Below are 57429 nucleotides of genomic sequence, written 5' to 3'. Positions count from 1 at the left end.
CATCCTCCTCAATTAAGGTGCCACCAACCTCGTGTGGTACATACCTCCTCCTTCAACCAATGGTATTATAAATACAGGACACACACAAAGCCGTAGCAGCTGATAGGATGGAGTCGGGGTGGGTATTGTGTGCTGTTGTATTTTCGTTGACCTGCATGGGAAAAGGTAATAGAGAATTATTATTATTATTATTATAGACTAGCAGTCCACTTTGAGTTACTTTAATACATTTAGAGAAAACTCAACAAGTTCACACTTTACTATGAAGTACTGTACTTTTCCAAGTAAATGATTTTACTGTTTGACTAGATTCCTATATAGACATTGGGTTATATTGGGTTCTTTCCCAAATGATTAAAGGAAAGTTTAGACTGCATTAAAACGGTGAATATGTTTGATATCACTGGTTTTACAGTACATTACAGGAATATATTATATTTTGGACTGTGTGTATATTTGCTTTGTAATGATTACTGCCTCATTTTGAGAGAGACCCCCCCCCCCCCCCACAAAAAGTTGAGTATTTAGGAAGTTGAAGTTATCTATGAAAAGTAATTGAAATTATACGTCTTTTGAAATGATGTAATCATTCTTATACTGAACCTTTCAGTGTAATGCAAGTCTTGCACATGACACCACTTTAATCGATAATTAATATGATAGCCAAAACATTCTCCACAGCACTGTCCCAAGTGATATTACTGTTTAACAAAAACAAAGTGGTTTCCACACTGACTAAATCAAAGATTCTCACTCAAACTACCGTTATATCTACTTCTTATTATCAAAAGACAACAATATATATATACTTTAAATTGAACCTTTATTAACTAGGCAAGTCAGTTAAGAACAAATTCTTATTTACAATGACGGCCTACACCGGCCAAACCCGGAAGAGCTGGGCCAATTGTGCTCCGCCCTATGGGACTCCCAATCACGGCCGGTTGTGATACAGCCTGGATCAACAATAGACTAGTCTAACCAGACCACATTCCTATTGTTCACTGTTGAGTTTCACTCACTTGACACAGTGATACTACTGTTTAGATGTTTATTCATCACATGCGCCGAATACAAAAGATGTAGACCTTTCAGTGAAATGCTTACTTACAAGCCCTTAACCAACAATGCAGTTTTATGAAAATCCATAAAAAAGTAAGAGATAAGAATAACAAATAATTGAAGAGCAGCAGTAAATAACAATAGCGGGGCTATATATAGGGGGTACCGGTACAGAGTCAATGGGTCAATGTGCTTTTGGAACTGCTGTCGTGGTAATTGAGGTAATTGTGTACATCTAGGTAGAGTTATTAAAGTGACTATGCGTAGATAATAACAGAGAGTAGCAGCAGCGTGGGGGAGGGGGTAATGCAAATAGTCTGGGTAGCCATTTGATTAGCTGTTCATGAGTCTTATGGCTTGGGGGTAGAAGCTGTTTAGAAGCCTCTTGGACCTAGACTTGGTGCTCCGGTACCGCTTTCCGTGTGTAGCAGAGAGAACAGTCTATGACTAGGGTGGCTGGAGTCTTTGACAATGTTTAGGGCCTTCCTCTGACACTGCCTGGTATAGACGTCCTGGATGCCAGGAAGCTTGGCCCCGGTGATGTACTGGGCCGTACGCACTACCCTCTGTAGTGCCTTGTGGTCGGAGGCCATACAGATGTCATACTAGGCAGTGATGCAACCAGTCAGGATGCTCTCGATGGTGCAGCTGTAAAAGATTTTGAGGATCTGAGGACCCATGCCAAATCTATTCAGTCTCCTGAGGGGGAATAGGTTTTGTCGGGCCCTCTTCACGACTGTCTTGGTGTGCTTGGACCATGTTAGTTTGTTGGTGATGTGGACGCCAGGTTGGCGTCTTGGTGGACGCCAACCTGCTCCACTACAGCCCCGTCGATGAGAATGGGGGAATACTCGGTCCTCCTTTTCCTGTAGTCCACAATAATCTCCTTTGTCTTGAGAAAAAAAGAATGAGGCTAAGAATATAACAATGAATGTTCCAAACATTATATTCTGGAAATGCCAGTTTGTTTGTGTATGGTCTTTCCGCCCTTAGAAGGACATCCACTGAGCGGCACTGAATGGTGTATAAACAAAAGGGTTGATATGACAAAAACCCTACCAGCATTGAGTTACCACAAGTTTCACCTAGAGAGCCAATATTCTTGCCTAGTGGGTTGTTTCTGTGACATATATATGTAGTGTATGCACAGAGCCTTCGGAAAGTATTCAGACACGTTGAATTCTTCCACATTTTGTTAAGTTACAGCTTTATTCTTAAATGGATTCAATACTTTTTCCCCCTCGAGCATACTACACACAATACACTATAATGACAAAGCGAAAACAGGTTTTTAGACATTCTTGCTAATTTATACAAAATAAAAATAAACAGAAATACCTTATTTACATAAGTAAATACAGTTGAAGTCAGAAGTTTACATACACTTCGTTTGGAGTCATTAAAACTCGCTTTTCAACCACTCCACAAAATTATTATGAACAAACTATAGTTTTGCCAAGTCGGTTAGGACATCTACTTTGTGCATGACACAAGTAATTTTTCCAGCAACTGTTTACAGACAGATTATTTCACTTATAATTCAGTGTATCACAATTCCAGTGGGTCAGAAGTTTACATACACAAAGTTGACTGTGCCTTTTAAACAGCTTGGAAAATTCCAGAAAATGATGTCATCGCTCTAGATGCTTCTGATAGGCTAATTGACACCATTTGAGTCAATTGGAGGTATACCTGTGGATGTATTTCAAGGCCTACCTTCAAACTCAGTGCCTCTTTGCTTGATATCATGAGAAAATCAAAAGAAATCAGCCAAGACCTCAGAAAAAAAATTGTAGACCTCCACAAGTCTGGTTCATCCTTAGGAGTAATTTCCAAACGCCTGAAGGTACCACATTCATCTGTACAAACAATAGTACGCAAGTATAAACACCATGGGACCACGCAGCCGTTGTACCGCTCAGGAAGGAGATGCGTTCTGTCTCCTAGAGCTGAATGTACTTTGGTGCAAAAAGTGTGAATCAATCCCAGAACAACAGCAAAGGACCTTGTGAAGATGCTGGAGGAAACGGGTACAAAAGTATATTTTTCAACAGTAAGTCCTATATCGACAACTTGAAAGGCCGCTAAGCAAGGAAGAAGCCACTGCTCCAAAACTGCCATAAAAAAGCCAGACTACTGTTTGCAACTGCACATGGGGACAAAGATCGTACATTTTGGAGAAATGTTCTCTAGCCTGATTAAACAAAAATAGAACTGTTTGGCCATAATGACCATTGTTATGTTTGGAGGGAAAGGGGGAGGCTTGCAAGCCGAAGAACACGATCCCAACTGTGAAGCACGGGGGTGGCAGCCTCATGATGTGGGGGTGCTTTGCTGCAGGATGGACTGGTGCACTTCACAAAATAGATGGCATCATGAGTATGGAAAATGATGTGGATATATTGAAGCAACATCTCAAGACATCAGTTAGGAAGTTAAAGCTTGGTCACAAATGAGTCTTTGTGTGCCTTTCCAATTCACGTCCAATCAATTAAGTTTACCATGCGTGGACTCAAATCAAGTTATAAAAACATCTCAAGGATGATCAATGGAAACAGCATGCACCTGATCTCCATTTCGAGGCTCCTAGCAAAGAGTCTGAATACTTATGTAAATAAGGTATTTCTGTTTTTTTATTTTTAATAATTCTGTAAAAATGTCTAAAAACCTGTTTCCATTTTGTCATAATGGGGTATTGTGTGTAGATTGATAAGGAAACTTTATTATTTAATCCATATTAGAATAAAGCTGTAACGTAACAAAATGTGGAAAATGTCAAGGGGTCTAAAAACGTTCCTAATGCACTGGCTATCATTTTGTAGGGCTTCATTCTATTTTGATAGAGCCACAAACTGTAAGATTTCCAGCTACTTAAAGGGATAGTTCAGCGATTTTACATATTTAGATACTTGTTTCCTCCCCCATTTAGCATATCTCTTTAAGCCAAAGGTATTCAAACTTTTTTCAGCATCCTTAGAATCGATACATTTAGAGTTATTTTCACATCAACAAAAAACTTTAAATTCATAAAATGTTCATCTCTTATCAAAATTAAGATAATCAATAAATACATTTACTCAATACATTTTATTTTTCAAATTATACTTATATTTTTACTTTAAAAAAACCTGGTAACTGTAAACCCCTTTTAATAACACCAATCCACTCTCTCTCCACCAGGTGGCCATTCACAGGCAAATGGTAAGTTATTATTGCATGCAACTGCAGTGCTTCATATCGGCTAGGGTATCTTCCTCAATGCTCTTTTTATACTGTGAGGGATTTGTGTTTTCAATCATGAGCTGTCTCTCCTCTTTTTGTCTTCTCCAGTGTGTGGCATTGCTTCTCTCAACACAAAGATTGTCGGGGGTCAGGATGCAGCTGCAGGGAGCTGGCCATGGCAGGCCAGTCTGCACCGCTCCAACCGCCATTTTTGTGGAGGCTCCCTTATCAACAAAGAGTGGGTGCTGACTGCCGCTCACTGCTTCCCCAGGTAGAAAGACATAACCTTACCCGTCCCCCAACCCATATATTGTCATGGTGATATTGTAATATCTATATGCTGTCTTTGTCTATGTACTGAATGATCTATTTTAATCATGTATTAATCACTTAATTCAGAGAACTAATTCAAAGTATAATGTCTTTGGGTATTTTTTTTTTAATAATTAAATTTAACATGATAAATGTACATGTAACTGCCAAAATACAGGACATGTCAAAATACAGTGCCTTGCGAAAGTATTCGGCCCCCTTGAACTTTCCGACCTTTTGCCACATTTCAGGCTTCAAACATAAAGATATAAAACTGTATTTTTTTGTGAAGAATCAACAACAAGTGGGACACAATCATGAAGTGGAACGACATTTATTGGATATTTCAAACTTTTTTAACAAATCAAAAACTGAAAAATTGGGTGTGCAAAATTATTCAGCCCCTTTACTTTCAGTGCAGCAAACTCTCTCCAGAAGTTCAGTGAGGATCTCTGAATGATCCAATGTTGACCTAAATGACTAATGATGATAAATACAATCCACCTGTGTGTAATCAAGTCTCCGTATAAATGCACCTGCACTGTGATAGTCTCAGAGGTCCGTTAAAAGCGCAGAGTGCATCATGAAGAACAAGGAACACACCAGGCAGGTCCGAGATACTGTTGTGAAGAATTTTAAAGCCGGATTTGGATACAAAAAGATTTCCCAAGCTTTAAACATCCCAAGGAGCACTGTGCAAGCGATAATATTGAAATGGAAGGAGTATCAGACCACTGCAAATCTACCAAGACCTGGCCGTCCCTCTAAACTTTCAGCTCATACAAGGAGAAGACTGATCAGAGATGCAGCCAAGAGGCCCATGATCACTCTGGATGAACTGCAGAGATCTACAGCTGAGGTGGGAGACTCTGTCCATAGGACAACAATCAGTCGTATATTGCACAAATCTGGCCTTTATGGAAGAGTGGCAAGAAGAAAGCAATTTCTTAAAGATATCCATAAAAAGTGTAGTTTAAAGTTTGCCACAAGCCACCTGGGAGACACACCAAACATGTGGAAGAAGGTGCTCTGGTCAGATGAAACCAAAATCGAACTTTTTGGCAACAATGCAAAACGTTATGTTTGGCGTAAAAGCAACACAGCTCATCACCCTGAACACACTGTCAAACATGGTGGTGGCAGCATCATGGTTTGGGCCTGCTTTTCTTCAGCAGGGACAGGGAAGATGGTTAAAATTGATGGGAAGATGGATGGAGCCAAATACAGGACCATTCTGGAGGAAAACCTGATGGAGTCTGCAAAAGACCTGAGACTGGGACGGAGATTTGTCTTCCAACAAGACAATGATCCAAAACATAAAGCAAAATCTACAATGGAATGGTTCAAAAATAAACATATCCAGGTGTTAGAATGGCCAAGTCAAAGTCCAGACCTGAATCCAATCGAGAATCTGTGGAAAGAACTGAAAACTGCTGTTCACAAATGCTCTCCATCCAACCTCACTGAGCTCGAGCTCTTTTGCAAGGAGGAATGGGAAAAAATGTCAGTCTCTCGATGTGCAAAACTGATAGAGACATACCCCAAGCGACTTACAGCTGTAATCGCAGCAAAAGGTGGCGCTACAAAGTATTAACTTAAAGGGGCTGAATAATTTTGCACGCCCAATTTTTCAGTTTTTGATTTGTTAAAAAAGTTTGAAATATCCAATAAATGTCGTTCCACTTCATGATTGTGTCCCACTTGTTGTTGATTCTTCACAAAAAAATACAGTTTTATATCTTTATGTTTGAAGCCTGAAATGTGGCAAAAGGTCGCAAAGTTCAAGGGGGCCGAATACTTTCGCAAGGCACTGTATAAAGTGTCTTAATAGGGTGTTGGGACACCACGAGCCACCAGAACAGCTTCAATGTGCCTTGGCATAGATTCTACAAGTGTCTGGAACTCTTTTGGAGGGATGTGACACAATTCTTCAATGAGAAATTCCATCATTTGGAGTTTGTGGTGGAAAACTAATCTCCAATAAGTGTTCAATTGGGTTGATATCTGGTGGCTGAGACACACACAGACACACAGACACAACTTTTAACCCCCTATGATCCTCTGAGACTCCTCTTCAAAGTCACTTCTAACCACTTCTAACCATGGTAGCCAAAATAATGTGCAACTGGACGTATTTATACATGACCCTGAAGGTTACGGTATGCTTCCCAGTCAAAACAGTTTGTGCATATATTATGACGATGTTTTAGTTCATTTTGGTGTTCGACAGCATACAGGTTTATTCGGCTGTTCAAGCACACCATTTTATTTTTCTTGAGGCAAGCTGAAGTTTGGTAGCGGAAGTCTATGCCCCTTCGTCGGTGATTGGACAACAGTAGGCATTCTTCAATGAAGTGTGTGTTGTCATCCAACGACTAGTTTTCATTCACATTTTTTCCTTTGAGAATTACTGCACTAAACATTTTGATGTAAAAATGCGCGACTAAGACCTCCTCGGCCAAAAACTCCAAATTAATTACAGGTTTCTTGATTTATCTTAGATTATTTATCTTGATTCTATTTTGAGGAAGTGTTTATGTTGCCACAGCGTCTCAAGAGGGACAAACCGTAACAGCATTTAAAAAACACAGACCATCACAGAATGTGCGTTTTAAACCATTTCACCTGCGTTTATATTGAACATCATCTGCATTTACAAAATGCAGCAAGATATCTTTTCTGCTTTTTATATTTCATTTTCTGCTTGAAAAATACTAAATCCTGCGTTAATGCGGCCCCTGGTGATGGGATGTTAATTGCTTAATTGACTCAGGAACCAAACCTGTGTGGAAGCACCTGCATTCAATTGACTTTGCAGCCCTCATTTATTCAAGTGTTTCCTTTATTTTGGCAGTTACCTGTATGTGCTTGCTAGTTTGTACTGTACTTGTTTTAAAGCACAGTATTAATGGTTGTCAAATAAGTTGTAGGAGTGGTAATGACTCCAGTGAGGTGACATTGTCTCTCTAAAATACATCCCTGAATTGTATTGTGTAAATGGCATCAGCAAGCACACTAAGTCTAATAATCACATTAGTGACTAACATTAGTTAGTCTCAACTCTCTTCATTCTCAGCACCAGCACGTCCGGCCTGCTTGTCTACCTGGGCCGGCAGAATCAGCAAAGCATCAACTCCAATGAGGTATCCCAAACGGTCTCTCAGATCATCTGCAACCCGAACTACAACAGTGCAACCAGCGACAATGATATATGTTTGCTGAAGCTCTCATCACCTGTCACCTTCACTGACTACATCCAGCCGGTCTGCCTTGCAGCAGAGGACAGCACCTACTACACTGGCACTAATAGCTGGGTCACCGGATGGGGCGATATCAATAGTGATGGTGAGATCTGATGGTCCCGATGCTGACTTTGCATTGACAAGCCATACATACCCTTTATGTACCTGTAAATATATCCGCTTTTTTGCAAGTAAATGTTGTTCCAATACAGTTGCAGCAGAAAAAAAGGATCAGAAATGTATACAACAGAATATCAGCAAAAGTTGATTTCATGGTCTCTCCTCCTCAGTGCCCCTTCCCTCACCCGGGACCCTACAGGAGGTGACTGTGCCGGTAGTGGGGAACAGGAAGTGTAACTGTCTCTATACTGGATTTAGTTCAATCACAAACAACATGATCTGTGCTGGTCTACTGAGTGGAGGAAAGGATTCCTGTCAGGTGAGGGATGCATAGCTGTGTTTCATTCCAAATAGTTGCAGAGCCAAAGCTGCAGTTTGCAGAGCTATTATTCAATGACAAAGAGATGATGAATCAAACTTCTAATTGTAATTTCATTGTTCACTGACCCTGATGATTAACCTGGTTCAGTTGGTAGAGCATGGCACTTGCAACACCAGGGTTGTGGGTTCAATTCCCACAGAGGACCGGTACGAATAAAGTATGCACTCACTACCGTAAGTCGCTCTGGATATGATCATCTGCTAAATTAATAAAATGTATCTGTCTACAGGGAGACTCCGGGGGGCCAATGGTGAGCAAACAGGGTCTGGTCTGGATCCAGTCTGGGGTTGTTAGTTTCGGACAAGGCTGTGCCGTAGCAAATTTCCCAGGAGTGTACACCAGAGTGTCCCAGTACCAGACCTGGATCAACAGCCAGATCAGCACTGACATGCCAGGCTTCGTCACCTTCTCCTCCAGTGGGACTGACTCTGATCTCAATGTCACCTGTAATGCACTGTCCAGTGGGGCCACACTCTTCTCCCTCTCTCTTATTCTCATCTCTCTCGCTCTTCTAATAGATGCTTAACTTTACTCACTGTACGTGATAAGTACTGGAGTAGTATGTTTATACGCTGAACCAAAAGTGATGGTTTTATTTTAATATGAATCTACTAATACTTGTTGATTGTGATTGTTAATGGAATTTGTGTTTAAATGAATGATTTGAATATTCAACCCTGAAACCATAAAATTGTATGAAATTGATTAGGATCATAATTATTATTATCATAATTATTAATGATGTGTGTAGTTTTAGTCAGTAAAATTCTAATAAATGATGTGTGTAGTTTTAGTCAGAATTAGGGTAAAACAATATCTTTGTACAAAATGTCTTTATAGTATCTTAAACACAGACTGTCTGAGCAAAATTCGGTACCGACCTTGGCTAGGGGCCAGAGAGATTTGGGAGAGGGCAGGGAGTACTTCTTACGGCATCCATAATCTTGGGGGAGGACAGGGTAGGGAGACGGTATGTGCGTAGGATACCTTCTGTTTGTGTGCAAAAGTATGTGCGTAAGGAGCTAGTATAAAATGAATAGTTTTGTACAACTGTTACGCACGCCTCTATGAAGAGGGAACGCAACACCCTGCTTCAACTCAAAGATGAAAGGGGAGCTACTACCTTCGAGATTCTTACAGACTGTACGATAGTACCCTACCATCCCCAGGAATCTGAACAACTGGCGGTGGGTCGTGGGAGCAGGAAAAGCAACAATTGCTTCCACTTTGCCAGATACTGGGCGCACTTGACCTCGTCCCACTTGTTTCCCCAAGTAAGTCACAGTAGCCTTCCCAAACTCACACGTGGCCAAATTGAGGGTTAAAGAAGCATTCTCCAACCACTGAAACACTCTTTTCAAAGTGGAGAGATGATCAGACCAAGTAGACGAATGTATCACCACATCGTCTAGGTAAGCAGTACAATTTGGCACATCTGCAAACACAATGTTAACTAGACGCTGAAAAGTAGCAGGTGCATTGCACCTGCCAATAAACTTTTAGCAAATCTAACTTACTAACTTAAGCAGCAGAGCCAATTCTATCAATGCGGCAGGGTTAGAGCTTTGGACTAGTGACCGAAAGGTTGCAAGTTCATATCCCCGAGCTGACAAGGTACAAATCTGTCGTTCTGCCCCTGAACAGGCAGGTAACCCACTGTTCCTAGGCCGTCATAGAAAATAAGAATTTGTTCTTAACTGACTTGCCTAGTTAAATAAAGGTAAAATGCAGTCATCTAAGCGAGGTAAAAGAATCAGACTTTGTAACTACATTTACACGACGATAGTCCGTGCATAAGCGAGACGTACCGTTAGGCTTAGGAACAAGAATACACAGAGAACTCCAGGAGCTGTTACTGGGTTTTGCCATGTCATTCTGTAATAAATGAATTAACCCGGTGCGGATGCTGACGTATAGGAACAGCGTTCCCCACATCCACATCATGTTCCAAGATGGACGTGCGACTTGGAACGTCCTGAAACAGACTGAGAAAACTGTTTATCAATAGGATAAGATTCTTAGTTTGATCGTTATCCAAATGTTCAATTTGAGAGGGTAACTTCTACAGCATCTCCGAATTACATAGGCGTTCACACTGCTGTAACGTATGGCGTAACTCCAACCCGTCCTCCTTATCCTCCTCTAGGTCCCAGCCAGGCTTCAGCACCACACTGGAGACGGCGGGCTGGACCGGCTTACCTGAGGAACTGTTGGGAGAATCACGCACATAATATGTTTTCAGCATGTTAACATGACACACGGGAAGAACGCCTTCGATCTGGTGTCTTTATTACACAATTGCTGTCACTGAGTTTCTTTTCCACCAGATATGGTCCAGAAAAACGTGCCGACAGAGATGAGCCAGGGATTGGCAACAAAACTAAAACTTGATCCTCTGGTGCAAATGAACGGCCAACAGCTTTTCTGTCATAATGCAACATGCGTTTTTGAGACGAGGAGAGAGACTTTTGGGCTAACGCACAGGTGGCGTGCAGTCTCTCCCGCATCTTACTGACATAATCCAACACATTTTTAGGGGCGCTACTGGGTGTAGGAGATGAGATATGCTCCTTCAAAACTTTCAGCGGACCCCGTGGGGTGTTTCCAAACACAAGGTCAGTAGGGTTGAACCTAAGGACTCTTGTATCGTTTCCCTAATAGCAAATAGGACAAATGGCACCCCCTCATCCCAATTGGTACTGGTATCCATGCAATACTTGCATTGCATTGCCTTCAGCGTCTGATACCAGCATTCGAGAGCCCCTTGACTATCTGGATGATACGGACTGGAGACCTGATGGGAAATACACAGCGTTTTTAACACATTTAAAAACAGTTTGGACATAAAGTTGGACCCCTGATCAGTTTGGATTACTTTAGGGAGTCCAAATGTAGAGAAGAACTTCATTAGTGCCTTCACCACAGTCTTAGCCATTATCGTATGGAGAGGAATAGCCTCTGGGTATCGAGTAGCACTGCACATTATTGTTGGTAGGAACTGGTTACCTGGCCTGGTTTTCAGCAATGGACCTACACAATCAATTATCACTCTTTAAAACGGTTCCCCCCCCACCGGAATCGGGCAGAGCGGTGCTCGAGGAACTGTTTGATTCGCTTTCCCAGTGAGTTGACATACGTGACATGTTTTACAAAATTGGACCACGTCCGACTTCAAACCTGGCCAGAAAAAATGACTTAGGACTCGGTTATAAGTCTTTATGATCCCCAAATGTCCGGACCAAGCCTGGTCGTGGGCGAGGGACAGCACCTGTTGTCGGAATGGTGTAGGAACAACCACTTGACACACTTCACTCCAGTCACTAACAGTGTCATGAGCTGCCCATTTACGCATCAAATCCCCTGCTTCCATAAAGTAGGTGGTCTCTCTGGTTTTAGCTTCCTCAGTGGAAATTTGCATTGCCCCCCCCCCTCCCCTCCTACGCTGCTGCTACGCTCTGTTACTATCTATGCACAACCAATTAAATAAATCTACCTGCATGTACCTGTATCTACATAATTACCTCAATTACCTTGACTCCGGTGCCCCCACATATTGACTCTGTATCAGTACCCCCTGTATATAGCCCCGCTATTGTTATTTGCTGCTGCTCTTTAATTATTTGTTTTTCTTATCTCTTACTTTTAAATTTTTAAAAATATTTTCTAGAAACTGCGATTTTGGTTAAGGGCAATTAAGCATTTCACCTGTTGTAACGGGGCATGTGACAAATACAATTTGATTTGATTTGATTAGCTAGTTCAGCGATTTTACACATTTAATATTTGTTTTAGCATGTATTAATAACATCAGTCCACTTTCTCTCCCCCAGGTGGCCATGCACAGCTGTTAAAAATGATTACATGCTTCATATCGGCTTTTTTTCTTGTTGCTTTTTTCATCATTTGAGGGATTTGTGTGCTCTAGTATGAGCTGTCTCCCCTCTGTCTGTCTGACTTCTCCAGTGTGTGGCACTGATTCTCTCAACAAAGATTGTGGGGAGTCAGGATGCAGTTGCAGGCAAATGGCCATGGCAGGCCAGTCTGCACAGATAGAGCAGCCATTTTTGTGGAGGCTCCTTTATCAACAAATAGTGCGTCCTGACTGCTGCTTATTCCTTCTTCTTCCTTCTTAAGCCCATTCCGTTTGTACCAAAACAGTTGGAGCAGACCACAAAAGATCCAAAATGTACAATAAGTGTGTTTTAATTCAGTGTGACTATGAATCTACTGGTAAATATGTTCTTGTGATGTAAATAATTAAGTTGGCAAGCAAATGTAATTTTGTAATGCTACATTTGGTTGTTCATCAGAACTCAGTTCCAATGACTGTTAAATGCTTTTCTGTTTAGTCATCACACTTGATGATTAAATGGAAACATATTGTTTGTATATTGCGGGACTAAGCACACACCCCTGAGGGGCCCCCGTGTTGTGGGTCATTGTGGTGGTGTTGTAGCCTACCCTTATTACCTGGGGCAGCCTGTCAGGGAGTCCAGGATTCAGTTGCAATGGGAGGTTTTCAGTCCCAGGGTCCCGAGCTTGAAGGGTATTATGGTGTTGAACGCTGAGCTTTAGTCAATGAACAGCATTCTCCCATACAGCAGGTATTCCTATTGTCCAGGTGGCAGAGAGCTGTGTTAAGTGCAATTAAGATTGTATCATTTGTGGATCTGTTGGGGCGGCATTCGAATTGGAAGAAAGAAGAAAAAGGAAGAAAGAAAACCACGGTGGAAGCAAGCATGGAAAGAAGGTTGTACTTAAATAGTATTCCAAGGATCTCTGTTTTGAATTTATAAGTCTGCTGGATTAGGTTGGTCCAGGTCTCTTGTGGTCTGCCCCCGAGGAGGGAGGCACTGCCTCTAAAATTAGTCTCTCTGGGGATAAAGAGAAGGCGGGCATTGTCTTTAACATGAGATAGAGGGGAGCACTGCCTGTAAAATGAGTCTCTCTGGGGATAAAGAGAAGGGGGGGCATTGTCTTTAACATGAGATAGGGGGGCACTGCCTCTAAAATGAGTCTCTTTGGGGATAAAGAGAAGGGGACGCATTGCCTTTAACATGAGATAGAGGGGGGCACTGCCTCTAAAAGGAGTCTCTGGGGATAGAGAGGAGGGGGGCACTACCTCTAAAACAAGTCACTCTAGTTGACATGCAAAGTTATGAGGTAGGACAAGAGGGAGTGTGTGTGAGTGAGTGAGAGCAGCTGCATCCACACAGGTGTGGTTTTCTGAGTTAATTAAGCTATTAACATCCCATTATGGTTAGGGTCCTGTATAAAAACGCTGGTTGCCCATTATTTTGGCTACAATGGATAGTAGAAGAAATTGCAGTGACTTTGAAAGGGTGGTCTCAAAGGGGCATAGGGGGTTTAAAGTGTGTGTGTACGTGTAGGTATGTATGTTTACTCTTTAACTGTAAGGATGATAGAATTACAAATACACAATGTTAATTTAATTGAGAATAATTGAAAATTATGAATGTTGAATGAGGCAAGGTAGGGGAGGACACAGAGAGGGAGAGAGAGAGAGAGAGAGTTTTAGAGTTTTAAATAATCTTTATTGGGTCTGCGGGCCCAACACACAATAAATACTCATACAAAACCACAGTTACACATCAATTAAAAACACAACTCCAATTCCTCCTCCACAGTAACTAAACACAACAGCCTCTGAATACCCCATATACTCAAAAACAGATAAATATTGTTGACAAGTTTATAATAGGCAAACTCAACCCTTAGTCTCGCTGCCAACATTCCCTCCAGCATTCCCACCACATCCACAGATCCCTGTCCCCGAATACTGTTCTTTCGGGTCTTCCATAGGGCTAATTTTGCTGCCACTAACACAAAATTAAGCAACACAACTACTCCCTTTTGACTGAACCTGTACTTTGGCCCAAATATATACAGTTGGGAAGAGAAAACCTCTCCCAACGTTGAGAACCAATCAGTGATCAGTTCAATCATCCCGACCAACCTGGGACACAGTAAAAACAGATGTGCCAGAGATTCAGACTCGGCACAGAATGGACACCCCTCCCCAACAGTCGGGTCCAGGTGTACCAGATGCATGTTGGTGGCTATAGCTCCATGTATTATCCTCCATTGGGGGTCAGCTGTCCTCTTATCAATAGGCAGTTTGTATAATGATCGCCAACAGCCTTTTGGAGAGGCACGTGGACCAAGCACACCCGCCCACCTCGTCGATTTTACCCCTTCCAGGGAAGAGGCATGGGACACCTTTACACATATTCTGTACATGGCCTTCTTTCCCACCTCCTTGAACCCCCAGCTCCGGGGTATCGAAGGAAAGCAGCATCCCCACATCCTCCTCGAATGCCCCCATCACAGCACTAACAATCAGTGCAGGGAACACATAATCCAGACCCTCCTTCCACCGATCAGAATTGGAAGTGTCAGTCACATACTGCAGATGAAGCCCTGGCAAGGAATCGCAGACCTCATCGACGACCTTCCTCAGTAGGCGAGATGATCGGATCCCCGCTCTTTCTCCCAGCTCCTCCAACGATCTGCTCCTGCTACGCATCAGATGACCCAGCTTGGTACACCCCACGCCTAACAGGCATGAACATAGGCTGGCTGAACCCAGAACACGGGACTGGATGGCAGTGTTGTAAAAAATAGGCTCTTTTGACCCAGCTAGAACCGTCTCTGTACAACAATCTCTGGGCTGCTTGGAGCAGGAAAGCCATGATTCTAGAGGAAATGTCCACCAGGCCTTGCCCACCCTCGTGCAGTGGCAGGTACAGGGCTGCAGCTTTAATCCAGTGTTGTCCAGACCACAAGAAATTGACAAGGGTCCTCAGAAGCTCTTGTATCAGACCCTTTGGTGGCTGCAAAATCATTAGTCTGTGCCACAGGGTAGAGGCAGCAACCAGGACCCTTCCCCAAAAAGACAGCTGGGGCAGCACCCATTTCCACCTTGACAGTCTGGCACACACTTTCTCCGCTACACCCTCCCAGTTCTTTTTCTGAAAGACATCGGAGCCTAGAAAACCCCCCAAAGTCTTCATCCCATCTCTGCCCCACTGAAGTCCCCCTGGTAACCGTGGAGCGGACCCCGTCTGAAGCCCCCCTGGTAACCGTGGAGCAGACCCCGTTTGAAGCCGACCTGCCCACAGCGCTTCACTCTTTCCCCAATTGACTCTAGCTGAGGAGGCCCCCTCATACACCTTTAAAGCGTTTGAGAGAACCTTAACATCCTCACCCCCTGTAATAAAAACTATCACATCATCTGCATACGCAGACAGTGCTATCGTGGGACCCTTCATTACACCTGGCACAGAGAAATCAGTAAGCTTCGCTCTTAAAAAACAAAGCATTGGTTCAATCGCCAGACTATATAACTGCCCTGAAATTGGGCATCCCTGCCTGATGCCCCTTTGGACAGGGATGGGGCAACTCAAACCACTCCCCACCTTCACCATACACGAGGCCCCAGCATACAGTAAATTCATCCAAGACAAAAAAACATCCCCAAACCCAAAGGCTTTCATTGTTTTGAACAAGTACTGGTGGTCCACACGATCAAAAGCCTTCTCCTGATCCAAAGAAAGTAAACCCACATTTACATCAAACAGTTTACAAATGTCTAAAACATCTCTTATCAGAAACAAGTTGTCAACCATGGAGGGATCAGGTACACAGTAGGACTGGTCCTTGTGGATCAACAATCCCAGATACTCTTTCAACCTGTTTGAGAGACATTTAGAAACAATTTTGTATTCAGCGCACAGCAAAGCAACAGGTCTCCAATTTTTTATGAGAGTCAAATCACCCTTTTTTGGCAACAGTGAAAGCACCGCCCTTTTATAACCCTCCATTTTTCCCAAAACAACAAAAACCTGTCACAAAACATGACATCATGTAACAATTTAACATTAAAATACCAGTAAGGTGATGACCTTCGTGGACAGGACAAGTGAATATCAACAGTAACCATATGATGATCAGAGAAACCCACAGGAGTAATGGCACACTTTCCAACCCTACTACAGTATTGCTCAGATACATACAACCTGTCTAACCTTGCTGCACTGACACGACCTTCATTAATTTTTAGCCATGTGTACTGCCTAACTTTTGCATTCCTTACTCTCCACACATCAGAAAGCTCAAACTCAGTTAATAGGCCAGACAGGCAAGTGGCTGACCGCAGGTGAGGTTCTTCAGCGGTGCGATCAACAGTAAAATCCACTGTACAGTTCCAGTCCCCCCCTAAAACCATACACCCCTCTTGGTCACACTGTCTTAAGGTTTCCGTTATTTGATCCAATATAGCAATACGCTCTGTACCCTCATTAGGAGCATAAACATTCAAAAAAACAAACAAAAACCCCATAACATCCACCTTGACCAATAAAACCCGACCCATGACAATCTCTGTTGTAGATACCACAGTCACCCCTAAGCCTGAGGAAAACAAAATTGCCACCCCAGCACTGAAATTAGTACCATGACTGAGTACATGCTGCCCCTCCCACCACATACCCCAGTCAACCTTATTTTCCTCATCACTATGTGTCTCCTGTAGGAAAACTACATTAAGCCTTTTCTGTTTTATTACTTCTAATACCTAAGCCCTCTTATTCCTGTCCCTTCCCCAATTCATATTGAGAGAACCTACCCTTAGTACCTCCATATAGAAAAGAGAAAAGAAAAGCAGAAGAAACCAGAGAAATCAAGGAGAATAAAGACACCCTATGAAGCATGATCATCATCATTATTTTAATCTTAATCTGACTACGTTTCCCACCACCTTTTGCTGCTGCAACAGCAGTAATACATTTCCTCAAGCGAAACCGCTTCTTCTCACTCAATTGGTCTAACCCCACCGTCTTCTGTAACATCACAGCTGACCTCACAAACGTATCAACATCAAAATAATCTGCCAATTTGACAGATTTCCCAAAAGTCTGATCCAGAAACTCATTTACCTCCTCTAGATCATAAACTGAGTCCTCACCAGCAGCTGTCATATCAAAAGAGATATCCATATCATTCTCCTGATCCTCAGCTGAGACCACAGACAACTGACTCCCCTCTACCACATCCCTTTCAACACTCCCCACTTGCACCTAATCACTCGTACCAGGCATCTCCTCCACTACCTGGGAGTCTAGCTCCACATGAACCCCAGCACACTACCCCAGGTCATCTTAGGTTTCATTACATACAGTCAAGAAGAACTACTGAATATAAGATCAGCGTCAACTCACCATCAGTACGACCAAGAATATGTTTTTCGCGACGCGGATCCTGTGTTCTGCCTTTCACCCAGGACAACGGAATGGATCCCATGCAGCGACCCAAAAAAACGAGTCCGAAAAAGAGGGAAACGAGGCGGTCTTCTGGTCAGACTCCGGAGACGGGCACATCTTGCACCACTCCCTAGCATTCTTCTCGCCAATGTCCAGTCTCTTGACAACAAGGTTGATGAAATCCGAGCAAGGGGAGCATTCCAGAGGGACATCAGAGACTGTAACGTTCTTTGCTTCACGGCTCACTGGAGAGACGCTATCGGAGGCGGTGAAGCCAGCGGGTTTCTCCACGCATCGCGCCGACAGAAACAAACATCTTTCTGGTAAGAAGAGGGGCGGGGGCGTATGCCTTATGGCTAACGAGACATGGTGTGATGAAAGAAACATACAGGAACTCAAATCCTTCTGTTCACCTGATTTAGAATTCCTCACAATCAAATGTAGACCGCATTATCTACCAAGAGAATTCTCTTCGATTATAATCACAGCCGTATATATTCCCCCCCAAGCAGACACATCGATGGCTCTGAACGAACTTTATTTGACTCTTTGCAAACTGGAATCCATTTATCCGGAGGCTGCATTCATTGTAGCTGGGGATTTTAACAAAGCTAATCTGAAAACAAGACTCCCTAAATTTTATCAGCATATCGATTGCGCAACCAGGGGTGGAAAAACCTTGGATCATTGTTACTCTAACTTCCGTGACGCATATAAGGCCCTGCCCCGCCCTCCTTTCGGAAAAGCTGACCACGACTCCATTTTGTTGATCCCTGCCTACAGACAGAAACTAAAACAAGAGGCTCCCACGCTGAGGTCTGTCCAACGCTGGTCCGAACAAGCTGACTCCACACTCCAAGACTGCTTCCATCACGTGGACTGGGACATGTTTCGTATTGTGTCAGATAACAATATTGACGAATACGCTGATTCGGTGTGCGAGTTCATTAGAACGTGCGTTGAAGATGGCGTTCCCATAGCAATGATTAAAACATTCCCTAACCAGAAACCGTGGATTGATGGCAGCATTCGCGTGAAACTGAAAGCGCGAACCACTGCTTTTAATCAGGGCAAGGGGACTGGTAACATGACCGAATACAAACAGTGCAGCTATTCCCTCCGCAAGGCTATCAAACAAGCTAAGCGTCAGTACAGAGACAAAGTAGAATCTCAATTCAACGGCTCAGACACAAGAGGCATGTGGCAGGGTCTACAGTCAATCACGGACTACAAGAAGAAATCCAGCCCAGTCACGGACCAGGATGTCCTGCTCCCAGGCAGACTAAATAACTTTTTTGCCCGCTTTGAGGACAATACAGTGCCACTGACACGGCCTGCAACGAAAACATGCGGACTCTCCTTCACTGCAGCCGAGGTGAGTAAGACATTTAAACGTGTTAACCCTCGCAAGGCTGCAGGCCCAGACGGCATCCCCAGCCGCGCCCTCAGAGCATGCGCAGTAGTTTTGGAATTGTTAGTTAGATTACTTGTTGGTTATTACTGCATTGTCGGAACTAGAAGCACAAGCATTTCGCTACACTCGCATTAACATCTGATAACCATGTGTATGTGACAAATAGCATTTGATTTGATTTGATTTGATTTTGGCTGCTCTACCGCTGTTGGTCCACCTCTCCCTACATCAGAGGGCCCAGGCGTTACGATGACCACCTGCGCCCCTCCCTCGGCCTTCTCCCATTTCGGGCAAGCATGTCGCTTATGACCAACATCCCCACACTCAAAACACCGTTGACTAACCGTACTAGCATAAGCCATATACATTCTATTGTCATACTTGATTTTAAACGATAACTCTAAAGTCTGCTCCGGTGAGTCCAAAAACATAAACACCTGTCGCCGAAACGACATTACCTGTTTCAACGCCGGGTGTTTGCAACCCAACGGGACAACCTTAATTGAACTGGCGAACTTCCCAAAGCGCAATAACTCGCGCTCCAATAGCTCATTTGGAATAAACGGCGGTACATTTGAAATCGTTACCCTTGTTGACGGAGAAAAAAGAGGCGTAACTTGAATAAACATTCCTTTAAGAAGTACACCATGCTCAACCATCCGATCAACTAGACACTCTTCTTTAAGAAATACCACCACCACTTTATTCATCCGGGATGCATAAGCAACATTCTCATAGCCTACCTTCTCTCCTACAGCGACCAGAAACTCCTCCACCGTGACAGTAGCTTCAGTAACACACCTAAAGCCTTGCGGAAGTGACAGGGACGGCATCCCCATTCGGGCTGCCATCCCCGCCAAAATCAGGGTAATTTCAATACGACAAACTAAATACTTAATTCTACCACAACAAAAATAATAACCTTAATCGTGCACAGAAGAAAACCAAAAAAATGCCACCAAGAAATAGCAAACTGAAAGAAAGTTGTGAGTATCTAACTCTCCACAACACACTCACTCCTTCACTCAAACAATTCCCAGCATGCACCAATCACTCCCAGCATGCAGAGAGAGAGAGAGAGAGAGAGAGAGAGGGCCAATGACATGTGTCATGAGGCATGTGTCACACCCTGACTCAACAATTCAAGCTATTACCTACCTATGTACATACCACAGGAGGCTGCTGAGGGTAGGACGGCTCATAATGTCAGAAATGGCGCTAATGGAATGGGTCAGTGTGGTGAGCCATTACCACAAGCCCATCCTCCTCAATTAAGGTGCCACCAACCTCCTGTGGTACATACCTCCTCCAACCAAAGGTATTTTAAATACAGGACACACACAAAGCCGTAGCAGCTAATAGGATGGAGTCGGGGTGGGTATTGTGTGCTGTTGTATTTGCGTTGACCTGCATGGGAAAAGGTAATAGAGAATTATTATTATTATTATTATAGACTAGCAGTCCACTTTGAGTTACTTTAATACATTTAGAGAAAACTCAACAAGTTCACACTTTACTATGAAGTACTGTACTTTTCCAAGTAAATTATTTTACTGTTTGACTAGATTCCTATATAGACATTGGGTTATATTGGGTTCTTTCCCAAATGATTAAAGGAAAGTTTAGACTGCATTAAAACGGTGAATATGTTTGATATCACTGGTTTTACAGTACATTACAGGAATATATTATATTTTGGACTGTGTGTATATTTGCTTTGTAATGATTACTGCCTCATTTTGAGAGAGACCCCCCCCCCCCCCCCCACAAAAAGTTGAGTATTTAGGAAGTTGAAATTATCTATGAAAAGTAATTGAAATTATACGTCTTTTGAAATGATGTAATCATTCTTATACTGAACCTTTCAGTGTAATGCAAGTCTTGCACATGACACCACTTTAATCGATAATTAATATGATAGCCAAAACATTCTCCACAGGACTGTCCCAAGTGATATTACTGTTTAACAAAAAACAAAGTGGTTTACACACTGACTAAATCAAAGATTCTCACTCAAACTACCGTTATATCTACTTCTTATTATCAAAAGACAACAATATATATATACTTTAAATTGAACCTTTATTAACTAGGCAAGTCAGTTAAGAAGAAATTCTTATTTACAATGACGGCCTACACCGGCCAAACCCGGACGAGCTGGGCCAATATTGCACCGCCCTATGGGACTCCCAATCACGGCCGGTTGTGATACAGCCTGGATCAACAATAGACTAGTCTAACCAGACCACATTCCTATTGTTCACTGTTGAGTTTCACTCACTTGACACAGTGATACTACTGTTTAGATGTTTATTCATCACATGCGCCGAATACAAAAGATGTAGACCTTTCAGTGAAATGCTTACTTACAAGCCCTTAACCAACAATGCAGTTTTATGAAAATCCATAAAAAAGTAAGAGATAAGAATAACAAATAATTGAAGAGCAGCAGTAAATAACAATAGCGGGGCTATATATAGGGGGTACCGGTACAGAGTCAATGGGTCAATGTGCTTTTGGAACTGCTGTCGTGGTAATTGAGGTAATTGTGTACATCTAGGTAGAGTTATTAAAGTGACTATGCGTAGATAATAACAGAGAGTAGCAGCAGCGTGGGGGAGGGGGTAATGCAAATAGTATGGGTAGCCATTTGATTAGCTGTTCATGAGTCTTATGGCTTGGGGGTAGAAGCTGTTTAGAAGCCTCTTGGACCTAGACTTGGTGCTCCGGTACCGCTTTCCGTGTGTAGCAGAGAGAACAGTCTATGACTAGGGTGGCTGGAGTCTTTGACAATGTTTAGGGCCTTCCTCTGACACTGCCTGGTATAGACGTCCTGGATGCCAGGAAGCTTGGCCCCGGTGATGTACTGGGCCGTACGCACTACCCTCTGTAGTGCCTTGTGGTCGGAGGCCATACAGATGTCATACTAGGCAGTGATGCAACCAGTCAGGATGCTCTCGATGGTGCAGCTGTAAAAGATTTTGAGGATCTGAGGACCCATGCCAAATCTATTCAGTCTCCTGAGGGGGAATAGGTTTTGTCGGGCCCTCTTCACGACTGTCTTGGTGTGCTTGGACCATGTTAGTTTGTTGGTGATGTGGACGCCAGGTTGGCGTCTTGGTGGACGCCAACCTGCTCCACTACAGCCCCGTCGATGAGAATGGGGGAATACTCGGTCCTCCTTTTCCTGTAGTCCACAATAATCTCCTTTGTCTTGAGAAAAAAAGAATGAGGCTAAGAATATAACAATGAATGTTCCAAACATTATATTCTGGAAATACCAGTAGTTTGTTTGTGTATGGTATTTCCGCCCTTAGAAGGACATCCACTGAGCGGCACTGAATGGTGTATAAACAAAAGGGTTGATATGACAAAAACCCTACCAGCATTGAGTTACCACAAGTTTCACCTAGAGAGCCAATATTCTTGCCTAGTGGGTTGTTTCTGTGACATATATATGTAGTGTATGCACAGAGCCTTCGGAAAGTATTCAGACACGTTGAATTCTTCCACATTTTGTTAAGTTACAGCTTTATTCTTAAATGGATTCAATACTTTTTCCCCTTCGAGCATACTACACACAATACACTATAATGGCAAAGCGAAAACAGGTTTTTAGACATTCTTGCTAATTTATACAAAATAAAAATAAACAGAAATACCTTATTTACATAAGTAAATACAGTTGAAGTCAGAAGTTTACATACACTTCGTTTGGAGTCATTAAAACTCGCTTTTCAACCACTCCACAAAATTATTGTGAACAAACTATAGTTTTGCCAAGTCGGTTAGGACATCTACTTTGTGCATGACACAAGTAATTTTTCCAGCAACTGTTTACAGACAGATTATTTCACTTATAATTCAGTGTATCACAATTCCAGTGGGTCAGAAGTTTACATACACAAAGTTGACTGTGCCTTTTAAACAGCTTGGAAAATTCCAGAAAATGATGTCATCGCTCTAGATGCTTCTGATAGGCTAATTGACACCATTTGAGTCAATTGGAGGTATACCTGTGGATGTATTTCAAGGCCTACCTTCAAACTCAGTGCCTCTTTGCTTGATATCATGAGAAAATCAAAAGAAATCAGCCAAGACAGAAAAAAAATTGTAGACCTCCACAAGTCTGGTTCATCCTTAGGAGTAATTTCCAAACGCCTGAAGGTACCACATTCATCTGTACAAACAATAGTACGCAAGTATAAACACCATGGGACCACGCAGCCGTTGTACCGCTCAGGAAGGAGATGCGTTCTGTCTCCTAGAGCTGAATGTACTTTGGTGCAAAAAGTGTGAATCAATCCCAGAACAACAGCAAAGGACCTTGTGAAGATGCTGGAGGAAACGGGTACAAAAGTATATTTTTCAACAGTAAGTCCTATATCGACAACTTGAAAGGCCGCTAAGCAAGGAAGAAGCCACTGCTCCAAAACTGCCATAAAAAAAGCCAGACTACTGTTTGCAACTGCACATGGGGACAAAGATCGTACATTTTGGAGAAATGTTCTCTAGCCTGATTAAACAAAAATAGAACTGTTTGGCCATAATGACCATTGTTATGTTTGGAGGGAAAGGGGGAGGCTTGCAAGCCGAAGAACACGATCCCAACTGTGAAGCACGGGGGTGGCAGCCTCATGATGTGGGGGTGCTTTGCTGCAGGATGGACTGGTGCACTTCACAAAATAGATGGCATCATGAGTATGGAAAATGATGTGGATATATTGAAGCAACATCTCAAGACATCAGTTAGGAAGTTAAAGCTTGGTCACAAATGAGTCTTTGTGTGCCTTTCCAATTCATGTCCAATCAATTAAGTTTACCATGCGTGGACTCAAATCAAGTTATAAAAACATCTCAAGGATGATCAATGGAAACAGCATGCACCTGATCTCCATTTCGAGGCTCCTAGCAAAGAGTCTGAATACTTATGTAAATAAGGTATTTCTGTTTTTTTATTTTTAATAATTCTGCAAAAATGTCTAAAAACCTGTTTCCATTTTGTCATAATGGGGTATTGTGTGTAGATTGATAAGGAAACTTTATTATTTAATCCATATTAGAATAAAGCTGTAACGTAACAAAATGTGGAAAATGTCAAGGGGTCTAAAAACGTTCCTAATGCACTGGCTATCATTTTGTAGGGCTTCATTCTATTTTGATAGAGCCACAAACTGTAAGATTTCCAGCTACTTAAAGGGAAAGTTCAGCGATTTTACATATTTAGATACTTGTTTCCGCCCCCATTTAGCATATCTCTTTAAGCCAAAGGTATTCAAATTTTTCAGCATCCTTAGAATCGATACATTTAGAGTTATTTTCACATCAACAAAAAACTTTAAATTCATAAAATGTTCATCTCTTATCAAAATTAAGATAATCAATAAATACATTTACTCAATACATTTTATTTTTCAAATGATACTTATATTTTTACTTTAAAAAAAACCTGGTAACTGTAAACCCCTTTTAATAACACCAATCCACTCTCTCTCCACCAGGTGGCCATTCACAGGCAAATGGTAAGTTATTATTGCATGCAACTGCAGTGCTTCATATCGGCTAGGGTATCTTCCTCAATGCTCTTTTTATACTGTGAGGGATTTGTGTGTTCAATCATGAGCTGTCTCTCCTCTTTTTGTCTTCTCCAGTGTGTGGCATTGCTTCTCTCAACACAAAGATTGTCGGGGGTCAGGATGCAGCTGCAGGGAGCTGGCCATGGCAGGCCAGTCTGCACCGCTCCAACCGCCATTTTTGTGGAGGCTCCCTTATCAACAAAGAGTGGGTGCTGACTGCCGCTCACTGCTTCCCCAGGTAGAAAGACATAACCTTACCCGTCCCCCAACCCATATATTGTCATGGTGATATTGTAATATCTATATGCTGTCTTTGTCTATGTACTGAATGATCTATTTTAATCATGTATTAATCACTTAATTCAGAGAACTAATTCAAAGTATAATGTCTTTGGGTATTTTTTTTTTTATAATTAAATTTAACATGATAAATGTACATGTAACTGCCAAAATACAGGACATGTCAAAATACAGTGCCTTGCGAAAGTATTCGGCCCCCTTGAACTTTGCACACGCCCAATTTTTCAGTTTTTGATTTGTTAAAAAAGTTTGAAATATCCAATAAATGTCGTTCCACTTCATGATTGTGTCCCACTTGTTGTTGATTCTTCACAAAAAAATACAGTTTTATATCTTTATGTTTGAAGCCTGAAATGTGGCAAAAGGTCGCAAAGTTCAAGGGGGCCGAATACTTTCGCAAGGCACTGTATAAAGTGTCTTAATAGGGTGTTGGGACACCACGAGCCACCAGAACAGCTTCAATGTGCCTTGGCATAGATTCTACAAGTGTCTGGAACTCTTTTGGAGGGATGTGACACAATTCTTCAATGAGAAATTCCATCATTTGGAGTTTGTGGTGGAAAACTAATCTCCAATAAGTGTTCAATTGGGTTGATATCTGGTGGCTGAGACACACACAGACACACAGACACAACTTTTAACCCCCTATGATCCTCTGAGACTCCTCTTCAAAGTCACTTCTAACCACTTCTAACCATGGTAGCCAAAATAATGTGCAACTGGACGTATTTATACATGACCCTGAAGGTTACGGTATGCTTCCCAGTCAAAACAGTTTGTGCATATATTATGACGAAGTTTTAGTTCATTTTGGTGTTCGACAGCATACAGGTTTATTCAGCTGTTCAAGCACACCATTTTATTTTTCTTGAGGCAAGCTGAAGTTTGGTAGCGGAAGTCTATGCCCCTTCGTCGGTGATTGGACAACAGTAGGCATTCTTCAATGAAGTGTGTGTTGTCATCCAACGACTCGTTTTCATTCACATTTTTTCCTTTGAGAATTACTGTACTAAACATTTTGATGTAAAAATGCGCGACTAAGACCTCCTCGGCCAAAAACTCCAAATTAATTACAGGTTTCTTGATTTATCTTAGATTATTTATCTTGATTCTATTTTGAGGAAGTGTTAATGTATGTTGTTGCCACAGCGTCTCAAGAGGGACAAACCGTAACAGCATTTAAAAAACACAGACCATCACAGAATGTGCGTTTTAAACCATTTCACCTGCGTTTATATTGAACATCTGCATTTACAAAATGCAGCAAGATATCTTTTCTGCTTTTTATATTTCATTTTCTGCTTGAAAAATACTAAATCCTGCGTTAATGCGGCCCCTGGTGATGGGATGTTAATTGCTTAATTGACTCAGGAACCAAACCTGTGTGGAAGCACCTGCATTCAATTGACTTTGTAGCCCTCATTTATTCAAGTGTTTCCTTTATTTTGGCAGTTACCTGTATGTGCTTGCTAGTTTGTACTGTACTTGTTTTAAAGCACAGTATTAATGGTTGTCAAATAAGTTGTAGGAGTGGTAATGACTCCAGTGAGGTGACATTGTCTCTCTAAAATACATCCCTGAATTGTATTGTGTAAATGGCATCAGCAAGCACACTAAGTCTAATAATCACATTAGTGACTAACATTAGTTAGTCTCAACTCTCTTCATTCTCAGCACCAGCACGTCCGGCCTGCTTGTCTACCTGGGCCGGCAGAATCAGCAAAGCATCAACTCCAATGAGGTATCCCAAACGGTCTCTCAGATCATCTGCAACCCGAACTACAACAGTGCAACCAGCGACAATGATATATGTTTGCTGAAGCTCTCATCACCTGTCACCTTCACTGACTACATCCAGCCGGTCTGCCTTGCAGCAGAGGACAGCACCTACTACGCTGGCACTAATAGCTGGGTCACCGGATGGGGCGATATCAATAGTGATGGTGAGATCTGATGGTCCCGATGCTGACTTTGCATTGACAAGCCATACATACCCTTTATGTACCTGTAAATATATCCGCTTTTTTGAAAGTAAATGTTGTTCCAATACAGTTGCAGCAGAAAAAAAGGATCAGAAATGTATACAACAGAATATCAGCAAAAGTTGATTTCATGGTCTCTCCTCCTCAGTGCCCCTTCCCTCACCCGGGACCCTACAGGAGGTGACTGTGCCAGTAGTGGGGAACAGGAAGTGTAACTGTCTCTATACTGGATTTAGTTCAATCACAAACAACATGATCTGTGCTGGTCTACTGAGTGGAGGAAAAGATTCATGTCAGGTGAGGGATGCATGGCTGTGTTTCATTCCAAATAGTTGCAGAGCCAAAGCTGCAGTTTGCAGAGCTATTATTCAATGACAAAGAGATGATGAATCAAACTTCTAATTGTAATTTCATTGTTCACTGACCCTGATGATTAACCTGGTTCAGTTGGTAGAGCATGGCACTTGCAACACCAGGGTTGTGGGTTCAATTCCCACAGAGGACCGGTACGAATAAAGTATGCACTCACTACCGTAAGTCGCTCTGGATATGATCATCTGCTAAATTAATAAAATGTATCTGTCTACAGGGAGACTCCGGGGGGCCAATGGTGAGCAAACAGGGTCTGGTCTGGATCCAGTCTGGGGTTGTTAGTTTCGGACAAGGCTGTGCCGTAGCAAATTTCCCAGGAGTGTACACCAGAGTGTCCCAGTACCAGACCTGGATCAACAGCCAGATCAGCACTGACATGCCAGGCTTCATCACCTTCTCCTCCAGTGGGACTGACTCTGATCTCAATGTCACCTGTAATGCACTGTCCAGTGGGGCCACACTCTTCTCCCTCTCTCTTATTCTCATCTCTCTCGCTCTTCTAATAGATGCTTAACTTTACTCACTGTATGTGATAAGTACTGGAGTAGTATGTTTATACGCTGAACCAAAAGTGATGGTTTTATTTTAATATGAATCTACTAATACTTGGTGATTGTGATTGTTAATGGAATTTGTGTTTAAATGAATGATTTGAATATTCAACCCTGAAACCATAAAATTGTATGAAATTGATTAGGATCATAATTATTATTATCATAATTATTAATGATGTGTGTAGTTTTAGTCAGTAAAATTCTAATAAATGATGTGTGTAGTTTTAGTCAGAATTAGGGTAAAACAATATCTTTGTACAAAATGTCTTTATAGTATCTTAAACACAGACTGTCTGAGCAAAATTCGGTACCGACCTTGGCAAGGGGCCAGAGAGATTTGGGAGAGGGCAGGGAGTACTTCTTACGGCATCCCTAATCTTGGGGGAGGACAGGGTAGGGAGACGGTATGTGCGTAGGATACCTTCTGTTTGTGTGCAAAAGTATGTGCGTAAGGAGCTAGTATAAAATGAATAGTTTTGTACAACTATTACGCACGCCTCTATGAAGAGGGAACGCAACACCCTGCTTCAACTCAAAGATGAAAGGGGAGCTACTACCTTCGAGATTCTTACAGACTGTACGATAGTACCCTACCATCCCCAGGAATCTGAACAACTGGCGGTGGGTCGTGGGAGCAGGAAAAGCAACAATTGCTTCCACTTTGCCAGATACTGGGCGCACTTGACCTCGTCCCACTTGTTTCCCCAAGTAAGTCACAGTAGCCTTCCCAAACTCACACTTGGCCAAATTGAGGGTTAAAGAAGCATTCTCCAACCACTGAAACACTCTTTTCAAAGTGGAAAGATGATCAGACCAAGTAGACGAATGTATCACCACATCGTCTAGGTAAGCAGTACAATTTGGCACATCTGCAAACACAATGTTAACTAGACGCTGAAAAGTAGCAAGTGCATTACACATGCCAAAGGGCATCACCGTGTATTGTACAAAGTTATCAGGCGTAACAAAAGCCGAGATGTCAGAAGCTCGAGAGGTCAGAGGCACCTGCCAATAAACTTTTAGCAAATCTAACTTACTAACTTAAGCAGCAGAGCCAATTCTATCAATGCGGCAGGGTTAGAGCTTTGGACTAGTGACCGAAAGGTTGCAAGTTCATATCCCCGAGCTGACAAGGTACAAATCTGTCGTTCTGCCCCTGAACAGGCAGGTAACCCACTGTTCCTAGGCCGTCATAGAAAATAAGAATTTGTTCTTAACTGACTTGCCTAGTTAAATAAAGGTAAAATGCAGTCATCTAAGCGAGGTAAAAGAATCAGACTTTGTAACTACATTTACACGACGATAGTCCGTGCATAAGCGAGACGTACCGTTAGGCTTAGGAACAAGAATACACAGAGAACTCCAGGAGCTGTTACTGGGTTTTGCCATGTCATTCTGTAATAAATGAATTAACCCGGTGCGGATGCTGACGTATAGGAACAACGTTCCCCACATCCACATCATGTTCCAAGATGGACGTGCGACTTGGAACGTCCTGAAACACACTGAGAAAACTGTTTATCAATAGGATAAGATTCTTAGTTTGATCGTTATCCAAATGTTCCATTTGAGAGGGTAACTTCTACAGCATCTCCGAATTACATAGGCGTTCACACTGCTGTAACGTATGGCGTAACTTCAACCCGTCCTCCTTATCCTCCTCTAGGTCCCAGCCAGGCTTCAGCACCACACTGGAGACGGCGGGCTGGACCGGCTTACCTGAGGAACTGTTGGGAGAATCACGCACATAATATGTTTTCAGCATGTTAACATGACACACGGGAAGAACGCCTTCGATCTGGTGTCTTTATTACACAATTGCTGTCACTGAGTTTCTTTTCCACCAGATATGGTCCAGAAAAACGTGCCGACAGAGATGAGCCAGGGATTGGCAACAAAACTAAAACTTGATCCTCTGGTGCAAATGAACGGCCAACAGCTTTTCTGTCATAATGCAACATGCGTTTTTGAGACGAGGAGAGAGACTTTTGGGCTAACGCACAGGTGGCGTGCAGTCTCTCCCGCATCTTACTGACATAATCCAACACATTTTTAGGGGCGCTACTGGGTGTAGGAGATGAGATATGCTCCTTCAAAACTTTCAGAGGACCCCGTGGGGTGTGTCCAAACACAAGGTCAGTAGGGTTGAACCTAAGGACTCTTGTATCGTTTCCCTAATAGCAAATAGGACAAATGGCACCCCCTCATCCCAATTGGTACTGGTATCCATGCAATACTTGCATTGCATTGCCTTCAGCGTCTGATACCAGCATTCGAGAGCCCCTTGACTATCTGGATGATACGGACTGGAGACCTGATGGGAAATACACAGCGTCTTTAACACATTTAAAAACAGTTTGGACATCAGTTGGACCCCTGATCAGTTTGGATTACTTTAGGGAGTCCAAATGTAGAGAAGAACTTCACTAGTGCCTTCACCACAGTCTTAGCCATTATCGTATGGAGAGGAATAGCCTCTGGGTATCGAGTAGCACTGCACATTATTGTTGGTAGGAACTGGTTACCTGGCCTGGTTTTCAGCAATGGACCTACACAATCAATTATCACTCTTTAAAACGGTTCCCCCACCACCGGAATCGGGCAGAGCGGTGCTCGAGGAACTGTTTGATTCGCTTTCCCAGTGAGTTGACATACGTGACATGTTTTACAAAATTGGACCACGTCCGACTTCAAACCTGGCCAGAAAAAATGACAAAGGACTCGGTTATAAGTCTTTATGATCCCCAAATGTCCGGACCAAGCCTGGTCGTGGGCGAGGGACAGCACCTGTTGTCGGAATGGTGTAGGAACAACCACTTGACACACTTCACTCCAGTCACTAACAGTGTCATGAGCTGCCCATTTACGCATCAAATCCCCTGCTTCCATAAAGTAGGTGGTCTCTCTGGTTTTAGCTTCCTCAGTGGAAATTTGCATTGCCCCCCCCCCCCCTCCCCTCCTACGCTGCTGCTACGCTCTGTTACTATCTATGCACAACCAATTAAATAAATCTACCTGCATGTACCTGTATCTACATAATTACCTCAATTACCTTGACTCCGGTGCCCCCACATATTGACTCTGTATCAGTACCCCCTGTATATAGCCCCGCTATTGTTATTTACTGCTGCTCTTTAATTATTTGTTTTTCTTATCTCTTACTTTTAATTTTTTTTTAATATTTTCTTGAAACTGCGATTTTGGTTAAGGGCTTGTAAATTAAGCATTTCACCTGTTGTAACGGGGCATGTGACAAATACAATTTGATTTGATTTGATTAGCTAGTTCAGCGATTTTACACATTTAATATTTGTTTTAGCATGTATTAATAACATCAGTCCACTTTATCTCCCCCAGGTGGCCATGCACAGCTGTTAAAAATGATTACATGCTTCATATCGGCTTTTTTTCTTGTTGCTTTTTTCATAATTTGAGGGATTTGCGTGCTCTAGTATGAGCTGTCTCCCCTCTGTCTGTCTGGCTTCTCCAGTGTGTGGCACTGATTCTCTCAACAAAGACTGTGGGGAGTCAGGATGCAGTTGCAGGGAAATGGCCATGGCAGGCCAGTCTGCACAGATAGAGCAGCCATTTTTGTGGAGGCTCCTTTATCAACAAATAGTGCGTCCTGACTGCTGCTTATTCCTTCTTCTTCCTTCTTAAGCCCATTCCGTTTGTACCAAAACAGTTGGAGCAGACCACAAAAGATCCAAAATGTACAATAAGTGTGTTTTAATTCAGTGTGACTATGAATCTACTGGTAAATATGTTCTTGTGATGTAAATAATTAAGTTGGCAAGCAAATGTAATTTTGTAATGCTACATTTGGTTGTTCATCAGAACTCAGTTCCAATGACTGTTAAATGCTTTTCTGTTTAGTCATCACACTTGATGATTAAATGGAAACATATTGTTTGTATATTGCGGGACTAAGCACACACCCCTGAGGGGCCCCCGTGTTGTGGGTCATTGTGGTGGTGTTGTAGCCTACCCTTATTACCTGGGGCAGCCTGTCAGGGAGTCCAGGATTCAGTTGCAATGGGAGGTTTTCAGTCCCAGGGTCCCGAGCTTGAAGGGTATTATGGTGTTGAACGCTGAGCTTTAGTCAATGAACAGCATTCTCCCATACAGTAGGTATTCCTCTTGTCCAGGTGGCAGAGAGCTGTGTTAAGTGCAATTAAGATTGTATCATTTGTGGATCTGTTGGGGCGGCATTCGAATTGGAAGAAAGAAGAAAAAGGAAGAAAGAAAACCAGGGTGGAAGCAAGCATGGAAAGAAGGTTGTACTTAAATAGTATTCCAAGGATCTCTGTTTTGAATTTATAAGTCTGCTGGATTAGGTTGGTCCAGGTCTCTTGTGGTCTGCCCCCGAGGAGGGAGGCACTGCCTCTAAAATTAGTCTCTCTGGGGATAAAGAGAAGGCGGGCATTGTCTTTAACATGAGATAGAGGGGAGCACTGCCTGTAAAATGAGTCTCTCTGGGGATAAAGAGAAGGGGGGGCATTGTCTTTAACATGAGATAGGGGGGCACTGCCTCTAAAATGAGTCTCTTTGGGGATAAAGAGAAGGGGACGCATTGCCTTTAACATGAGATAGAGGGGGGCACTGCCTCTAAAATGAGTCTCTGGGGATAGAGAGGAGGGGGGCACTACCTCTAAAACAAGTCACTCTAGTTGACATGCAAAGTTATGAGGTAGGACAAGAGGGAGTGTGTGTGAGTGAGTGAGAGCAGCTGCATCCACACAGGTGTGGTTTTCTGAGTTAATTAAAACCTGTTAAGGATATGGCAGACATATGCCCCCTTTGGAGAGATTGGGTACCCCTAGTAAACTGAAAAAAAATCGGACAAAAATTGCTAATATATGCAAATAAAAATTATTATTGGATAGAAAACACTCTAAAGATTCTAAAACCGTTGGAATTATGTCTGTAAGTATAGCAGAACTCACAGGGCAGGCATTCTTCCAAACTAGTTTTTGTGGCCATGAAAGTTGGAGCAACTTTGACGTCATGGCCCCCACCCTTCCCAACCAGTTATGATTCTGGGGACACTTTCTATCTCTTCCGCTAGATGTCCTCTTTCAGTAGAGCTTTGAATCGTTCAAATCCCGCACGAATTGTCTCTATGGGAGTGAAATTAGTGCGTGCCACGAGAGAATAGGCTGTGCGTAGGGGCGCGAATTGGTCCCAGCCATTCCTTTGTTCCAGCACTCAAGAGAAGGGCAGACGATGGCCGATTGAATTGAAGTTTGTTTTGCGTGTCTAAAACATCATAAAGCTTGCTTCTGCACTTAGTTTGACCTGTTTAGTCGACATATAATATGTAATTTTGAAGTTTTGATGCGCAAGTTTTCCGGACCAGAGGACGTTTTGGGTGCATTTCAGCTGATGTTATTAGCAGTAGCTAATACAAAGACGCAAGACTTGAAACCAAACGATGTATTGGGTAAGTATGAAGCCTTCCAGAACATTCTGAACGAAGACCATTGAAGGTAAGGGAATATTTATGCTTAAATCTGTGTTTCTATTGACTCCAACATTACGTAGAAATGTAGCTTGGAACTGAGCGCTGTCTCAGCATATTGAATAGTGTGCGATTTCTGTAACGTTAAAAATAAATCTAACAAAGCGGTTGCATAAAGAAGCAGTGTATCTTTCTAACTATATGTAGAACATGTATATTTAGTCAAAGTTTATGATGTCTATTTACGTTATCTTGCCCCGCTACCTAGATTTCCTGCGGGCATTTTTGAGTAATTTCTGAACGTGAACTCACTGTAAATGGACATTTATGGATATAAATGGCATATTATTGAAAAAAAAATATGTACTGTGTAACATGTCATATTACTGTCATCTGATGAAGATTTTCAAAAGGTTAGTGAGCGATTTATTTTTTAATCCTGCGTTTGTTGATTGCATGTTTTGGCTATTCAAATGAGCTGTGTCTGGTGGTGGTTTTACATATATATGTGCTATGTTTTCGCCGTAAAACATTTTAGAAATCTGACTTTCTGGCTAGATGAACAAGGTGTTTGTCTTTCATTTGAGCTATTGGACTTGTTAATGTGTGGAGGTTAAATATTTCTAAGAATATTTTTGCGTTCCATGCGCCACCGTTTCAGCTGAACGTGGGAGGGTTGATTCCCAATTGGGAACCAATATCGTAGACAGGTTAAGCTATTAACATCCCATTATGGTTAGGGTCCTGTATAAAAACGCTGGTTGCCCATTATTTTGGCTACAATGGATAGTAGAAGAAATCGCAGTGACTTTGAAAGGGTGGTCTCAAAGGGGCATAGGGGGTTTAAAGTGTGTGTGTACGTGTAGGTATGTATGTTTACTCTTTAACTGTAAGGATGATAGAATTACAAATACACAATGTTAATTTAATTGAGAATAATTGAAAATTATGAATGTTGAATGAGGCAAGGTAGGGGAGGACACAGAGAGGGAGAGAGAGAGAGAGAGAGTTTTAGAGTTTTAAATAATCTTTATTGGGTCTGCGGGCCCAACACACAATAAATACTCATACAAAACCACAGTTACACATCAATTAAAAACACAACTCCAATTCCTCCTCCACAGTAACTAAACACAACAGCCTCTGAATACCCCATATACTCAAAAACAGATCAATATTGTTGACAAGTTTATAATAGGCAAACTCAACCCTTAGTCTCGCTGCCAACATTCCCTCCAGCATTCCCACCACATCCACAGATCCCTGTCCCCGAATACTGTTCTTTCGGGTCTTCCATAGGGCTAATTTTGCTGCCACTAACACAAAATTAAGCAACACAACTACTCCCTTTTGACTGAACCTGTACTTTGGCCCAAATATATACAGTTGGGAAGAGAAAACCTCTCCCAACGTTGAGAACCAATCAGTGATCAGTTCAATCATCCCGACCAACCTGGGACACAGTAAAAACAGATGTGCCAGAGATTCAGACTCGGCACAGAATGGACACCCCTCCCCAACAGTCGGGTCCAGGTGTACCAGATGCATGTTGGTGGCTATAGCTCCATGTATTATCCTCCATTGGGGGTCAGCTGTCCTCTTATCAATAGGCAGTTTGTATAATGATCGCCAACAGCCTTTTGGAGAGGCACGTGGACCAAGCACACCCGCCCACCTCGTCGATTTTACCCCTTCCAGGGAAGAGGCATGGGACACCTTTACACATATTCTGTACATGGCCTTCTTTCCCACCTCCTTGAACCCCCAGCTCCGGGGTATCGAAGGAAAGCAGCAAACCCCCGTCTCCTCGAATGCCCCCATCACAGCACTAACAATCAGTGCAGGGAACACATAATCCAGACCCTCCTTCCACCGATCAGAATTGGAAGTGTCAGTCACATACTGCAGATGAAGCCCTGGCAAGGAATCGCAGACCTCATCGACGACCTTCCTCAGTAGGCGAGATGATCGGATCCCCGCTCTTTCTCCCAGCTCCTCCAACGATCTGCTCCTGCTACGCATCAGATGACCCAGCTTGGTACACCCCACGCCTAACAGGCATGAACATAGGCTGGCTGAACCCAGAACACGGGACTGGATGGCAGTGTTGTAAAAAATAGGCTCTTTTGACCCAGCTAGAACCGTCTCTGTACAACAATCTCTGGGCTGCTTGGAGCAGGAAAGCCATGATTCTAGAGGAAATGTCCACCAGGCCTTGCCCACCCTCGTGCAGTGGCAGGTACAGGGCTGCAGCTTTAATCCAGTGTTGTCCAGACCACAAGAAATTGACAAGGGTCCTCAGAAGCTCTTGTATCAGACCCTTTGGTGGCTGCAAAATCATTAGTCTGTGCCACAGGGTAGAGGCAGCAACCAGGACCCTTCCCCAAAAAGACAGCTGGGGCAGCACCCATTTCCACCTTGACAGTCTGGCACACACTTTCTCCGCTACACCCTCCCAGTTCTTTTTCTGAAAGACATCGGAGCCTAGAAAAACCCCCAAAGTCTTCATCCCATCTCTGCCCCACTGAAGTCCCCCTGGTAACCGTGGAGCGGACCCCGTCTGAAGCCCCCCTGGTAACCGTGGAGCAGACCCCGTTTGAAGCCGACCTGCCCACAGCGCTTCACTCTTTCCCCAATTGACTCTAGCTGAGGAGGCCCCCTCATACACCTTTAAAGCGTTTGAGAGAACCTTAACATCCTCACCCCCTGTAATAAAAACTATCACATCATCTGCATACGCAGACAGTGCTATCGTGGGACCCTTCATTACATCTGGCACAGAGAAATCAGTAAGCTTCGCTCTTAAAAAACAAAGCATTGGTTCAATCGCCAGACTATATAACTGCCCTGAAATTGGGCATCCCTGCCTGATGCCCCTTTGGACAGGGATGGGGCAACTCAAACCACTCCCCACCTTCACCATACACGAGGCCCCAGCATACAGTAAATTCATCCAAGACAAAAAAACATCCCCAAACCCAAAGGCTTTCATTGTTTTGAACAAGTACTGGTGGTCCACACGATCAAAAGCCTTCTCCTGATCCAAAGAAAGTAAACCCACATTTACATCAAACAGTTTACAAATGTCTAAAACATCTCTTATCAGAAACAAGTTGTCAACAATAGAGGGATCAGGTACACAGTAGGACTGGTCCTTGTGGATCAACAATCCCAGATACTCTTTCAACCTGTTTGAGAGACATTTAGAAACAATTTTGTATTCAGCGCACAGCAAAGCAACAGGTCTCCAATTTTTTATGAGAGCCAAATCACCCTTTTTTGGCAACAGTGAAAGCACCGCACATTGACAGGATACAGGAAGAGAACTATCATGAAAAGATTCACACACCACTTCATAAAAATCCTCCCCAATAGACCCCCAAAAGTGCTTATAAAACTCAGATGGTAAACCATCGATGCCAGGGGCTCGGCCTGTTGAGAGCTGCATAACTGCTGTGGACAGCTCTTGCAGTGTAATGTCAGAGTCCAATGCGATTCTCTGCTCAGGTCCCAATTGAGGAAGACCGTGTAACAACTGTTCAGTACACAGAGAGTCACAATCCTCCGCCTTATAGAGGGACGAGTAGAAATCCACGGCATGTTGACGCATTTCAATGTCATCCGTGGTCACCTTCCCATCAGGGAGACGAAGGCAGACCATCTGTTTACGTTGAAATGTCGATTGTCCTAGGTTTTTTTTAAAAGCGCTAAGAGCATCCATATCCTTGAGGGAAGCGAAACAAGACTTAATCAAGGCACCCTTCACTCTTTCATGCAGAAACGACCTCAGTTCATGTCTCTTGTCCTGTAAGTTCATGACTAGTCCAGGGTCGTTCTGAGTGAGCAGCTTCAATTCAATAGATTTGATGTCCTGTTCAAGGGCCTTGATAGTCTCTTTAACTTCAATTTGAGACAGAACAGTATTTTGTTGACAAAATACTAATATTTGGGCCTTCCCAACCTCCCACCATTGTCTCAAGGACTCAAAATGTCCTTTTATAACCCTCAATTTTTCCCAAAACAACAAAAACCTGTCACAAAACATGACATCATGTAACAATTTAACATTAAAATACCAGTAAGGTGATGACCTTCGTGGACAGGACAAGTGAATATCAACAGTAACCATATGATGATCAGAGAAACCCACAGGAGTAATGGCACACTTTCCAACAATACTACAGTATTGCTCAGATACATACAACCTGTCTAACCTTGCTGCACTGACACGACCTTCATTAATTTTTAGCCATGTGTACTGCCTAACTTTTGCATTCCTTACTCTCCACACATCAGAAAGCTCAAACTCAGTTAATAGGCCAGACAGGCAAGTGGCTGACCGCAGGTGAGGTTCTTCAGCGGTGCGATCAACAGTAAAATCCACTGTACAGTTCCAGTCCCCCCCTAAAACCATACACCCCTCTTGGTCACACTGTCTTAAGGTTTCCGTTATTTGATCAAATATAGCAATACGCTCTGTACCCTCATTAGGAGCATAAACATTCAAAAAACAAACAAAAACCCCATAACATCCACCTTGACCAATAAAACCCGACCCATGACAATCTCTGTTGTAGATACCACAGTCACCCCTAAGCCTGAGGAAAACAAAATTGCCACCCCAGCACTGAAATTAGTACCATGACTGAGTACATGCTGCCCCTCCCACCACATACCCCAGTCAACCTTATTTTCCTCATCACTATGTGTCTCCTGTAGGAAAACTACATTAAGCCTTTTCTGTTTTATTACTTCTAATACCTAAGCCCTCTTATTCCTGTCCCTTCCCCAATTCATATTGAGAGAACCTACCCTTAGTACCTCCATATAGAAAAGAGAAAAGAAAAGCAGAAGAAACCAGAGAAATCAAGGAGAATAAAGACACCCTATGAAGCATGATCATCATCATTATTTTAATCTTAATCTGACTACGTTTCCCACCACCTTTTGCTGCTGCAACAGCAGTAATACATTTCCTCAAGCGAAACCGCTTCTTCTCACTCAATTGGTCTAACCCCACCGTCTTCTGTAACATCACAGCTGACCTCACAAACGTATCAACATCAAAATAATCTGCCAATTTGACAGATTTCCCAAAAGTCTGATCCAGAAACTCATTTACCTCCTCTAGATCATAAACTGAGTCCTCACCAGCAGCTGTCATATCAAAAGAGATATCCATATCATTCTCCTGATCCTCAGCTGAGACCACAGACAACTGACTCCCCTCTACCACATCCCTTTCAACACTCCCCACTTGCACCTCATCACTCGTACCAGGCATCTCCTCCACTACCTGGGAGTCTAGCTCCACATGAACCCCAGCACACTACCCCAGGTCATCTTAGGTTTCATTACATACAGTCAAGAAGAACTACTGAATATAAGATCAACGTCAACTCACCATCAGTACGACCAAGAATATGTTTTTCGCGACGCGGATCCTGTGTTCTGCCTTTCACCCAGGACAACGGAATGGATCCCATGCAGCGACCCAAAAAAACGAGTCTGAAAAAGAGGGAAACGAGGCGGTCTTCTGGTCAGACTCCGGAGACGGGCACATCGTGCACCACTCCCTAGCATTCTTCTCGCCAATGTCCAGTCTCTTGACAACAAGGTTGATGAAATCCGAGCAAGGGGAGCATTCCAGAGGGACATCAGAGACTGTAACGTTCTTTGCTTCACGGCTCACTGGAGAGACGCTATCGGAGGCGGTGAAGCCAGCGGGTTTCTCCACGCATCGCGCCGACAGAAACAAACATCTTTCTGGTAAGAAGAGGGGCGGGGGCGTATGCCTTATGGCTAACGAGACATGGTGTGATGAAAGAAACATACAGGAACTCAAATCCTTCTGTTCACCTGATTTAGAATTCCTCACAATCAAATGTAGACCGCATTATCTACCAAGAGAATTCTCTTCGATTATAATCACAGCCGTATATATTCCCCCCCAAGCAGACACATCGATGGCTCTGAACGAACTTTATTTGACTCTTTGCAAACTGGAATCCATTTATCCGGAGGCTGCATTCATTGTAGCTGGGGATTTTAACAAAGCTAATCTGAAAACAAGACTCCCTAAATTTTATCAGCATATCGATTGCGCAACCAGGGGTGGAAAAACCTTGGATCATTGTTACTCTAACTTCCGCGACGCATATAAGGCCCTGCCCCGCCCTCCTTTCGGAAAAGCTGACCACGACTCCATTTTGTTGATCCTTGCCTACAGACAGAAACTAAAACAAGAGGCTCCCACGCTGAGGTCTGTCCAACGCTGGGCCGAACAAGCTGACTCCACACTCCAAGACTGCTTCCATCACGTGGACTGGGACATGTTTCGTATTGCGTCAGATAACAATATTGACGAATACGCTGATTCGGTGTGCGAGTTCATTAGAACGTGCGTTGAAGATGGCGTTCCCATAGCAATGATTAAAACATTCCCTAACCAGAAACCGTGGATTGATGGCAGCATTCGCGTGAAACTTAAAGCGCGAACCACTGCTTTTAATCAGGGCAAGGGGACTGGTAACATGACCGAATACAAACAGTGCAGCTATTCCCTCCGCAAGGCTATCAAACAAGCTAAGCGTCAGTACAGAGACAAAGTAGAATCTCAATTCAACGGCTCAGACACAAGAGGCATGTGGCAGGGTCTACAGTCAATCACAAACTACAAGAAGAAATCCAGCCCAGTCACGGACCAGGATGTCCTGCTCCCAGGCAGACTAAATAACTTTTTTGCCCGCTTTGAGGACAATACAGTGCCACTGACACGGCCTGCAACGAAAACATGCGGACTCTCCTTCACTGCAGCCGAGGTGAGTAAGACATTTAAACGTGTTAACCCTCGCAAGGCTGCAGGCCCAGACGGCATCCCCAGCCGCGCCCTCAGAGCATGCGCAGTAGTTTTGGAATTGTTAGTTAGATTACTTGTTGGTTATTACTGCATTGTCGGAACTAGAAGCACAAGCATTTCGCTACACTCGCATTAACATCTGATAACCATGTGTATGTGACAAATAGCATTTGATTTGATTTGATTTGATTTTGGCTGCTCTACCGCTGTTGGTCCACCTCTCCCTACATCAGAGGGCCCAGGCGTTACGATGACCACCTGCGCCCCTCCCTCGGCCTTCTCCCATTTCGGGCAAGCATGTCGCTTATGACCAACATCCCCACACTCAAAACACCGTTGACTAACCGTACTAGCATAAGCCATATACATTCTATTGTCATACTTGATTTTAAACGATAACTCTAAAGTCTGCTCCGGTGAGTCCAAAAACATAAACACCTGTCGCCGAAACGACATTACCTGTTTCAACGCCGGGTGTTTGCAACCCAACGGGACAACCTTAATTGAACTGGCGAACTTCCCAAAGCGCAATAACTCGCGCTCCAATAGCTCATTTGGAATAAACGGCGGTACATTTGAAATCGTTACCCTTGTTGACGGAGAAAAAAGAGGCGTAACTTGAATAAACATTCCTTTAAGAAGTACACCATGCTCAACCATCCGATCAACTAGACACTCTTCTTTAAGAAATACCACCACCACTTTATTCATCCGGGATGCATAAGCAACATTCTCATAGCCTACCTTCTCTCCTACAGCGACCAGAAACTCCTCCACCGTGACAGTAGCTTCAGTAACACACCTAAAGCCTTGCGGAAGTGACAGGGACGGCATCCCCATTTGGGCTGCCATCCCCGCCAAAATCAGGGTAATTTCAATACGACAAACTAAATACTTAATTCTACCACAACAAAAATAATAACCTTAATCGTGCACAGAAGAAAACCAAAAAAATGCCACCAAGAAATAGCAAACTGAAAGAAAGTTGTGAGTATCTAACTCTCCACAACACACTCACTCCTTCACTCAAACAATTCCCAGCATGCACCAATCACTCCCAGCATGCAGAGAGAGAGAGAGAGAGAGAGAGAGAGGGCCAATGACATGTGTCATGAGGCATGTGTCACACCCTGACTCAACAATTCAAGCTATTACCTACCTATGTACATACCACAGGATGCTGCTGAGGGTAGGACGGCTCATAATGTCAGAAATGGCGCTAATGGAATGGGTCAGTGTGGTGAGCCATTACCACAAGCCCATCCTCCTCAATTAAGGTGCCACCAACCTCCTGTGGTACATACCTCCTCCAACCAAAGGTATTTTAAATACAGGACACACACAAAGCCGTAGCAGCTAATAGGATGGAGTCGGGGTGGGTATTGTGTGCTGTTGTATTTGCGTTGACCTGCATGGGAAAAGGTAATAGAGAATTATTATTATTATTATTATAGACTAGCAGTCCACTTTGAGTTACTTTAATACATTTAGAGAAAACTCAACAAGTTCACACTTTACTATGAAGTACTGTACTTTTCCAAGTAAATTATTTTACTGTTTGACTAGATTCCTATATAGACATTGGGTTATATTGGGTTCTTTCCCAAATGATTAAAGGAAAGTTTAGACTGCATTAAAACGGTGAATATGTTTGATATCACTGGTTTTACAGTACATTACAGGAATATATTATATTTTGGACTGTGTGTATATTTGCTTTGTAATGATTACTGCCTCATTTTGAGAGACCCCCCCCCCCCCCCCACAAAAAGTTGAGTATTTAAGAAGTTGAAATTATCTATGAAAAGTAATTGAAATTATACGTCTTTTGAAATGATGTAATCATTCTTATACTGAACCTTTCAGTGTAATGCAAGTCTTGCACATGACACCACTTTAATCGATAATTAATATGATAGCCAAAACATTCTCCACAGCACTGTCCCAAGTGATATTACTGTTTAACAAAAAACAAAGTGGTTTCCACACTGACTAAATCAAAGATTCTCACTCAAACTACCGTTATATCTACTTCTTATTATCAAAAGACAACAATATATATATACTTTAAATTGAACCTTTATTAACTAGGCAAGTCAGTTAAGAACAAATTCTTATTTACAATGACGGCCTACACCGCCCAAACCCGGACGAACTGGGCCAATATTGCACCGCCCTATGGGACTCCCAATCACGGCCGGTTGTAATACAGCCTGGATCAACAATAGGCTAGTCTAACCCAGACCACCTTCCTGTTGTTCAATGTTGAGTTTCACCCACTTTACACAGTGATACTATTGGTTTAGATGTTAAATCAAATCAAATCTAATTGTATTTGTCACATGCGCCGAATACAACAGATGTAGACCTTAGAGTGAAATGCTTACTTACAAGCCCTTAACCAACCATGTAGATTTAAGAAAATCCCTAAAAAGATAAGAGATAAGAATAAATAATTAACGAGCAGTACAGGACTATAACAATAGCGGGGATATGTACAGGTGGTGCCGGTACAGAGTCAATGTGTCAATGTGTGGGGGACTCCAGTGTCGAGGTAATTGAGGTAATTATGTAGACTTGGCGCTCCAGCACCGCTTGCCGTGCGGTAGCAGAGAGAACAGTCTATGACTAGGGAGGCTAGAGTCTTTGACTATTTTTTATGGCCATCCTCTGTCACCGCCTGGTATAGAGGTCCTGGATGGCAGGAAGCTTGGCCCCGGGGATGTACTGGGCCGTACGCACTACCTGTAGTGCCTTGTGGTCGGAGGCCGTGTAGTTGCCATACCTGGCAGTGATGCAACCCGTCAGGATGCTCTCGATGGTGCAGCTGTAAAAATCAAAAGGGTCTTGTCAGCCTCCTGAGGGGGAATAGGTTTTGTCGTGCTATCTGCTTGGACCATGTTAGTTGGTGATGTGGGCGCCAAGGGACTTGAGGCTGTAAACCTGCTCCACTACAACCCCGTGTGCTCGGCTCTACTTTTCCTGTAAGTCCACAATCATCTCCTTTGTCTTGAGAAAGAGAATGAGACTAAGAACATAATAATGGGTGCTCCATTGTTATAACTGGAAATGCCAGTTTGCTTGTCTATCGTCTTTTCGCCCTTAGAAGGACATCCACTGAGCGGCACAAAATGGTCTATAAACAAAGGGTTGATATGACAAAAACCCTACCAGCATTAAGTTTCACCTAGTGAGCCAAGTATATTCTTGACCAGTGGGTTGTTTCTGTGACATATATATATACACATATACACCCGTTGAATTATTCCCCATTTAGTCTCGAACATACTACACACGTTTTTCCCCCTCGAACATACTACACACAATACCCTATAATGACAAATGACAAAGCGAAAACAGGTTTACAGACATTTTTGCAATTGTATGATTTTTTTTTATGTCCAATCATTTGAATTTACCACACGTGGACTCCAATCAAGTTATAAAAACATCTCAAGGATGACCAATGGAAACAGGATGCTCCCGAGCTCAATTTCAAGGCTCATAGCAAAGGGTCTGAATACTTACAGTTGAAGTCAGAAGTTTACATACACTTATGTTGGAGACATTCAAACTTGTCATGGCTTTAGAAGCTTCTGATAGGCTAATTGACATAATTTGGGTCAATTGGAGGTGTACCTGTGGATGTACTTCAAGGCCTACATTCAAACTCAGTGCCTCTTTGCTTGACATCATGTGAAAATCAAAAGAAATCAGCCAAAACAAATTGTAGCCCTCCACAAGTCTGGTTCATCCTTGGGAGCAATTTCCAAACACCTGAAGGTACCACGTTCATCTGTACAAACAATAGTACGCAAGTATAAACACCATGGGACCACGTAGCCGTCATACCTGTAACGATTGTCGTTGGGAGAAGGAGAAGAGGACCAAAGTGCAGCATGGTACGCATTCATAATCATTTTAATAAATATGAATACTGAACAAAAACCACAAACCGACAAACAAACAGTTCTGTAAGGTGCAACAAAAACACTAAACAGAGAATAACTACCCACAAATCAGAGTGGGAAAACAGGCTGCCTAAGTATGGTTCTCAATCAGAGACAACGATAAACAGCTGCCTCTGATTGGGAACTATACCAGGCCAAACACAGAAATACAAAAACATAGAACACATAGAATGCCCACCCCAACTCACGCCCTGACCAAACTAAAATAGAGACATTAAAAAGGAACTAAGGTCAGGACGTGACGATACCGCTCAGGAAGTCTCCTAGAGATGAACGTACTTTGGTGTGAAAAGTGCAAATCAATCCCAAAGGACCCTGTGAAGATGCTGGAGGAAACAGGTACAAAAGTATCTATAGCCACAGTAAAACGAGTCCTATAACGACATGACCTGAAAGGCCGCTCAGCAAGGAAGAAGCCACTGCTTCAAAACGGCTATAAAAAATCCAGACTACAGTTTGCAACTGCACATGGGGACAAAGATTGTACTTTTTGGAGAAATGTCCGCTGGTCTGATGAAACAAAAATAGAACTGTTTGGCAATAATGACCATCGTTATGTTTGGAGGAAAAAGGGGGAGGCTTGCAAGCTGACGAACACCAACCCAACCGTGAAGCATGGGGGTGGCAGCATCATGTTGTGGGGGTGCTTTGCTGCAGGAGGGACCGGTGCACTTCACAAAATAGATGGCATCATGAGGTGGGGAAATTATGTGGATATATTATAGCAACATCTCAAGACATCAGTTAAAGCTTGGTCGCAAATGGGTCTTCCAAATGGACAATGACCCAAGCATACTTCCAAAGTTGTGGCAAAATGGTTTAAGGACAACAAAGTCAAGGTATTGGAGCGGCCATCACAAAGCCCTGACCTCAATCCTATAGAAAATTTGTGGGCAGAACTGAAAAAGTGTGTGCGAGCAAGTGTAACGGATGTGAAACGGCTAGCTTAGTTAGCGTGGGCGCTAAATAGCGTTTCAATCAGTGACGTCACTTGCTCTGAGACCTTGAAGTAGTAGTTCCCCTTGCTCTGCAAGGGCCGCGGCTGTTGTGGCGCGATGGGTAACGATGCTTTGAGGGTGACTGTTGATGTGTGCAGAAGGTCCCTAGTTCATGCCCGGGTATGGGTGAGGGGAAGGTCTAAACTTGTACTGTAACACAAGGAGGCCTAAAAACCTGACTCAGTTACACCAGCTCTGTCAGTTGGAATGGGCCAAAATTCACCAAACTTAGAGTGGGAAGCTTGTGGAAAGCTACCTGAAACATTTGACCCAAGTTAAACAATTTAAAAGCAATGCTACCAATTGAGTGTATGTAAACTTCTGACCCACTGGGAATGTCATGAAATATTTTTCTCTACTGTTATTCTGACATTTCACATTCTTAAAATAAAGTGGTGATCCTAACTGACCTAAGACAGGGAATTTTTACGAGGACTAAACGTCAGGAATTGTGAAAAACTGAGTTTAAATGTATTTGGCTAAAGTGCATGTAAACTTCTGTCTTCAACTGTATGTAAATAACGTTTTTATGTTTTTAATACATCTGCAAAAATGTCCAAAAAACTGTTTTTTGCTTTGTTTTAATGGGGTATTGGGTGTTGATCGATAAGGAAACGTTTTTATTTAATACATTTTAGAATAAAGCTGTAACGTAACAAAATGTGGAAAATATTTTGATAGAGCCACAAACTGTAAGATTCGCAGCTACTTAAACGGATAGCATGTCTCTTTAAGCCCGAGGTATTGAAACTTTTTCAGCAACTTTAGAATCTATACATTTAGATTTGTTTTCACATCAACAACAATAAATTCATAAAATGTTCATCTCTTATCAAATTATGATCATCAATAAATACTTTTACTGTATACATTTTATTTTTAAAATTATACTTTTATTTTTACTTTATCACGCTTGAATAGTGCTTAAAGCACTATAACCAGGTAACTGAAAACCCCTTTTAATAACACCAATCCACTCTCTCTCCACCAGGTGGCCATTCACAGGCAAATGGTAAGTTATTATTGCATGCAACTGCAGTGCTTCATATCAGCTACAGTATCTTCCTCAATGCTCTTTTTATGCTGTGAGGGATTTGTGTGTTCAATCATGAGCTGTCTCTCCTCTGTTTGTCTTCTCCAGTGTGTGGCATTGCTTCTCTCAACACAAAGATTGTCGGGGGTCAGGCTGCAGTTGCAGGTAGCTGGCCATGGCAGGCCAGTCTGCACCGCTCCAACCGCCATTTTTGTGGAGGCTCCCTTATCAACAAAGAGTGGGTGCTGACTGCCGCTCACTGCTTCCCCAGGTAGAAAGACATAACCTTACCCGTCCCCCAACCCATATATTATGTCATGGTGATATTTTAATATCTATATGCTGTCTTTGTCTATGTACTGAATGATCTATTTTAATAATCACTTAATTCAGAGAACTAATTGAAAGTATAATGTATTTTGGTAATTTTTTCAATTAAATAAATGTAACTTAATAAATATACCTGTAACTGCCAAAATACAGATCTTGTGCTGAGAGACACACATTCAAAACAGTTTGCGCATATATATATATATGACAACATTTTGTGATATTTTAGTTAATTTTGGTGTTCGGCAGCATACAGCTGCTACGTGTTTATTCGGCTGTTCAAGCACACCATTTTATTTTTCTTGAGGCAAGCCGAAGTTTAGTAGCCGAAGTCTACGATTGGGTAACAGTAGGGATTCTTCAATGAAGTGTGTGTTGTCATGCAACGACAGACAACTAGTTTTCATTCACATTTTTTCCTTTGAGAAATACTGTGTTAAACATCTTAGTTTGATGTGAAATTGCGCTACTAAGCCCTCTTCCAAAAACTCAAAATGAATGACAGATTTCTTGATTTATCTTAGATTGATCAGGCTATTTTGAGGAAGTCTTAATGTATGTTGTTGCCACAGAGTCTCAAGAGGGACAAACAGTAACAGCTTTTAAAAAACACAGACCATAACAGAATGTGCGTTTTAAACCATTTCACCTGCGTTAATATTGAACCTCATCAGTGTTTTTTTTATTCGATAGAGTGATATGTGGCGTGCAACTATAGTTTTTCTTCACACAAAATATATTAGTGCAACACATTGGGCAGAAAATCGTTTTAATCAGATGACAACAGAAGTGCAGCACTATTTGGCTAACAGCCACACAAGTAAATGAACTTACAATTAAAGAGCAAGGTATTTTTTCCCGAAAACGATGCATGACCATAATGTTTATAATGTTTATCATAGAAAGAATGTAGCCAACTACATTTCCTAATGTTTTGCTTGAAGTTAGTCTTGCATTTTATGTTGCTACTGCAGAAAAACTAGACCTGAGGAAAGTACCAGAGAAAAGTAGCCTACACATCAGTCAGAGCGCTGTCTGGTGATCCAATGACAAGAGCAAAGACATTTAATCTGAGTGGAGAAGTGCAACTGCAGCCAAAGTTAGACCTTTTATATTTATGATTTTGAGCAAACCCTGACTGAGGCCGAGCAGAATGTACAATAACAAGCATTTTACATGCATTTGCAAAATGCAGCAAGATATCTTTTCTTCTTTTTATATTTCATTTTCTGCTTGAAAAATACTAAATCCTGCGTTAATGCGGCCCCTGGTGATGGGATGTTAATTGCTTAATTGACTCAGGAACCAAACCTGTGTGGAAGCACCTGCATTCAATTGACTTTGCAGCCCTCATTTATTCAAGTGTTTCCTTTATTTTGGCAGTTACCTGTATGTGCTTGCTAGTTTGTACTGTACTTGTTTTAAAGCACAGTATTAATGGTTGTCAAATAAGTTGTAGGAGTGGTAATGACTCCAGTGAGGTGACATTGTCTCTCTAAAATACATCACTGAATTGTGTAAATGGCATCAGCAAGGACACTAATAGTCTAATAATCACATTAATAACAGTTATTCCCAACTCTCTTCATTCTCAGCACCAGCACATCCGGCCTGCTTGTCTACCTGGGCCGGCAGAATCAGCAAAGCATAAACTCCAACGAGGTATCCCAAACGGTCTCTCAGATCACCCGCCACCTGAACTACAACAGTGCAACCAGCGACAATGACATATGTTTGCTGAAGCTCTCATCACCTGTCACCTTCACTGACTACATCCAGCCGGTCTGCCTGGCAGCAGTGGGCAGCACCTACTACACTGGCACTACTAGCTGGGTCACCGGATGGGGCGATATCAATAGTGGTGGTGAGATCTGATTGTCCCGATGCTGACTTTGCATTGACAAGCCATACATACCCTTTATGTACCTGTAAATATATCCGCTTTTTTGAAAGTAAATGTTGTTCCAATACAGTTGCAGCAGAAAAAAAGGATCAGAAATGTATACAACAGAATATCATCAAAGTTGATTTCATGGTCTCTCCTCCTCAGTGCCCCTTCCCTCACCCGGGACCCTACAGGAGGTGACTGTGCCGGTAGTGGGGAACAGGAAGTGTAACTGTCTCTATACTGGATTTAGTTCAATCACAAACAACATGATCTGTGCTGGTCTACTGAGTGGAGGAAAGGATTCCTGTCAGGTGATGCATGGCTGTGTTTCATTCCAGATAGTTGCAGAGCTAAAGCTGCAGTTTAGCTGCAGTTTGCAGAGCTAATATTCAATGGTAAGAAAGAGATGATCATGAATCAAACTCATGAAGACTTCTAAAGATCATTTCATTGTTCACTGACCCTGATGATTAACCTGGTGGCTCAGTTGGTAGATCATGGCACTTGAAATGCCAGGGTTGTGGGTTCAATTCCCACAGGGGACCAGTATGAATAAAGTATGCACTCACTTCTGTAAGTCACTCTGGATATGAGCGTCTGCTAAATTACTAAAATGTATCTGTCTACAGGGAGACTCCGGGGGGCCAATTGTGAGCAAACAGGGTCTGGTCTGGATCCAGTCTGGGGTTGTTAGTTTCGGAAAAGGCTGTGCCGAAGCAAATTTCCCAGGAGTGTACACCAGAGTGTCCCAGTACCAGACCTGGATCAACAGCCAGATCAGCACTGACATGCCAGGCTTTGTCACCTTCTCCTCCAGTGGGACTGACTCTGATCTCAATGTCACCTGTAATGCACTGTCCAGTGGGGCCACACTCTTCTCCTTTTCTCGTCTTTCTCTATCTCTTCCAATAGAGGACACACTAAAAGTGGATGCTTAACTTTACTCACTGTAAAGTTAAGCATCCAGAGGACCAACCATTCAGTTTTAAGAAAATCCCTAAAAAGATAAGTGATAAAAATAAATAATTAACGAGCAGTACAGGACTATAACAATAGCGGGGATATACACAGGTGGTGCCGGTACAGAGTCAATGTGTCAATGTGTGGGGGACTCCGGTGTCGAGGTAATTGAGGTAATTATGTACATGTAGGTAGAGTTATTAAAGTGGCTATGCATAGATAATAACAGAGTATAGCAGTAGTGTGGGGGAGAGGGCAATGCAAATAGTATGGGTAGCCATTTGATTAGCTGTTCAGGAGTCTCATAGCTTGGAGGTGGAAGCTGTTTAGAAGCCTCTTGGACCTAGACTTGGCGCTCCGGCACCGCTTGCCGTGCGGTAGCAGAGAGAACAGTCTAAGACTAGGGAGGCTGGAGTCTTTGACTATTTTTTATGGCCATCCTCTGTCAACGCCTGGTATAGAGGTCCTGGATGGCAGGAAACTTGGCCCCGGGGATGTACTGGGCCGTACACACTACCTGTAGTGCCTTGTGGTCGGAGGCCGTGTAGTTGCCATACCAGGCAGTGATGCAACCCGTCAGGATGCTCTCGATGGTGCAGCTGTAAAAATCAAAAGGGTCTTGTCAGCCTCCTGAGGGGGAATAGGTTTTGTCGTGCTATCTGCTTGGACCATGTTAGTTGGTGATGTGGGCGCCAAGGGACTTGAGGCTGTAAACCTGCTCCACTACAACCCCGTGTGCTCGGCCCTACTTTTCCTGTAAGTCCACAATCATCTCCTTTGTCTTGAGAAAGAGAATGAGACTAAGAACATAATAATGGGTGCTCCATTGTTATAACTGGAAATGCCAGTTTGCTTGTCTATCGTCTTTTCGCCCTTAGAAGGACATCCACTGAGCGGCACAAAATGGTCTATAAACAAAGGGTTGATATGACAAAAACCCTACCAGCATTAAGTTTCACCTAGTGAGCCAAGTATATTCTTGACCAGTGGGTTGTTTCTGTGACATATATATATATACACATATACACCCGTTGAATTATTCCCCATTTAGTCTCGAACATACTACACACGTTTTTACCCCTCGAACATACTACACACAATACCCTATAATGACAAATGACAAAGCGAAAACAGGTTTACAGACATTTTTGCAATTGTATGAATTTTTTTTTATGTCCAATCATTTGAATTTACCACACGTGGACTCCAATCAAGTTATAAAAACATCTCAAGGATGACCAATGGAAACAGGATGCACAATTTCAAGGCTCATAGCAAAGGGTCTGAATACTTACAGTTGAAGTCAGAAGTTTACATACTTTTTTTTTTACCTTTATTTAACCAGGCAAGTCAGTTAAGAACAAATTCTTATTTTCAATGACGGCCTGGGAACAGTGGGTTAACTGCCTGTTCAGGGGCAGAACGACAGATCGGGGGTTTGAACTCGCAACCTTCCGGTTACTAGTCCAACGCTCTAACCACTAGGCTACCCTGCCGCCCCATACACTTATGTTGGAGTCATTCAAACTTGTCATGGCTTTAGAAGCTTCTGATAGGCTAATTGACATAATTTGGGTCAATTGGAGGTGTACCTGTGGATGTACTTCAAGGCCTACATTCAAACTCAGTGCCTCTTTGCTTAACATCATGGGAAAATCAAAAGAAATCAGCCAAAACAAATTGTAGCCCTCCACAAGTCTGGTTCATCCTTGGGAGCAATTTCCAAACACCTGAAGGTACCATGTTCATCTGTACAAACAATAGTACGCAAGTATAAACACCATGGGACCACGTAGCCGTCATACCTGTAACGATTGTCGTTGGGAGAAGGAGAAGAGGACCAAAGTGCAGCATGGTACGCATTCATAATAATTTTAATAAAGATGAATACTGAACAAAAACCACAAACCGACAAACAAACAGTTCTGTAAGGTGCAACAAAAACACTAAACGGAGAATAACTACCCACAAATCAGAGTGGGAAAACAGGCTGCCTAAGTATGGTTCTCAATCAGAGACAACAATAAACAGCTGCCTCTGATTGGGAACCATACCAGGCCAAACACAGAAATACAAAAACATAGAACACATAGAATGCCCACCCCAACTCACGCCCTGACCAAACTAAAATAGAGACATTAAAAAGGAACTAAGGTCAGGACGTGACAATACCGCTCAGGAAGTCTCCTAGAGATGAACGTACTTTGGTGTGAAAAGTGCAAATCAAACCCAAAGGACTGAAGAACACCAACCCAACCGTGAAGCACGGGGGTGGCAGCATCATTTTGTGGGGATGCTTTGCTGCAGGAGGGACTGGTACACTTAACACAATAGATGGCATCATGAGGATGGAAAATTATGTGGATACATTATAGCAACATCTCAAGACATCAGTTAAAGCTTGGTCGCAAATGGGTCTTCCAAATGGACAATGACCCCAAGTATACTTCCAAAGTTGTGGCAAAATGGTTTAAGGACAACAAAGTCAAGGTATTGGAGAGGCCATCACAAAGCCCTGACCTCAATCCTATAGAAAATTTGTGGGCAGAACTGAAAAAGTGTGTGCGAGCAAGGAGGCCTAAAAACCTGACTCAGTTACACCAGCTCTGTCAGTTGGAATGGGCCAAAATTCACCAAACTTATTGTGGGAAGCTTGTGGAAAGCTACCTGAAACATTTGACCCAAGTTAAACAATTTAAAAGCAATGCTACCAATTGAGTGTATGTAAACTTCTGACTCACTGGGAATGTGATGAAATATTTTTCTCTACTGTTATTCTGACATTTCACATTCTTAAAATAAAGTGGTGATCCTAACTGACCTAAGACAGGGAATTTTTACGAGGACTAAACGTCAGGAATTGTGAAAAACTGAGTTTAAATGTATTTGGCTAAAGTGCATGTAAACTTCTGTCTTCAACTGTATGTAAATAATGTTTTTATGTTTTTAATACATCTGCAAAAATGTCCAAAAAACTGTTTTTTGCTTTGTTTTAATGGGGTATTGGGTGTTGATCGATAAGGAAACGTTTTTATTTAATACATTTTAGAATAAAGCTGTAACGTAACAAAATGTGGAAAATCATTTGATAGAGCCACAAACTGTAAGATTCGCAGCTACTTAAACGGATAGCATGTCTCTTTAAGCCCGAGGTATTGAAACTTTTTCAGCAACTTTAGAATCTATACATTTAGATTTGTTTTCACATCAACAACAATAAATTCATAAAATGTTCATCTCTTATCAAATTATGATCATCAATAAATACTTTTACTGTATACATTTTATTTTTAAAATTATACTTTTATTTTTACTTTATCACGCTTGAATAGTGCTTAAAGCACTATAACCAGGTAACTGAAAACCCCTTTTAATAACACCAATCCACTCTCTCTCCACCAGGTGGCCATTCACAGGCAAATGGTAAGTTATTATTGCATGCAACTGCAGTGCTTCATATCAGCTACAGTATCTTCCTCAATGCTCTTTTTATGCTGTGAGGGATTTGTGTGTTCAATCATGAGCTGTCTCTCCTCTGTTTGTCTTCTCCAGTGTGTGGCATTGCTTCTCTCAACACAAAGATTGTCGGGGGTCAGGATGCAGCTGCAGGTAGCTGGCCATGGCAGGCCAGTCTGCACCGCTCCAACCGCCATTTTTGTGGAGGCTCCCTTATCAACAAAGAGTGGGTGCTGACTGCCGCTCACTGCTTCCCCAGGTAGAAAGACATAACCTTACCCGTCCCCCAACCCATATATTATGTCATGGTGATATTGTAATATCTATATGCTGTCTTTGTCTATGTACTGAATGATCTATTTTAATCATGTACTAAACACTTAATTCAGAGAACTAATTCAAAGTATAATGTATTTTGGTAATTTTTTCAATTAAATAAATGTAACTTAATAAATATACCTGTAACTGCCAAAATACAGGATAAAGTGTCTTAATAGGGTGTTGGGACACCACGAGCCACCAGTAGCTTCAATGTGCCTTGGCATAGATTCTACCAGTGTCTGGAACTCTTTTGGAGGGATGTGACACAATTCTTCAATGAGAAATTCCATCATTTGGAGTTTTGTTGATGGTGGTGGAAAACAAATATTCTATAAGTGTTCATTTGGGTTGAGATCTTGTGCTGAGAGACACACACACACACACACACCACACACCACACACACACACACACACACACACACACACACACACACACACACACACACACACACACACACACACACACACACACACACACACACACACACACACACACACACACACACACACACCTCTGAGACTCCTCTTCAAAGTCACTTCTAACCACTTCTAGCCATGGTAGCCAAAATAATGTGCAACTGGACGTATTTATACATGACCCTGAATGTTACGGTATGCTTCCCAGTCAAAACAGTTAATTTTGGTGTTCGGCAGCATGTGTTTATTCGGCTGTTCAAGCACACCATTTAATTTTTCTTGAGGCAAGCCGAAGTTTAGTAGCCGAAGTCTGCGCCCCTTCGTTGGTGATTGGGTAACAGTAGGGATTCTTCAAAGAAGTGTATGTTGTCATGCAACGACAGACAACTAGTTTTCATTCACATTTTTTCCTTTGAGAAATACTGTGTTAAACATCTTAGTTTGATGTGCAATTGCGCGACTAAGACCTCCTCGGCCAAAAACTCAAAATGAATTACAGATTTCTTGATTTATCTTAGATTGATCAGGCTATTTTGAGGAAGTCTTAATGTATGTTGTTGCCACAGAGTCTCAAGAGGGACAAACAGTAACAGCTTTTAAAAAACACAGACCATAACAGAATGTGCGTTTTAAACCATTTCACCTGCGTTAATATTGAACCTCATCAGTGTTTTTTTTATTCGATAGAGTGATATGTGGCGTGCAACTATAGTTTTTCTTCACACAAAATATATTAGTGCAACACATTGGGCAGAAAATCGTTTTCATCAGATGACAACAGAAGTGCAGCACTATTTGGCTAACAGCCACACAAGTAAATGAACTTACAATTAAAGAGCAAGGTATTTTTTCCCGAAAACGATGCATGACCATAATGTTTATAATGTTTATCATAGAAAGAATGTAGCCAGCTACATTTCCTAATGTTTTGCTTGAAGTTAGTCTTGCATTTTATGTTGCTACTGCAGAAAAACTAGACCTGAGGAAAGTACCAGAGAAAAGTAGCCTACACATCAGTCAGAGCGCTGTCTGGTGATCCAATGACAAGAGCAAAGACATTTAATCTGAGTGGAGAAGTGCAACTGCAGCCAAAGTTAGACCTTTTATATTTATGATTTTGAGCAAACCCTGACTGAGGCCGAGCAGAATGTACAATAACAAGCATTTTACATGCATTTGCAAAATGCAGCAAGATATCTTTTCTGCTTTTTATATTTCATTTTCTGCTTGAAAAATACTAAATCCTGCGTTAATTCGGGCCCTGGTGATGGGATGTTAATTGCTTAATTGACTCAGGAACCAAACCTGTGTGGAAGCACCTGCATTCAATTGACTTTGCAGCCCTCATTTATTCAAGTGTTTCCTTTATTTTGGCAGTTACCTGCTTGCTAGTTTGTACTGTACTTGTTTTAAAGCACAGTATTAATGGTTGTCAAATAAGTTGTAGGAGTGGTAATGACTCCAGTGAGGTGACATTGTCTCTCTAAAATACATCACTGAATTGTGTAAATGGCATCAGCAAGGACACTAATAGTCTAATAATCACATTAATAATAGTTATTCCCAACTCTCTTCATTCTCAGCACCAGCACATCCGGCCTGCTTGTCTACCTGGGCCGGCAGAATCAGCAAAGCATAAACTCCAACGAGGTATCCCAAACGGTCTCTCAGATCACCCGCCACCTGAACTACAACAGTGCAACCAGCGACAATGACATATGTTTGCTGAAGCTCTCATCACCTGTCACCTTCACTGACTACATCCAGCCGGTCTGCCTGGCAGCAGTGGGCAGCACCTACTACACTGGCACTACTAGCTGGGTCACCGGATGGGGCGATATCAATAGTGGTGGTGAGATCTGATTGTCCCGATGCTGACTTTGCATTGACAAGCCATACATACCCTTTATATACCTGCACATATATCCATTTTTTTGCAAGTAAATGTTGTTCCAATACAGTTGCAGCAGAAAAGAAAGGATCAGAAATGTATACAACAGAATATCATCAAAGTTGATTTCATGGTCTCTCCTCCTCAGTGCCCCTTCCCTCACCCGGGACCCTACAGGAGGTGACTGTGCCGGTAGTGGGGAACAGGAAGTGTAACTGTCTCTATACTGGATTTAGTTCAATCACAAACAACATGATCTGTGCTGGTCTACTGAGTGGAGGAAAGGATTCTTGTCAGGTGATGCATGGCTGTGTTTCATTCCAGATAGTTGCAGAGCTAAAGCTGCAGTTTAGCTGCAGTTTGCAGAGCTAATATTCAATGGTAAGAAAGAGATGATCATGAATCAAACTCATGAAGACTTCTAAAGATCATTTCATTGTTCACTGACCCTGATGATTAACCTGGTGGCTCAGTTGGTAGATAATGGCACTTGAAATGCCAGGGTTGTGGGTTCAATTCCCACAGGGGACCAGTATGAATAAAGTATGCACTCACTTCTGTAAGTCACTCTGGATATGAGCGTCTGCTAAATTACTAAAATGTATCTGTCTACAGGGAGACTCCGGGGGGCCAATTGTGAGCAAACAGGGTCTGGTCTGGATCCAGTCTGGGGTTGTTAGTTTCGGAAAAGGCTGTGCCGAAGCAAATTTCCCAGGAGTGTACACCAGAGTGTCCCAGTACCAGACCTGGATCAACAGCCAGATCAGCACTGACATGCCAGGCTTCGTCACCTTCTCCCCCAGTGGGACTGACTCTGATCTCAATGTCACCTGTAATGCACTGTCCAGTGGGGCCACACTCTTCTCCCTCTCTCCTTTTCTCGTCTTTCTCTATCTCTTCCAATAGAGGACACACTAAAAGTGGATGCTTAACTTTACTCACTGTATGTGAAAAGTACTGGGATAGTATGTTTATACGCTGAACAATAAGTGATGGGTTTCATTTAATATGAATCTACTGTATCTAGTAATACTTGTTGATTGTGATGTAAGTCATTAAGTTGGACAGCAAATATAATTGTGCTATGTGATTACATTTGGTTGTTTATCAGAGCTCAGTTTATGATTGTTGCTTGCAGTTATGCTTAGCTATCACACTCAATGAATACAACTTGTTTTTCTCCATTTAATCATGAAGTTATGTATATTTGTCCATCTTGAGTGTACTGTATCTGCAAATAAATACACTATTTACAGTGAACTACAGCTATTTACTGAGCTGAGAATGTCTCTCAACAATCTCCTATCATGTAATGGTGGTCAGGCAGGCAGGTAACTAACTACCAGCAGTCTGCCCACTTCCTGTAGTGTAGAATGTTAACAGACTGATATATATTCCAGGGGTGCCTTTATTTAGACCAAGACCATAGTAAATTGTTGCGCTACTGTTTACTCCAATGGAAAATGTTTCGCAAAGAAAACAAGAGTTTCTAGTGGACAAATTCAGGGAGGTCCCTAACAAACCATTCTGTTTGCTTCTGTTGGCTTCTATTTGGTTTGTTTGGTTTCTAGTGAATAGACCCCAGTTGTTAAACCCTCCTACCTGGATTGGGCCATACCAACTCACTTCTCCAGAGAGGTGACATCATCTCTCTAGCAACACTGAACAAAAATATAAATGCAACATGTAAAGTGTTGGTCACACATTTCATGAGTTCAAATGAAAAATCCCAGAAATGTTCCATACACAGAAAAAGCTTGTTTCTCTGAAATGTTTTGCACAAATTTGTTTCCATCCTTATTAGTGAGTATTTCTCCTTTGCAAAAAGAATCCACCTGGCTGGGTTTGCGAGAGAGAGCTTTCAATTTTGTGCAGATGAGGGATATACATTGGAAAATAAATTATACATCTCATGATGAAACGGTTCCCAACCCTATACACCCACCTATGCGAACTGTACACTAAAGAAAATACCTTATCTGTTTTATGGGCTTACTGTAAATTTCCTAAATGCAGCGAAAACAG

At 42.4% G+C, this 57429-nt stretch overlaps 4 protein-coding genes across 4 annotated transcripts in view; all 4 read left to right on the top strand.

Annotated features, from left to right (window-relative positions):
* The window catches only part of LOC118964438 (serine protease 27-like), a 9103-nt gene extending 58 nt beyond the window's left edge, over positions 1-9045 (top strand). The window contains exons 1-6 of the mRNA XM_090232536.1: positions 1-165; positions 4243-4263; positions 4393-4555; positions 7673-7941; positions 8129-8277; positions 8570-9045. The exon at positions 1-165 is cut by the window's left edge and continues 58 nt beyond it. Of these exons, the coding sequence (XP_090088662.1) occupies positions 108-165; positions 4243-4263; positions 4393-4555; positions 7673-7941; positions 8129-8277; positions 8570-8866 (957 nt within the window). The 5' untranslated portion in view covers positions 1-107 and the 3' untranslated portion in view covers positions 8867-9045. The remainder of the gene's footprint in view (positions 166-4242; positions 4264-4392; positions 4556-7672; positions 7942-8128; positions 8278-8569) is intronic.
* Positions 9046-20358: 11313 nt separating this feature from the next.
* On the top strand, positions 20359-27958 carry LOC110522136 (serine protease 27). The gene is made up of 6 exons (XM_090232535.1): positions 20359-20456; positions 24537-24557; positions 24687-24849; positions 26586-26854; positions 27042-27190; positions 27483-27958. Exons 1-6 carry the CDS (start codon positions 20399-20401, stop codon positions 27777-27779), a joined length of 957 nt encoding a protein of 318 aa, XP_090088661.1. The 5' UTR covers positions 20359-20398; the 3' UTR covers positions 27780-27958.
* Positions 27959-41463: 13505 nt separating this feature from the next.
* Positions 41464-49311, top strand: LOC110522135 (serine protease 27). Its single transcript, XM_090232534.1, has 6 exons — positions 41464-41561; positions 46100-46120; positions 46250-46412; positions 48067-48335; positions 48522-48670; positions 48989-49311. Exons 1-6 carry the CDS (start codon positions 41504-41506, stop codon positions 49295-49297), a joined length of 969 nt encoding a protein of 322 aa, XP_090088660.1. The 5' UTR covers positions 41464-41503; the 3' UTR covers positions 49298-49311.
* A 678-nt stretch (positions 49312-49989) lies between these two features.
* On the top strand, positions 49990-56664 carry LOC149984102 (serine protease 27-like). The gene is made up of 6 exons (XM_090230789.1): positions 49990-50052; positions 52722-52742; positions 52844-53034; positions 55097-55365; positions 55553-55701; positions 56020-56664. The coding sequence occupies exons 1-6, from the start codon at positions 49990-49992 to the stop codon at positions 56308-56310; spliced, it is 984 nt and encodes a 327-aa protein (XP_090086915.1). The 3' UTR covers positions 56311-56664.
* Positions 56665-57429: the final 765 nt, after the last annotated feature.

Source organism: Oncorhynchus mykiss, chromosome 4 (assembly GCF_057628025.1).
Source record: "Oncorhynchus mykiss isolate SJ-2025 chromosome 4, ASM5762802v1, whole genome shotgun sequence".
NCBI lineage: Eukaryota > Metazoa > Chordata > Actinopteri > Salmoniformes > Salmonidae > Oncorhynchus > Oncorhynchus mykiss.
The sequence above is the reverse complement of the archived record's forward strand: the minus strand, read 5'-3'. Positions and strand labels throughout refer to the sequence as shown.

Bases quoted from the DNA above. Each gene is read 5' to 3' on its own strand.
- LOC110522136 (XM_090232535.1), top strand. From the start codon at position 20,399: ATGGAGTCGGGGTGGGTATTGTGTGCTGTTGTATTTGCGTTGACCTGC. The intron at 24,558-24,686 runs GTAAGTTATTAT...TGTCTTCTCCAG, and splicing joins TGGCCATTCACAGGCAAATG to TGTGTGGCATTGCTTCTCTC. The intron at 26,855-27,041 runs GTGAGATCTGAT...TCTCCTCCTCAG, and splicing joins GGGCGATATCAATAGTGATG to TGCCCCTTCCCTCACCCGGG.
- LOC149984102 (XM_090230789.1), top strand. From the start codon at position 49,990: ATGTTAGTTGGTGATGTGGGCGCCAAGGGACTTGAGGCTGTAAACCTG. The intron at 52,743-52,843 runs GTAAGTTATTAT...TTCAATCATGAG, and splicing joins TGGCCATTCACAGGCAAATG to CTGTCTCTCCTCTGTTTGTC. The intron at 55,702-56,019 runs GTGATGCATGGC...ATCTGTCTACAG, and splicing joins GAGGAAAGGATTCTTGTCAG to GGAGACTCCGGGGGGCCAAT.
- LOC110522135 (XM_090232534.1), top strand. From the start codon at position 41,504: ATGGAGTCGGGGTGGGTATTGTGTGCTGTTGTATTTGCGTTGACCTGC. The intron at 41,562-46,099 runs GTAATAGAGAAT...TCTCTCCACCAG, and splicing joins GTTGACCTGCATGGGAAAAG to GTGGCCATTCACAGGCAAAT. The intron at 46,413-48,066 runs GTAGAAAGACAT...CTTCATTCTCAG, and splicing joins GCCGCTCACTGCTTCCCCAG to CACCAGCACATCCGGCCTGC.